This window comes from Rhinoraja longicauda, chromosome 1, assembly GCF_053455715.1.
Source record: "Rhinoraja longicauda isolate Sanriku21f chromosome 1, sRhiLon1.1, whole genome shotgun sequence".
In the NCBI taxonomy this organism is placed as follows: domain Eukaryota; kingdom Metazoa; phylum Chordata; class Chondrichthyes; order Rajiformes; family Arhynchobatidae; genus Rhinoraja; species Rhinoraja longicauda.
Genome location: NC_135953.1, coordinates 3,687,058 through 3,758,786, shown reverse-complemented (window position 1 = coordinate 3,758,786; position 71,729 = coordinate 3,687,058). Strand labels below are relative to the sequence as shown.

The 71,729-nt window shown below is 50.0% G+C and overlaps 1 protein-coding gene across 5 annotated transcripts; it reads left to right on the top strand.

The window, feature by feature from the left end:
- Window positions 1–35,623: 35,623 nt before the first annotated feature.
- Window positions 35,624–63,432, top strand: LOC144598479 (uncharacterized). Of its 5 annotated transcripts, none has more exons than XM_078408644.1 (6): window positions 35,624–36,190; window positions 41,900–42,153; window positions 51,974–52,178; window positions 54,046–54,134; window positions 54,365–54,777; window positions 63,204–63,432. In XM_078408644.1, the coding sequence occupies exons 5-6, from the start codon at window positions 54,366–54,368 to the stop codon at window positions 63,320–63,322; spliced, it is 531 nt and encodes a 176-aa protein (XP_078264770.1). In that variant the 5' UTR covers window positions 35,624–36,190; window positions 41,900–42,153; window positions 51,974–52,178; window positions 54,046–54,134; window position 54,365; the 3' UTR covers window positions 63,323–63,432. The 5 variants fall into 5 exon arrangements, with proteins under 5 accessions (XP_078264770.1, XP_078264753.1, XP_078264763.1 ...); XM_078408627.1 differs by having other exon boundaries at window positions 54,005–54,134; XM_078408637.1 differs by lacking the exon at window positions 41,900–42,153 and having other exon boundaries at window positions 54,005–54,134.
- Window positions 63,433–71,729: the final 8,297 nt, after the last annotated feature.

Sequence of the window (71,729 nt, the reverse complement as noted above, 5' to 3'; positions counted from 1 at the left end):
GTGCTACACAAATAAAATTGACGTGACTTGACTTGACTCCTCATCCCATTCTCCTGCCTTCACCCCATAACCCGTTCTAATCAAGAATTTGTCTATCTCTGCCTTAAAAATATCCACTGACTTGGCCTCCACAGCCCTCTGTGGCAATGAGTTCCGCAGATTCACCACCCTCTGACTAAAGAAGTTCCTCCTCACCTCCGTTCTAAAAGGGCACCCTTTAATTCTGAGGCTGTGACCTCTGGTCCTAGACTCTCCCACCAGTGGCAAAAGGACATACCTTTAGGAAGGAGATGAGCAGGGATTTCTTTAGTCAGAGGGTGGTGAATCTGTGGAATTCTTTGCTGAATTGTGGAAGTCAGTGGGTATTTTTAAGGCAGAGATTGATAGATTCTTGATCAGTACGGGTGTCAGGGTTATGGGGAGAAGGCAGGAGAATGGGGTTGGGAGGGAGAGATAGATCAGCCATGATTGAATGGCGGAGTAGACTGGATGGGCCGGATGGCCTAATTCTGCTCGAGTCCTGGCAACATCCTTGTAAATCTTCTCAGCACCCTTTCCAGCTTGACAACATCTTTCCTATAACATGGTGCCCAGGACTGAACACAATACTCTAAATGCAGCCTCACCAACGTCTTATACAACTGAAACATAATCTCACAACTTCTATACTCAATACACTGATGAAGGGCAACGTGCCAAAAGCCTCTCATGATTTTGTACACCTCTGTAAGATCACCCCTCGTCCTCCTGCGCTCCATGGAATAGAGACCCAGCCTGCTCAACCTCTCCCTATAGTTCACACCCTCTAGTCTTGGCAACATCCTCGTAAATCCTCTCTGTACATCTGACAATAATACAACCTAGAGTCCTGTCTTTTGACATTATACTTGTTCAAAGGACAATAAACTTGAACAAGTTCAGTTCAGTTCAGTTAGAAACATAGAAACATAGAAAATAGGTGCAGGAGTAGGCCATTCGGCCCTTCGAGCCTGCACCGCCATTCAATATGATCATGGCTGATCATTCAGCTCAGTAGCCTGTACCTGCCTTCTCTCCATACCCTCTGATCCCTTTAGCAAAAAGGGCCACATCTAACTCCCTCTTAAATATAGCCAATGAACTGGCCTCAACTACCTTCTGTGGCAGAGAATTCCACAGACTCACCACTCTCTGTGTGAAGAAATGTTTTCTCATCTCGGTCCTAAAAGACTTCCCCCTTATCCTTAAGCTGTGACCCCTGGTTCTGGACTCCCCCAACATCGGGAACAATCTTCCCGCATCTAGCCTCTCCAACCCCTTAAGAATTTTATATGTTTCTATAAGATCCCCCCTCAGTCTTCTAAATTCCAGCGAGTACAAGCCCAGTCTATCCAGTCTTTCCTCATATGTAAGTCCCGCCATCCCAGGGATCAATCTAGTTAGTTTATCATCACGAGACATCCTCAGACAAGAAGGGTCCCCACCTGAAACGTCACCCATCCTTGTTAGTCATAGAGAGAGAGTCACAGAGTGATACAGTGGAAACAGGCCCTTCGACCCAACTTGCCCACACCGGCTGACATGTCCCAGCTACACTAGTGCCACCTGCCTGCGTTTGGTCCATATCCCTCTAAACCTATCCTATCCATGTACACAGTTTAAGAATAAGGGGTAGGCCATTTAGAACGGAGATGAGGAAAAACATTTTCAGTCAGAGAGTTGTAAATCTGTGGAATTCTCTGCCTCAGAAGGCAGTGGAGACCAATTCTCTGAATGCATTCAAGGGAGAGCTAGATAGAGCTCTTAATGATAGCGGAGTCAGGGGGTATGGGGAGAAGGCAGGAACAGGGTACTGATTGAGAATGATCAGCCATGATCACATTGAATGGTGGTGCTGGCTCGAAGGGCCGAATGGCCTCCTCCTGCACCTATTGTCTATTGTCTACCTGTCAGAGCATCTCTAGAGATGCTGCCTGACCTGCTGAGTTACTTAGAAACATAGAAACGTAGAAACTAGGTGCAGGAGTGGGCCATTTGGCCCTTCGAGCCAGCACCGCCATTCATTATGATTATGGTAATCATCCAAAAGAAGGGTTTCAACCCGAAACGTCACCCATTTCTATTCTCCAGAGATGCTGCCTGACCCGCTGAGTTACTCCAGCGTTTTGTGTCTATTAACGAAAAAGAATTAGTTTAGTTTAGTTTAGTTTAGAAATACAGAGCAGAAATAGGCCCTTCGGCCCACCAGGTCCGCGCCGCCCAGCGATCCCCGCACACTAACACTATCCTACACACACTAGGGTACAATTTACACTTTTTACCAAGCCAATCAACCTGGTCCCTTTCCTTGGGCGGTGAAAGGGTCACTGATGGTGGGAGTCCGCTGCAGATTGCTTGCCTTCGATGTGAATTAACGCAAGGGACTCTTGCCCTGGGATCTGTTGTGGCTCATGTAAATCGCGTTAATGTAATATGACAAATCGCTAATTGGGCGTGAAATTCCAAGGGCGGTTTTCTCTGTTGATGCGAAAAAAGATAAAGAAAATATCGGAGGGAGCTTGGTGCTCTGGAATTTGATGTCCGGGGGTCAGGCATGCCGATCTCCGCACTGCACAGATTACATTAAAGCAAACAGAAGCTAATGCTCAAACCTCATGCCCAACTATTCAACCACGGCCAGGCGGAATGATGGCAATGGGCTCCATCAAAACAACTCCACTGTGGACAATCGGCACATTGTTAACCTTTAACCGCTACGTAACCCCGCCAAGTATAGTTCAGTGTGGTTTAGTTTAGAGATACAGCGTGGAAACAGGCCCTTCGGCCCACCGAGTCCGCGCCGACCAGCGATCACCGCACACTAGTTTAGTTTAGAGATACAGCGCGGAAACAGGCCCTTCGGCCCACCGAGTCCGCGCCGACCAGCGATCACCGCACACTAGTTTAGTTTAGAGATACAGCGCGGAAACAGGCCCTTCGGCCCACCGAGTCCGCGTCGACCAGCGATCCCCGCACACTAGCACTACTCTACACACACTAGGGACAATTTACAATTTTTACCAAAGCCAATTAACCTACACTATACCACCTATACTAGCACTATCCTACACACTAAAGGGCGGTCACGGTGGCACAGCGGTAGAGTTGCTGCCTTACAGCGCTTACAGCGCCAGAGACCCGAGTTCGATCCCGACTACGGGCGCCGTCTGTACGGAGTTTGTACGTTCTCCCCGTGACCTGCATGGATTTTCTCCGAGATCTTCAGTTTCGTCCCACACTCCAAAGACGTGCGGGTCTGTAGGTTGATTGGCGTGGTATAAATATAAATTGTCCCTAGTGGGTGTAGGATAGTGTTAGTGTGCGGGGATCACTGGTCGGTGCGGACTCGGTGGGCTGAAGGGCCTGATTCTGCGCTGTATCTCTAAACGAAACTTAACTAGGGACAATTTACAATTTTTACCGAAGCCAATTTGGTAAAATTATGATAGCGGTAGAGTTGCTGCCTCACAGCGCCGGGGACCCGGGTTCCATCCCGACTACGGGCGCCGTCTGTACGGAGTTTGTACGTTCTCCCCGTGACCCGCGTGGGTTTTCTCAAAACTAAACTAAACTAAATTGAACTAAACTTAGCTAAACATTGTAGGGAGGTTGAGGTTTGTGACAGGAAAGTGGAGCTGATGTCCAATTTTAGTTTAGTTTAGTTTAGAGATACAGCTCGGAAACAGGCCCTTCGGCCCACCGGGTCCGCACCGACCAGCGATCCCCGCACACTAACACTATCCTACACACACTAGGGACAATTTTTACATTTCTACCAAGCCAAATTAACCTACAATCCTGCACGTTTTTGGAGTGTGGGAGGAAACCGGGGCACCTGGAGAAAACCCACACAGGTCACGGGGAGAACGTACAAACTCTGTACAGACAGCGCCCGTAGTCGGGATCGAACCCTGGTCTCTGGTGCTGTAAAGCAGCAACTCTACCGCTGTGCCACCGTGCCGCCCTCTAAATATACTGTATATTCACCCTCGGAAAATCACTGTGAGCGTTCACCTTAACCATGCCCCTCATTCACTATGTAGGTTGTATACTACACACTGTGTAGTTACTCCAGCAATTTGTGTTTTTTTGTTGTTGTAAACCTGCATCTGCAGTTCCATGTAGCTCAAAGGGGTTGGACACATTAGAGGCAGGAAACATGTTCCCAATGTTGGGGGAGTCCAGAACAAGGGGCCACAGTTTAAGAATAAGGGGTAGGCCATTTAGAACGGAGATGAGGAAAAACATTTTCAGTCAGAGAGTTGTAAATCTGTGGAATTCTCTGCCTCAGAAGGCAATTCTCTGAATGCATTCAAGAGAGAGCCAGATAGAGCTCTTAAGGATAGCGGAGTCAGGGGGTATGGGGAGAAGGCAGGAACGGGGTACTGATTGAGAATGATCAGCCATGATCACATTGAATGGCGGTGCTGGCTCGAAGGGACGAATGGCCTCCTCCTGCACCTATTGTCTATTGATCTATCTCTCCCTCCTAACCCCATTCTCCTGCCTTCTCCCCATAGCCTCTGCCACCTGTCAAGACAACTCAAGTTTATTTGTCACATACATATACAAGATGTGCAGTGAAATGAAAGTGGCAATGCCTGCGGATTGTGCTAAACTACAAAACAGAATAGAATTTTTTTTTTAACAAAAAAAAATAAATTAATACAGTAAATTAAATTAGTCCCTGGTGATATGAGAGTTAACAGTCCTGATGGCCTGTGGGAAGAAACTCCGTCTCATCCTCTCCGTTTTCACAGCGTGACAGCGGAGGTGTTTGCCTGACCGTAGCAGCTGGAACAGTCCGTTACTGGGGTGGCAGGAGTCCCCTATAATCTTGCTTGCTCTGGATCTGCACCTCCTGATGTATAGGTCCTGCAGGGGGGCGAGTGTAGTTCCCATGGTGCGTTCTGCCGAACGCACTACTCTCTGCAGGGCCATCCTGTCCTGGGCAGAGCTGTTCCCAAACCAGACTGTGATGTTGCCGGACAGGATGCTCTCTACAGCCCCAGAGTAGAAGCACTGAAGGATCCTCAGAGACACTCTGAATTTCCTCAGCTGTCTGAGGTGGTAAAGGCGCTGCTTTGCCTTACCCACCAGTGCGGCAATGTGTGTTGTCAATGTCAGATCCTCTGTGATGTGGACTCCCAGGTATTTAAAACTGCTCACCCGATCCACAGTAGACCCATTTATCTCCAGTGGCGTGTACGGCCTTGGATGTTGAGCCCTTCTAAAGTCTACAATCAGCTCCTTAGTTTTTGTGACATTCAAGAGGAGCGACTAGGCTTGTATACACTGGAATTTAGAAGGATGAGAGGGGATCTTATCGAAACGTATAAGAATATTAAGGGGTTGGACACGTTAGAGGCAGGAAACATGTTCCTAATGTTGGGGGAGTCCAGAACAAGGGGCCACAGTTTAAGAATAAGGGGTAGGCCATTTAGAACGGAGAAGAGGAAAAACTTTTTCAGTTGTAAATCTGTGGAATTCTCTGCCTCAGAAGGCAGTGGAGGCCAATTCTCTGAATGCATTCAAGAGGGAGCTAGATAGAGCTCTTAAGGATAGCGGAGTCAGGGGGTATGGGGAGAAGGCAGGAACGGGGTACTGATTGAGAATGATCAGCCATGAACACATTGAATGGCGGTGCTGGCTCGAAGGGCCGAATGGCCTACCCCTGCACCTACTGTGTATTGTCTATTGAGGCTGTTGACCTGACACCAGAGTGCCAGATCAGCCCCCTCCTCCCGGATGAAAGCTATCCATCTTTGCCTTCAAAATATCCATTGACGTGGTCTCTACATCCGTCTGTGGCAATGAATTCCACAGATTCACCACCCTCTGACTAAAAAAAATTCCTCCTCATCTCCTTCCTAACTTAAAGAAAGGAGACTTTGAAGGAATGAGACGGGAATCGGCAATACTAGACTGGCAATTTATACCTAAAGGGTTGACGGTGGAGATGCGATGGCAAAGATTTAAAGACCGCATGGATGAACTCCAGAAACTCTTCATCCCTGTCTGACGAAAAAATAAAACAGGGAAGGCAGCTCAACCGTGGCTGACGAGGGAAGTCAAGGATAGTGTTAAATCCAAGGAAAAGGCATATAAATTGGCCAGAGGTAGCAGCAAACCAGAGGACCGGGAGAAATTTAGAACTCAACAAAGGGGTTAATTAAGAGGGGGAAAAAAGAGCACGGAAGAAAGCTTGTGGGAAATATAAATACCGACTCTAAAAGCTTCTTTAGATATGTAAAAAGGAAAAGATTAGTGAAGACAAATGTAGGTCCCTTACAATCAGAGACAGGTGAATTTATAATGGAACACAAGGAAATGGCAGAACAGTTAAACAAGTAGTTAATGTTAGTGTCCGGGGTGATCTGGTTAAAAGACTCTGTGTGTCTACCACATCTATTCCCTCATGATTTTGTACACCTCTATGAGATAGAGTGATACATTGACAAGGTGTGGAAACAGGCCCTTCGGCCAAAACTTGCCCACACCGGCCAACATGTATCAGCTACACTAGTCCCACCTGCCTGCGTTTGGTCAATATCCGTTCAAATCTGTCCTGTCCATGTACCTGTCTAACTTTTTTAAATGTTGGGATTGTCCCTGCCTCAACTACCTCCTCTGGCAGCTCGTTTCATACACCCACCACCCTCTGTGTGAAAAAGTTACCCCTCAGATTCCTATTACAAATCTTTTCCCCTTCACCTGAAACCTATGTCCTCTGGTCCTCGGTTCCCCTACTCTTGGCAAGAGACTCTGTGCATCTACCCGATCTGTTCCTCTCATGATTTTGTACACCTCTATAAGATCACCTCTCATCCTCCTGCGCTCCAAGGAAGAGACCCAGCCTGCTCAACCTCTCCCTATAGCTCACACCCTCTAGTCCTGGCAGCATCCTCATATATCATTTCTGAACCCTTTCCAGCTTGACAATATGTGCATGGAATGAGCTGCCGGAGGAGGTAGTTGAGGCAGGGATTATCACAACGTTTAATAAAAAACGGAAAGACAATACATGATTACAATCGAGCCAATCAGAATGTATAGATACATACATTGAATACAGGCTTGTATTCACTGGAGTTTAGAAGGATGAGAGGGGATCTTATAGAAACATATAAAATTATAAAAGGACTGGACAAGCTAGATGCTGGAAAAATGTTCCCAATGTTGGGGGAGTCCAGAACCAGGGGCCATAGTCTCAGAATAAAGGGGAGGCCACTTAAAACTGAGGTGAGAAAAAACTTTTTCACCCAGAGAGTTGTGAATTTGTGGAATTCTCTGGCACAGAAGGCAGTGGAGGCTAATTCACTGGATGAATTTAAAAGAGAGTTAGATAAAGCTCTTGGGACTAGTGAGAAAAAACTTTTTCACCCAGAGAGTTGTGAATTTGTGGAATTCTCTGCCACAGAAGGCAGTGGAGGCCAATTCACTGGATGAATTTAAAAGAGAGTTAGATAGAGAGCTCTAGGGACTAGTGGAGTCAAGGGATATGGAGAGAAGGCAGGCATGGGTTACTGATTGTGGATGATACAATACAATATACTACAACATATCTTTATTGTCATTGTACAGGGGTGCAACGCGATTGGGAATGCGCCTCCCATACGATGCAATAAATTAATTAGCTAGTCAGTATTAATTTAAACAACCCAATGAAACAAATTAGAACAGTTTTAAAACAGATCAGCCATGATCACAATGAATGGCGGTGCTGGCCCGAAGGGGCCAAATGGCCTCCTCATGCACCTATTTTCTATGTTTCTATGTTGAACACGCAGCGTATAGAAACATAGAAACAGAAAATAGGTGCAGGAGTAGGCCATTCGGCCCTCGAGCCTGCACCGCTATTCAATATAATAATAATAATAATAATGCATTTTATTTATATAGCGCTTTTCATATACTCAAAGACGCTTTACAGAGATTTTGAGAACATAGGGAAATGAATAAATAGATAAATAAGTAAATAAATAAATGAACAGAGAAAGGAGACAGAAGGTGAGGTGACCTTCAGTGGTTGAAGGCAGTACTGAACAGGTGAGACTTCAGCGATGTTTTGAATGTGGTGAGTGTGGAGGAGTCTCTAACGGTTTGGGGTAGTGAGTTCCATAGGGTGGGAGCAGCGATGGAGAAAGCCCTGTCCCCCGAGGATCTGAGTTTGGTCCGGATGTGGGGGGATAGGATTGGCAGCGGCAGAGCGGAGGGTGCAGGTGGGAGTGTGCCTGTGGAGGAGGTCGGTCAGGTAGGATGGGGCCAGGTTATGGAGGGCTTTGTAGGTTATGAGGAGGATTTTGTACTGGATTCTCTGGGGGATGGAGCCAGTGGAGTTTATAAAGGACGGGGGTGATATGGTCACGGATCGAGGTGTGTGTAAGTAGACGGGCAGCGGAGTTTTGCTGATCATCCAACTCAGTATCCCGTACCTGCCTTCTCTCCATACCCCCTGATCCCTTTAGCTACAAGGGCCACATCTAACTCCCTCTTAAATATAGCCAATGAACTGGCCTCAACTACCTTCTGTGGCAGAGAATTCCACAGATTCACCACTCTCTGTGTGAAAAAAAACGTTCTCATCTCGGTCCTAAAAGACTTCCCCCTTATCCTTAAACTGTGACCCCCTTGTTCTGGAGTATGTTGTATGTTGTATGGTGTATTTACTGTGCATGTCGGGACCTGTTCCCACCGCCTGGTCTCGTATCGGGCTGAACCTTGGCTTACCCCGGGCTGAACATTTGCTTGAGGTTGGACCAGATCGTACTGTGGTTTTTGTTTGCGAGAGCATTGGGTTTCCCTGTGCCTCACATATGCTCTCAAGATGTGGGCATCCGCGCATCGTCATGCCTCAGTCACTTCCCAACAAAATCACATCCGTGTCGACATTTGTTTTCCTTAATCTAATGGTGAAAGCCTGGACAGAGTGGGTGCGGAGAGGATGTTTCCACTATTGTGGGGGAGTCCAGGACCAGAGGTCACAGCCCCAGAATAACAGGACGTTCTTTTAGGAAGATGAGGAGGAATTTATTAGTCAGAGGGTGGTGAATCTGTGGAATTCATTGCCATAGACGGCTGTGGAGACAAAGTCAGTGGATATTTTTAAGGCGGAGATAAATAGATTAGTCATAGAGTCATAGAGTGACACAGTGTAGAAACAGGTCACCCGGCCCAACTCGCCCACACCGGCCAACAATGTCTAATATGCCCGAGTCCCACTTGATTGAGCTTGGTCCATATCCCTCCAAACCTGTCCTATCCATGTACCTGTCCAACTGTTTCTTAAACAATAGACAATAGACAATAGGTGCAGGAGTAGGCCATTCAGCCCTTCGAGCCAGCACCGCCATTCAATGCGATCATGGCTGATCACTCTCAATCAGTACCCCGTTCCTGCCTTCTCCCCATACCCCCTCACTTCGCTATCCTTAAGAGCTCTATCCAGCTCTCTCTTGAAAGCATCCAACGAACTGGCCTCCACTGCCTTCTGAGGCAGAGAATTCCACACCTTTACCACTCTCTGACTGAAAAAGTTCTTCCTCATCTCCGTTCTAAATGGGTTCTTCCTCATCTCCGTTCTAAATGGATGGGATAGTCCCAGCCTCAACTACCTCCTCTGGCAGCTTGTTCCATACACCCACCACCCTCCGTGTGAAAAAGTTACCCCTCGGATTCCTATTAAATCTTTTCCCCTTCACCTTGAATTCTTGATTAGTACGGGTGACAGGGGTTTCGGGGAGAAGGCAGGAGAATGGGGTTGGGAGGGAGAGATAGATCAGCCATGATTGAATGGCGGAGTAGACCAGATATGCCGAATGGCCTATTTCTTATGAACTTATGACCTTATGGGATAGTTGATGGCATGTGTGAAAGGCCTTGGCATCCTTTGCTGCCTGAAACTGTTATATAAAGGGAAGTTATTCTGGTTGTTTAAACATGAATGAGTAATGGATTGGTGAAAGACACTAAATCCATGGGAAATTCTGACTGAATTCCATTCATTACTCACTGGTTCCCACACGATTAATATGTGATTGATTTATTTTATATTGGAACAATATTTTTAAAAAGGGAAAACAATTTTCGTATTTAGTTTTCTGCCATTTTATTTTGACTTTCCCCTTGGGGAACTGGGAAGGATGGGGAGCATTAGCGTTCCTGCCAGATATTCCCCCAGATGGAAAATCCGATTGCTGAAGAGATGTCATGGAGAAACGATGATGGGAAACCTCGGGATTTTCCTGCCGGAAGCTGGGCGGTAGTTTCTCCGCCGGGGATAAGTGGCTGACTGAACGAGTTCTCGAACCTCTTCATCCAAACTATTTCTGAGAAATGGTTGGCGGAGAGGTCTGGATTTTCTCAGCTGGGTGAAGATTCCTGAATGGATCCCAGCTTATGTTCCATTGGCCGTCATTCCCAATTTTCCAAGATTGAGAAAGAACTTGTTGTATCTCACACCTGGCAAAGTACTTCAGTTTAGTTTAGTTTACTTTAATTTAGTTTAGTTTACTTTAGTATGGTTTAGTTTAGTTTAATTTAGTTTGGAGATACTACCTCACTCCCAAATACGGGACAAGGTGACATCACGGCCCCACGCCCCATGTGACCTCACCCAGCCAGGGCCCACGTGCTCCCGCTCCACCAATGGCGGCCGCCCAAGGCGGAGGCGGGTCGCTAAGCAACCTCCGTTAGGTGAGCACACTCGGCCCCGCTCCCCGAACACACTCCGTTAGCCATCAGCGTCCAGGCCTACAGCGCCCCCCGGGCCTACAGTATCCAGGCCTACAGCGGCCCCCGGGCCTACAGTGTCTGGGCCTACAGCGACCGGGCCTACAGCAGCCCGCGGGACTAATACGGGACAAGGGCGGTCCCGTACGGGACAAACCAATTTAGCCCAAAATACGGGATGTCCCGGCTAATACAGGACAGTTGGCAACCCTAGATACAGTGCAGAAACAGGCCCTTCGGCCCACCGGGTCCACGCCGACCAGGGATCCCCACACATTAACACCATCCCATTAGGGACAATTTTTACATTTATACCAAGCCAATTAACCTACAAACCTTAACGTCTTTGGAGTGTGGGAGGAAAGCGAAGATCTTGGAGAAAAAACCCACGCAGGTCACGGGTGGAACATACAAACTCCGTACAGACAGCACCCGTAGTCGGGATCGGGAGTGATCGGGACCCCTAGTCGCGAGCGACTAGGCTTGTATACACTGGAATTTAGAAGGATGAGAGGGGATCTTATCGAAACATATAAGATTATTAAGGGGTTGGACACGTTAGAGGCAGGAAATATGTTCCCAATGTTGGGGGAGTCCAGAACCAGAGGCCACAGTTTAAGAATAAGGGGTAGGCCATTTAGAACGGAGGTGAGGAAAAACTTTTTCAGTCAGAGAGTTGTAAATCTGTTGAATTCTCTGCCTCAGAAGGCAGTGGAGACCAATTATCTGATTGCATTCAAGAGAGAGCTAGATAGAGCTCGTAAGGATAGCGGAGTCAGGGGGTACGGGGAGAAGGCAGGAACGGGGTACTGATTGAGAATGATCAGCCATGATCACATTGAATGGCGGTGCTGGCTCGAAGGGCCGAATGGCCTACCCCTGCACCTATTTTCTATTGTCTATTGTCTATTGATCAGCCATGATCACATTGAATGACGGTGCTGGCTCGAAGGGCCGAATGGCCTACTCCTGCACCTATTGTCTATTGTCGAACCAGGGTCTCCGATGCTGCATTCGCTGTAAGGCAGCAACTCCACCGCTGTGCCTTCTTAAATTGGGCTTGAGATCATTGGGTTGAGACCGAAGTTGGGAGTTGATACCGCAGTCGGGAGCTCCAAGCCGCACGAGGTTGGACAAGCCCCAACCCCGGGTAGATCGCCCGGCGAGGGGGAGCTGAGATCCCCCCCCGATGCAGGAGCTTGATCGCCCCGACGAGGAAGGCTCGCCACCGGCTATGGGAGTCAATGTCGTCCCGTCAACGGAAGGCTCGAGGCCCCCTGACCGCTGGAGGAATGTGGAGGAGTCACTGCGGTGGATGTTCATGTTGAAATGTATGTTGTGTGTCCTGTTGCTTTTTATTGTTATGATGACTGTACGGCAAATGAAATTCCTCATATGTTGCACACTTGGCTAATAAAGTATTATTGTGATTGTGTGATAGTCTAGTTTGGATTAGTTTAGTTTAGTTTAATTTAGTTTAGTTAATTTTCATTTTAATTTATTTTAATTTAGTGTGGCTGTCAGGATCGAACCCGGGTCTCTGGCGCTGTAAGGCCATGGCTCCTTACTCCTTACAGGCCCTTCAGCCCAACTCCTTCATGCCAACCATGAAGGCACTGTGCCGTTCGTAGTTGGCATGAAGCAGATGAGCTGATGAGCCTGTTTCCATGCTGTATGACTCTGACTCTATGACTCTTGCTTATCCAATTTCTGTCATGTCATTCAGCACCAGTTGCTGCCAGTGATCTTTGGCAGGGACTCACTTCCATTCTCTGGGCGTTCCTGCTGCATATATTGCATTAATTCAGGGTGATGCTTCAACTTTTCCACACCACAGCAGGGCATCACGGTGGCGCAGCGGTAGAGTTGCTGCCTCACAGCGCCGGAGACCCGGGTTCCATCCCATCTACGGGCGCTGTCTGTACGGAGTTTGTACGTTCTCCTCGTGGGTTTTCTCCGAGATCATCGGTTTCCTCCCACACTCCAAAGACGTACCGGTTTGTAGGTTGATTGGCTTGGTACAAGTGTAAATTGTCCCTCGTGTGTGCAGGATGGTGCTAGTGTGGGGGGATCGCTGTTCGGTGCGGACTCGGTGGGTCGAAGGGCCTGTTTCTGCACTGTATCTCTAAAAAAAATACTAAACTATAATCTGAACCAGGATGCCCCATCTGAGCCAGTCCCATTTGCTCGCATTCGGCCCATATCCCTGCAAACCTTGCCTCTCCAAATGACTTTTAAATGCTAGGTAGACACAAAATGCTGGAGTAACTCAGCGGGCCAGGTAGCATCTCTGGAGAGAAGGAATGGGTGACGTTTCGGGTCGAGACCCTTCTTCAGACTGATGTCAGGGGAGGGGGCGGGACAAGTATAGAATGTAGTCGGAGAGAGGAAGACTAGTGGGAGAACTGGGAAGCTGGAGAGAGAGGGAAAGCAAGGGCTATCTGAAGTTAGAGAAGTCAATGATCATACTGCTGGGGTGTAAGCTACCTAAGCGAAATATGAGGTGCTGTTCCTCCAATTTGCGCTGGGCCTCACCCTGACAATGGAGGAGGCCCGGGAGAGAAAGGTCAGATTGGGAATGGCAGGGGGAGTTGAAGTGCTGAGCCACCGGGAGATCAGGTAGGTTAAGACGGACTGAGCGAAACGATTGCCGAGCCTGCGCTTGGTCTCGCCGATGTAGAATTGTCTTTTAAATGCTGTTACAGTAGACTTTAGACTTTAGATCTCTAAGCTAGACTAAACATTCGGAAGGGGCACTGAGGTAGGACACCAGGCCCTTTGTGAACTGGTCAGAACTCAACCTCACCTCCACTTTCATGCCCTTTTCTCCGTATCCCCCAGCAGAGCCCGGTCCACCAATGGTTCATCTCAACATCGGCGACATCGAGTATCTCAGCCACCACTGCCGATGTTCATAAGGGACAGGAGCAGAATTAGGCTATTCGGCCCAGCAAGTCTAAGTTGGTGGGATCGTTCTCATAAGCATCCTCTGGACCATCTCCAGCACCAGCACGTCCTTTCTCAGATATGGTGCCCAAAATTGCTCACAATACCTCAAATGCGGCCTGACCAGCGCCTTATAGAGCCCCAGCATTACATCCCTGCATTTATATTGTGGCATGTTGGCCTTCATAGCGAGAGGATTTGAGTAGAGGAGTAAAGAGGTCCTTCTGCAGTTGTGCAGGGCCCTGGTGAGACCACATCTGGAGTATTGTGTGCAGGTTTGGTCTCCTAATTTGGGTGCAGTTTTGGTCTCCTAATTTGAGGAAGGACGTCCTTGCTATTGAGGCAGTGCAGCGTAGGTTCACCAGGTTAATCCCTGGGATGGCGGGACGGTCATATGAGGAAAGATTGGAAAGGCTGGGCTTGTATTCACTGGAGTTTAGAATGATGAGAGGAGATCTTATAGAGACGTATAAAATTATAAAAGGACTGGACAAGCTAGATGCATGAAAAATGTTCCCAATGTTGGGAGAGTCCAGAACCAGGGGCCACAGTCTAAGAATAAACAGGAGGCCATTTAAAACTGAGGTGAAAAGAAACTTTTTCACCCAGAGAGTTGTGAATTTGTGGAATTCTCTGACACAGAGGGCAGTGGAGGCCAATTTACTGGATGAATTTAAAATGAGTTAGATAGAGCTCTAGGGGATAGCAGAATCAAGGGGTATGGGGAGAAGGTAGGCACGGGTTACTGATTGTGGATGATCAGCCATGATCACAATGAACGGCGGTGCTGGCTCAAAGGGCCAAATGGCCTCCTCCTGCACCTATTTTCTATGTCTATGTATGTTTGTTGTTTTTGGAATAAAGGCCCTTGGTCTCGACCCGAAACGTCGCCCATTCCATCTCTCCAGAGATGCTGCCTGACCCGTTGCGTTACTCCAGCTTTTTGTGTCTACCTTTAAAGTCCGATTAATGCTAGTTCAAATGAGGTAGATGGATGGTTAGGACCACTTTCCAGCTGATGAGAGTTTAGATTAGTTAGTTTAGTTTAGTTTAATGTCACCTGTACCAAAGTACAGTGAAAAGTTCTTGTTGCGTGGTATTCAGATTCAGGAACAGCTTCTTTGTAACTGTTACCAGATAAATGAACCGTCCTGAACTACTATCTACCTCTTCGGTGACCCTCGGGCTATCCTTGATCAGACTTTGCTGGCTTTATTCCTTTATCATGTATCGGTACGTTTGTAAACGGCTCGATTGTAATCGTGTATTGTCTTTCCGCTGACTGGTTAGCACGCAACAAACGTTTTCTCTGTACCTCGGGCACATGTGACAATAAACTCAACTGAACTGAACTGAGGTCCTCCCTACCACCAGAGGTGCTGCTGAGAAGCCGAGGCGGAGCCTCGCAGATCGAAGGAGCCCACGGCCGTCGGCCCCTGGGTCTGCGGAGCCCGCGGCTGGGGCCTGCGTGGGTCAGCGCTACGGAGAGGACCCCGCAGGGATAGCGGAGAGGTCGTTGTGCGGCGGTTGATGACGGCGCAGACCGACGGAAGAGGACGGACACGTGGAAGTGAGGACGCCGCTGCCGGGGAAGGAACAATGGAGGACCCGGCGTGTGGGGGGGCGCCGTGAGGGAGGAAGGAAGAACAAATGGGGACCCGGCCTGGGGGGGAATTTGTAACTTTGTCAGCGCCCTTCATGGGCAACTATTTGCATACCTTGGGTGTGTAAGCATAAAGAATTTCACTGTGACTTGTCACATGTGACAGTAAAGTATTTACTTTAATTGAATCAATCTGCCATTCTAAACTCCAGCTAGTTGAGCCTCAGTGCCTGTTGGAGCCGCGGAAGCGGTGGTTTTAGATTTTTTTAGATTTAGAGATACAGCGCAGAAACAGGCCCTTCGGCCCACCGGGTCCGCGCCGCCCAGCGATCCCCGCACACTAACACTATCCTACACCCACTAGGGACAATTTTTACATTTGCCCAGCCAATTAACCTACGTACCTGCAACTCTATGGTTGAACTATCGTGCACTGCGTTTGAACCCAGAACTGAGCAGGCCATGTTGTTGACTCATTGTCACTGGAGTGTGGGGAAGTCTGGCCGGTGGCCAGGGAGTTTCCTGGCTTTTATAGTTCCATTCTTCAATCTCACGCGTCTAAATAAAAACCCCATTCCATTTCCAAAGGGCGGACTGGGTTCATTCCCCCACCCACCGCCAGATCCACGGGGAAGGTTGTATGTTTACGATACAATATTCCACGGGGCGGCGCCGTCAGCCTCACCTACAGTCTGTCTGTCTTTTCGTCTTTGTTATTTTTAGTGTGTTTTAAAAGTCTGTGTTAATGTTCTCTGGTTTGTTTTATGTGGGGGGTGAGGGAGGGGGTTGGGGGAAACTTTTTTTCAATCTCTTACCTTGCCGGAGATGCGATTGTTTTCCGGATCGTATCTCCGGTTGCTCTGCGGCCTAACATCGTGGAGCTGGTGGCCTTGCTCGAGACTGACTTTGAGCCCCACTGCGGGGACGTGGACTTACCATCGAAGCCTGCGATCCCTTGCCTGGGATCGACGCTCCGACCACGGCCTGCGGACTTCAACATCGAGGAGTTTGCAGTCCCGGGTTGAGACGGATGTCAGGAAGCTGAGCTATTCCTCCCCAATGCAGGAGCTTGATCGCCCCGATGCAGAGGGCTCGACCGCTGGCTACGGGAGCCAAGATCGTCCCGTCAACACAAGGCTCGAGGCCCCCCGACCACTGGAGAACAAAGAAGGGAAGAAGTTTTAACTTTCTTCGCCTTCCATCACAGTGAGGAATGTGGAGGAGTCGCTGTGGTGGATGTTCATGTTAAAATGTATGTTGTGTGTCCTGTTGCTTTTTATTGGTATGACTGTATGACAAATAAAGTTCCTCGTATGCTACAAAACATACTTGGCTAATAAATTATGATTATGATACGATGTGGTAAAACTTTATTCATCCCCGGAGGGATATTGGTCTGCCGAAGGTCACAACACACAACAAGGTACACGAAAACGTGAAATTAAAAGTGAAAACAAAAAGTAAAAGACAAGCGACTATTGTCTGGCTGCCATGTGCACAGTGCCTTCACTGGAACAAACGAGCAAACGCAGACTTATCCCCTGGGCAGAGGATTGTGAACTATAGTGCCCCTCCACCCCCCCCCCCCCCCCCCCGTGCATTCCCCTATGTTCTCCCACCATCCCTCACGGTGGTCCCCCCATTGGTCTTCCCTTCCTCCCTCACGCTCTTCGACAGTGGGGTCCCATGGCCACTGATGCCCGTGCGGTTGCGGAGGACCTAGCCGAAGCCCCCGCCGAAGCCCACGCCCCTACAGATGCCGAAGCTCCCGTCGCCGCCGAGGTTCCTGCTGCCCTCTCGCCTTCCATGACCTGTGATGGACGAGGGCAAGAATGAGTCTTTTGTCCTCTTGCCAGACCCTTGCTCTGAAACAAGAACCATCCGTTGCATCACATTGGAGCGCTGAAACAAGAACCATCTGTCTGCAGGAGAAACTTCAACTTACGGGACTTTGAGGAGATTCCAAAAAAAGGTCATAGAAACATAGAAACTAGGTGCAGGAGGAGGCCATTTGGCCCTTCGAGCCAGCACCGCCATTCAATGTGATCATGGCTGATCGTCCACAATCAGTAACCCGTGCCTGCCTTCTCCCCATATCCCTTGATTTCACTAGCCCCTAGAGCTCTATCTAACTCTATTTAAAATCCATCCAGTGATTTGGCCTCCACTGCCCTCTGTGGCAGAGAATTCCACAACTCTCTGGGTGAAAAAGTTTCTTCTCGATGAGGGCAGAGCTGAAATCGTAGTCCACATGGATTTCAGCAAGGCATTCAACGAGGTGGTCGGTCATAGAGTGATACAGTGTGGAAACAGGCCCTTCTGCCCAACCTGTCCACACGGGCCAACATGTTACATCTACACTAGTCCCACCTGTCTGCGCTTGGCCCATATCCCTCCAGTGCCCCTGCTGGCATGGGCAAGTTGGACCGAAGGGCCTGTTTCCACACTGCATCACTCTATGAGTGCACTTTAAAGCATATTCCACTTTCCAGATGGCCCCTATTCCTTACTGCAAACAAACTTACTCCAATCAACACAAAACGCTGGAGTAACTCAGCGGGACAGGCAGCATCTCTGGAGAGAAGCAATAGGTGACGTTTCGGGTCGAGACCTTTCTTCAGACTGAGTCAGGGGAGAGGGAAACGAGAGGTATACAGGACAAATGAATGGTAGATCAAGGAAAGGTGGGTTTCACAATGGTCCACTGTTGGCTGAGTCATATACGATCTCCCAGTTGCTAAACATTTTAACTCGCCTTCCCATTCCCACACTGACCATTCAGTCCTGGGCCTACTCCGCTGTCAGAGTGAGGACAAATGCGAATTGGAGAAACAGCACCTCATATCCCAGCTGTTATCAGGCAACTGAACCATTGTACCATAACCAGAGGGCAGCGCTGAACTACTATCTACTTCACTAGAGACCCTCGGACTATCCTTGATCGGACTTTGCTGGCTTAGCCTTGCACTAAACATTATTCCCTTATCATGTATCTGTACACTGTAAATGGTTCGATTGCAATCACGTATTGTCTTTCCGCTGACTGGTTAGCATGCAACAAAAGCTTTTCACTGTACCTCGGAACATGTAACAATAAAAAACTAAACTAAAATAAACTAAACTATTTTGCTTGGGCAGCTTATAACCCAGCAACATGAACATTAATTTTCTAATTTCAAGTTACTCCTGCTTCAAGTTACCTCTCCAATTTAAGGAATAACATCCTAGCCTACTCACGTCATTTGATTCTTGACCCCCCTACTCTGCGTAAAAGACATCCAGCTGCCTCGTGTTATTGCAGCAGATGACAAAACACTTCTGTGTGCCAATACTCCCGCTGCTTTCTCAATGCTAAATCAACTCTCGAAATGACACTCTGACGAGGCAGCTCAAAGAAGGTGTTTACATCTCTCCGTCACATCCTATCCTGATCTGCACTCCAGGGGCGGCGCGGTGGCGCAGAGGTAGAGTTGCTGCCTCACAGCACCGGAGACCCAGGTTCGATCCTGACCACAGGTGCTGTCTGTACGGAGTTTGTACGTTCTCCCCGTGACCTGCGTGGATTTTCTTCGAGCTCTTTGGTTTTCTCCTGCACCCCAAAGACGTACAGGGGATCTTTGATCGGACTTTCCTGGACTTTATCTTGAAGTAAACATCATTTTACAGTTACTCCCTCATCATGTATCTGTACACTGTGAACGGCTCAATTGTAATCATGTATTGTCTTTCCGCTGACTGGTTAGCACGCAACAAAAGCTTTTCACTGTACCTTGGTACACGTGACAATAAACTGAACGCAAATACACAATACTCAGATGCCTTTGGAGATGGGAACGCTATGCACAATAATCCAGGTGTGGTCTCAAAGGCCACAGCAGCAACAATAGAAATAAACATATAAATACCTGTCTAATTAAGGCATTTTCAAACAAAATAAATTGGTGATGAGCCACAAAAGATATGAGACATAAGAAGATATGTCGGGAGAACGGAGGGCATGGGTGTTATGGAGCATAGCGTCCTGACAACTGAAGATGTGGCCAATAGAGTCATGGAAACAGGCCCTTCGGCCCAACTCGCCCACACCGGCCAACAATGTCCCAACAACCCTAGTCCCACTTGCCTGCGCTTGGTCCATAACCCTCCAAACCTGTCCTATCTATGTACCTGTCAAACTGTTTTGTTAAATGTTGGGATAGTCCCAGCCTCAACTACCTCCTCTGGCAGCTTGTTCCATACACCCACCACCCTCTGTGTGAAAAAGTTACCCTTCGGATTCCTATTAAATCTTTTCCCCTTCACCTTGAACCTATGTCCTCTGATCCTCGATTCCCCTACTCTGGGTAAAAGACTCTGTGCGTCTACCCGAACTATTTCTCTCATGATTTTGTACGCCTCTATAAGCTCTCCGCTCATCCTCCTGCGCTCCATGGAGTAGAGACCCAGCCTGCTCAACTTCTCCCTGCAGCTCACACCCTCTAGTCCTGGCAACATCCTCGTGAATCTTCTCTGTACCCTTTCAAGCTTGACAATATCTTTCCTATAACATAGGGCGGCACGGTAGCGCAGCGGTAGAGTTGCTGCTTTACAGCGAATGCAGCGCCGGAGACTCAGGTTCGATCCTGACTACGGGTGCTGCACTGTAAGGAGTTTGTACGTTCTCCCCGTGACCTGCGTGGGTTTTCTCCGAGATCTTCGGTTTCCTCCCACACTCCAAAGACGTACAGGTATGTAGGTTAATTGGCTGGGCAAATGTAAAAATTGTCCCTAGTGGGTGTAGGATAGTGTTAATGTACGGGGATCACTGGGCGGCACGGACTTGGTGGGCCGAAAAGGCCTGTTTCCGGCTGTATATATATGATATGATAACATGGTGCCCTGAACTGAACACAATATTCTAAATGCGGCCTCACCAATGTCTGCCCCACTAATATTGGTGGTGCAGCGGGTAGAGCCGCTGCCTCACAGCGCCGGAGCCCCGAGTTCGATTCTGACCACGGATGCTGTCTGTGTGGAGTTTGTACGTTCCGCCGTGACTGCGTGGGTTTTCTCCATGCTCTTCAGAGATGCTGCCTGACCCACTGAGTTACTTCAGCACTTTGTCTCTTTTATGTGTGTTCACACACCTGTTCCCTTTCGGTACAGATGACAATGAAATAGTCTTTAGTTTATTGTCATGTTGGAATGGGGTGGGTATTGGCAGCTGGGAATAGGTTTAGTTTGTCATTATTGTCACGTGTTCGGAGGTACAGTGAAAAGCTTTTTTGCTGCGTGCTAACCAGTCAGCAGAAAGACAACACATGATTACAATCAAGCTGTCCTCGGTGTACAGATACAGGATAAAGGGAATAACGTTTAGTGCAAGGTAAAGTCCAGTAGAGTCTGAATAAAGATAGTCCGAGGGTCTCCAATGAGGTAGATGGGAGGTCAGGACCGCTCTCTGGTTGTGGTAGGATGGTTCAGTTGCCTGATAACAGCTGGGAAGAAACTGTCCCTGAATCTGGAGGTGTGCGTTTTCACACTTCTGCACCTCTTGCCTTATGGATGAGGGGAGAAGAGGGAGTGAACAGGGTGAGACTGATCCTTGTTTATCTGTAGAAATGAACTGGTGCTGCTGGTTTATGCTGAAAATAAGCACAGAGCTGTAGTAGTTCAGCAGGTCAGGCAGCATCTCTGGAGAAAAGGCTGAGTGTGAAAAAGGGTCCTGACTAGAAATGGCACCCATCCTTTTTCTCCAGTGATGCTGCCTGACCTGCAGAGTTACTTCAGCACTTTGTGTCTATCTTTGGCCTTGATCATGCTGTCTTGGCTTAACTTAGTTTAGTTTACTTTAGTGATGCATCCACTCTCAACATCAATGGGCCTCACGCTCCGCAGCGAGGCTAGGGCAGCGTGAGGCCGGGCCAGCGACAAGGCCAGGCCGGACGAGCGGCGAGGTGAGGCGAGGATAGTGGCGAGGCCGGGCCAGCGGCGGGGCGGGGACAGCGGCGAGGCGGGTACAGCGGCGAGGCGGGGACAGCGGCGAGGCGAGGACAGCGGCGAGGCGGGTACAGCGGCGAGGCGGGTACAGCGGCGAGGCGAGGACAGCGGCGAGGCGGGTACAGCGGCGAGGCGGGTACAGCGGCGAGGCGGGTACAGCGGCGAGGCGGGTACAGCGGCGAGGCGGGTACAGCGGCGAGGCGAGGACAGCGGCGAGGCGGGTACAGCGGCGAGGCGAGGACAGCGGCGAGGCTCTCTCAAGACTTTTATGTGTTTCTGTAAGAAACCTCTCTCATCCTTCTAAATTCCAGTGAATACAAGCCCAGTCGACCCATTCTTTAGGTTAATGTAAAAGCTCATCATAGGTTAACCTGCTCCACGCTGTATGTCTGAACTAAACGACGTGTTTTCACGACTTCACTGCTGGCTTGCAGTGCTGAGTTCAGGGAAAGAACGTGTGATAAGCAGCTCTGTGGGGCCTCCCTTTTTAAGAAAGGAGGGAGAGAGAAAACAGGAAATTATAGACCAGTTAGTCTGACATCAGTGGTGGGGAAGATGCTGGAGTTAATTATAAAAGACGAAATTGCGGAGCTTTTGGATAGCAGTAACAGGATCGTTCCGAGTCAACATGGATTTACGAAGGGGAAATCATGCTTGACTAATCTTCTGGAATTCTTTGAGGATGTAACTAGGAAAATGGACAGGGGAGAGCCAGTGGATGTGGTGTACCTCAACTTTTAGAAAGCCTTCGACAAGGTCCCACATAGGAGATTAGTGGGCAAAATTAGAACACTTGGTATTGGGGGTAGGGTACTGACATGGATAGGAAATTGGAAGAGGGCGAGACTGCTGGCTCAATTTGTGACGAGACTCAGACTCAGATCTGTGAGATGCAAATATGTGTCTGCTGATGTGGCAAAGCAGGTATTGGATCAGGTTGCCCAGCATTGCAGGGCAGACAAGCTCAGGAGAATGCGGTGGTAAGAATAGGAAGGCAGATCTGAATGGTGTCAAGTTAGGAAAAGGGGACGTACAACGAGATCTGGGTGTCCTAGTGCATCAGTCACTGAAAGGAAGCATGCAGGTACAGCAGGCAGTGAAGAAAGCCAAGAATGTTGGCCTTCATAACAAGAGGAGTAGAGTATAGGAGCAAAGAGGTCCTTCTACAGTTGTACAGGGCCCTAGTGAGACCACACCTGGAGTACTGTGTACAGTTTTGGTCTCCAAATTTGAGGAAGGATATTCCTGCTATTGAGGGCGTGCAGCGTAGGTTTACTAAGTTAATTCCCGGAATGGCGGGACTGTCGTATGCTGAAAAACTGGAGCGACTAGGCTTGTATACACTGGAATTTAGAAGGATGAGAGGGGATCTTATTGAAACATATAAGATTATTAAGGGATTGGACACGTTAAAGGCAGGAACCATGTTCCCAATGTTGGGGGAGTCCAGAACCAGGGGCCACAGTTTAAGAATAAGGGGTAGGCCATTTAGAACAGAGATGAGGAAAAACCTTTTCACTCAGAGTTGTAAATCTGTGGAATTGTCTGCCTCAAAGTAGTGGAGGCCAATTCTCTGAATGCTTTCAAGAGAGAGCTAGATAGAGCTCTTAATGAGAGCGGAGTCAGGGGGTATGGGGAGAAGGCAGGAACGGGGCACTGATTGTGGATGGTCTGCCATGATCACGGTGAATGGCGGTGCTGGCTCGAAGGGCCGAATGGCCTCTTCCCGCACCTGTTGTCTATTGTCTATTGACAGTGATGAGAACAGTGATGAACTTGGTCAGCATACTCCACAGAATGGAATGTTGGCCTTCATAACGAGAGGAGTTGAGTATAGGAGCAAAGAGGTCCTTCTGCAGTTGTACAGGGCCCTAGTGAGACCGCACCTGGAGTACTGTGTGCAGTTTTGGTCTCCAAATTTGAGGAAGGATATTCTTGCTATTCAGGGCGTGCAGCGTAGGTTTACTAGGTTAATTCCCGGTATGGCGGGACTGTCATATGTTGAAAGACTGGAGCGACTAAGCTTGTATACACTGGAATTTAGAAGGATGAGAGGGGATCTTATCGAAACGTACAAGATTATTAAGGGGTTGGACACGTGAGAGGCAGGAAACATGTTCATAATGTTGCGGGAGTCCAGATTTGGAAGAGTGGTTTGTGTAGGTGGGAAGGGGTTGGGGCAGAGGGGGTTGGTGGTGGGTGGGTCAGGGGGTTGGATCAGAGGGTTGGGTGGGGGGAGGGGGTTGGATGGGCATTTGGCAGAGAGGGTTGGGTCAGAGGGTTGGGTGGGGGGAGGGGGTTGGATGGGCATTTGGCAGAGGGTTGGGCGGGGGAAGGGGGTTTGGGTGGGTGGGGGTGGCGGTTGGGTGGGGAGGGGGTTTGGCAGAGGGGGTTGGGTCAGAGGGTTGGGTGAGGGAGGGTGGGTGGTGGAGGGGGTTGGGACAGAGGGGTTTAGGTGGGTGGGATGTTGTGCGTGATGGTTTGAGGAGAGGATGTGAGGGGCCATGAGGGAAGGGTGGTGATGGGGGTGCTTGGGGAAGTTGAGGGGGTGGGTGGTTGTGGAGGGGGAGGGTAGTTTTTGGGGAGGGGGGGTTGGAGATAGAGGGGAGATGATAGAAGGGTATAAAATTCTGAGAGGCGTAGATAGGGAAGACAACAATACTGCGAGGGTGGAAATGTCCAAGCCTGGAGCTTAGCTAAAAGGTGAGAGGAGGGAAATATAATAGACTAGAAGACCAAGTGGACCCGTTGGGCCCAAACCTCTCCTGCATTGGTGCAGCACCCTCTCCTCCCCCACTACCCCCTCCCCTCTCCTCTCCCCACTTCCCCCTCCCCCATATCTGAAGGAATGTGCAGTAAAACCTGGTGCCCTTACCTCATGAAAGGTGCACTTTCTATAGAGGGAGTGCAATGAGGATTCTCTAGACAGTTTCCTGGGGTAAAAATCGGAGAATCCGGGAAGTGCTCAGGAGTTCAGGCAGCGTCTACGTGGAGAGAAAAACAGAGTCCATGTTTCAGGTTTACACGGGTCGGTCACATGAGGAGAAATAGAGTAAAGCAGGCCGCTATTCTTGGTGGTGAAAAGACAGCGATCTTGCAGGAACTTGTGAAATTTTACCAGGCTTGATGGACTGGACACAGGGAGGGGGGGGGGGGGGGGGGGAGGTTTCTCCTTGCAGTTGTGTCCAGGGCCAGGGGCACAATCTCAGAGAAAGGGTGTGCTATAAATGACCAAGATGAGGAAAAAAAACCCTCTCCAACATTTTGTGTTTATGACAGTGCCTGGCAATAATGGGAAAGTTAAAATCCCCTACTAGGGCCAACCTTATTCATCCTGCAGCTGCCTGCAATCCCCTGGCCTATTTGCTCTTCTAATGCCCGTTGACTATTTGGGGGGGATCTGTAGTACATTCCCAACAAGGTGATCATTGAGCTGCCAGCCCAGTCCCTCTACTCACTCAGAGTCGTCTCCAAAGAGTCCTTGCGTTCTTTTGGTCGCCGCCGGATTTTGAGAATTTTAAAATTTTAGTTAGTTTGACGCCAATGATCGTAGCTTGACGTCTCCTGACGTAGGTGCAGTCGTAGGGTGTCGCCGGTGCTGACTTTGGTGAATTCCATTGGCGACTGCCTACGTCAACCTTCGTCAACCAGCAACAGGTACCGGCGTCAAAACCTGAGGCCAAAACGACGTGAATTGTCTTCAGTTGTCGCCGACAGGGTCGTAGATTGTCGTTGCTTGTCGCCTGTAGATGTGGGTTGACTTCGGTTGTCGTAGGTTGCCGCCTGTGGTCGTAGGTGCGGTCGTAGGTGGACGTCCTACGTCGCGACGATTGGGTCACCGGTTGTCGGTAGCTTGACGTCGACTGGGCGGTAGGTTGTTGTAGCTTGTCGTAGACATTGTCATATCATCATATCATATATATACAGCCGGAAACAGGCCTTTTCGGCCCTCCAAGTCCGTGCCGCCCAGCGATCCCCACACATTAACAGTATCCGACACCCACTAGGGACAATTTTTTACATTTACCCAGCCAATTAACCTACATACCTGTACGTCTTTGGAGTGTGGGAGGAAACCGAAGATCTCGGAGAAAACCCACGCAGGTCACGGGGAGAACGTACAAACTCCGTACAGTACAGCACCCGTAGTCAGGATCGAACCTGAGTCTCCGGCGCTGCATTCGCTGTAAAGCAGCAACTCTACCGCTGCGCTACCGTGCCGCCTGTCGTAGGGGGGTCCAGTTGCCGTTTTTTCGGCGACCTGGTACGACTATTGCAGTGGCCTAAAAAATCGCCTAAGTGGGACAGGCCCCTTAGTGAGATCACTTCTGTACCATCCACAAGTACGGAGGGGAGGGGGTGTGCGGTAATTGGGGGCATCTTTACTGTCCCGGCACACACGGTGGGATTTTGACGGCATTTTGTGGCCCGGGTCGGGCTTCTGTACGCTGCTACAGAGTGCCGCGTTAAGGTCAGTGGCTCGTTGTTGGCCCCCATTTACTTTGGGAGGGGGGTACGTCAGGGGTGTCCCATGTCTGGCCAGCTGTGTACTCCATCTGTGTGGAGCCATTCCTGGGCTTTCTCCAGAGGCCGCTGGCTTTGCCGGGGGCGGAGGTGGTGGTGCTCTCGGCCTACGCCGATGATGTCCGTCTGATGTTCACCGTCTGATGTTGACCTGCGGAGGATGCGTGAGTGCCAGCAGGATTTCTCGGTTGCATCATCTGCCCGGATCAACTATGGGAAGTGTTCTGGTCTCTTGGTGGGTCAGTGGTGGGTGGACTCCCTGTCGGAGATGACAGCTAATGCGTGGAGTATCACGCACCTCCTCTATCTGGGGGTCTACTCGAGTCCCACTGAGGGGGCTTGGCCGGCCAACAGACAGGAGCTGGAGGCGAAGGTTGTCGCCCGGCTAGGGCGCTGGTCGAGCCTCCTTGGAGTACTCTCTTACCGGGGCAGGGCTGTAGTCATGAACCAGCTGGTGGCCTGTCTGCTGTGGTACCAACCGGCCACTCTGATCCCGTCCTCTTTATTCGTCACCATGATCCAGAGGAGGTTGGTGAATGTCTTCTGGGGTGAGAGGAATCACTGGGCCTCTGCTGGGGTTCTGAGTCTCCCGTCGGAGGAGGGCAGTCACCGATGTCAGGCTAACTGGTCTATAATTCCCCGTTTTCTCTCTCGCTCCTTTCTTGGAAAGTGGGATAACATTAGCTACCCTCCAATCCACAGGAACTGATCCTGAATCTATTGAACATTAGAAAATGATCACCAATGGGTCCACTATTTCTAGAGCCACCTCCCTGAGGACACTGGGATGCAGACCATCAGGCCCTGGGGATTTATCAACCTTCAGTCCCATCAGTCTACCCAATACTATTTCTTGCCTAATGCAAATTTCTTTCCGTTCCTCTGTCTCCCTAGATCCTCTGTCCTCTAGTACATCTGGGAGATTGTTTGTGTCTTCCTTAGTGAAGACAGATCCAAAGTACCTGTTTAACTCTTCTGTCATTTCCTTGTTACCCATAATAACATGGACTTAACATCGCTGGTGCGGCTCGGCCGCTGGACTTAACAGTGCCCGGTGCGGCTCGGCCGCGGGGCGCAACATCGCTTGGTGCAGCTTGGCCGTTGGACTTAACATCGCACGGTGCGGCTCGGTCACGGGACTTTTCATCGCCCGGTGCGGCTCGGCCACGGGACTTTTCATCGCCCGGTGCGGCTCGGCCACGGGACTTTTCATCGCCCGGTGCGGCTCGGCCACGGGACTTTTCATCGCCCGGTGCGGCTCGGCCACGGGACTTTTCATCGCCCGGTGCGGCTCGGCCGCGGGGCTTTATATCGCTGGTGCGGCTCGGCCACGGGACTTTTCATCGCTGGTGCGGCTCGGCCGCGGGACTTTACATCGCCCGGTGCGGCTCGGCCACGGGACTTAGCTGCGCAAGGCTTGGTCGCGGGGCCTTCCATCGCCCGGCTCGGCCGCGAGACGTTTCAGCACCCGGTGCGACTCGGCCGCGGGGACTTCCATCCCCTTGCGGGGACTGTGCGGGTCGGTCGGGGACGAGCTGTCTGTCCGTGGGCGTGGGGAAGAGAGTGGAAGTTTTGTTGCCTCCATCACAGTGAGGGGGTGTTTGGACGTTTGTGTTGGGGTTATGTGTCTTGTTCTTTTTTGTATGTGACTGCTATGTAGTTTCGTTCGGTACCTTGGTTTTTCAGCCCTTTATGTTACCTTCTGCTGTCCTTTGAAAGTTGCCCACTACTCTGGCTTCCCGCTACTCTTTGCTGTGTTATACATCTTTTCTTTTAGTTTTATTCCATCTCTAACTTCCCTTGTCAGCCACGGTTGCCACTTACTCCCCTTAGAATCTTTCTTCCTCTTTGGAATGAAATGATCCTGCGTCTTCCGGATTATGCCCAGAAATTCCTGCCATTCCTGTTCCACCGTCATTCCTGCTAGGATCCCTTTCCGGTCGACCTTGGCCAGCTCCTCTCTCATGCCTTCGTAGTCCCCTTTGTTCACCTGCAATACCGGCAACACTGACAAGCCCTGTGTGGAAGGAAAATTGGCACTAAAATGCCAGAAGTGAGTGGGATCACGGAAAACCAGGAGCTGAGAGACCGTGATGCCGTTAAGAAAGGTGCGGCAAAATGGTATGCCGACTTGAAACGAGGAGCCAGGCACTCAGAAATAATGCCTGGTGATGATGTGCTTGTGAGGAGAGATGATGGCGGTAAGATGGACACTCGTTGCCATTGGCAGCCATACAATGTTGTATCGAGGAGCGGCAGTAGGGTGACAGTCAAGTCTCCAGAAGGTGTTATCTACAAGAGGAATGTGACCTGTAAATATTGTGTCAGGATCATTATTCCACATCCGAGGCGAAGATGTGACATTGTCCATGAGGTATTTTGGATTCTGAATCCGTGGCTACGAGCTGGAAAAAGGTTCGCAAAAGGTCATAATATAAGAAAATAACTGCAGATGCTGGTACAAATCGAAGGAATCTATTCACAAACTGCTGGAGTAACTCAGCAGGTCAGGCAGCATCTCAGGAGAGAAGGAATGGGTGACGTTTCGGGTCGAGACCCTTCTTCAGACTGATGTCAGGGGGGGCGGAATAAAGGAAGGATATAGGTGGAGACAGGAAGATAGAGGGAGATCTGGGAAGGGGGAGGGGAAGAGAGGGACAGAGGAACTATCTAAAGTTGGAGAAGTCGATGTTCATACCACTGGGCTGCAAACTGCCCAGGCGAAATATGAGGTGCTGTTCCTCCAATTTCCGGTGGGCCTCACTATGGCACTGGAGGAGGCCCATGACAGAAAGGTCTGACTGGGAATAGGAGGGGGAGTTGAAGTGCTCGGCCACCGGGAGATCAGTTTGGTCAATGCGGACCGAGCGCAGGTGTTCAGCGAAGCGATCGCCGAGCCTGCGCTTGGTTTCGCCGATGTAAATAAGTTGACATCTAGAGCAGCGGATGCAATAGATGAGGTTGGAGGAGGTGCAGGTGAACCTTTGTCTCACTTGGAAAGACTGTTTGGGTCCTTGGATGGAGTTGAGGGGGGAGGTAAAGGGACAGGTGTTGCATCTCGTGCGGTTGCAGGGGAAAGTGCCCGGGGTTGGGGTGGTTTGGGTAGGAAGGGACGAGTGGACCAGGAAGTTACGGAGGGAACGGTCTCTGCGGAACGGTCTCTGGCTGGTGTGGTGGAAGGTGAGATTTGTTGGATCCGCTGGCTGGTGGGGCGGAAGGTGAATGGTCATAAGGTCATAATGGCAGTGACTGCAGCTGATTTATTAGCACTTCGCGGAGTTCCACACTTCGATGCGATGGGTGATGTGAGTACCGTCAGCGTGAAGTGGAACGCGTGGCTGGAGGAATTCGAGGCCTACGCCGACAGTCGCGGGCTCTTTCTTGATGAGAGTACACCGGGGCAGTAGGCGCAGCGGAGTGCGTTACTTCTCTTCACTCGAGAAACGCTTAAAACACATTCCCTGACACCGGAATGAAGGAAGACTATAAGAAAGCCGTTGATGCAATGAACAGTCATTATGTAGTGGTGCTGAATGCCACATTTCAATGCCACGTATTCCGCAAAACAAAACAGGAAGAGTGCGAGACTGCTGGCTCAACTTGTGACGAGACTCAGACAGGTATCTGATCCAACAAATCATCCACCAACATTTCCGTCACCTACAACGGGACCCCACCATTGGCCATATCTTCCCATCCCCTCCCCTCTCTGAGTTCCGCAGAGACCGTTCCCTCCGTAACTCCCTGGTCCACTCGTCCCTTCCTACCCAAACCACCGCAACCCCGGCACTTTCCACTGCAACTGCACGATATGCAACACCTGTCCCTTTACCTCACCCCTCAACTGCATCCAAGGACCCAAACAGTCTTTCCAGGTGAGACAAAGGTTCACCTGCACCTCCTCCAACCTCATCTATTGCATCCGCTGCTCTAGATGTCAACTTATTTACATCGGCGAAACCAAGCGCAGGCTCGGCGATCGCTTCGCTGAACACCTGCGCTCGGTCCGCATTGACCAAACTGATCTCCCGGTGGCCGCGCACTTCAACTCCCCCTCCCATTCCCAGTCTGACCTTTCAGTCATGGGCCTCCTCCAGTGCCATAGTGAGGCCCACCGGAAATTGGAGGAACAGCACCTCATATTTCGCCTGGGCAGTTTGCAGCCCAGTGGTATGAACATCGACTTCTCCAACTTTAGATAGTTCCTCTGTCCCTCTCTTCCCCTCCCCCTTCCCAGATCTCCCTCTATCTTCCTGTCTCCACCTATATCCTTCCTTTATTCCGCCCCCCCTGACATCAGTCTGAAGAAGGGTCTCGACCCGAAACGTCACCCATTCCTTCTCTCCTGAGATGCTGCCTGACCTGCTGAGGCACTCCAGCATTTTGTGAATAAATAGCTGCGATTTGTACCAGCATCTGCAGTTATTTTCTTATATTATGACCTTTTGCGAACCTTTTTCCAGCTCGTAGCCACGGATTCAGAATCCAAAATACCTCATGGACAATGTCACATCTTCGCCTCGGATGTGGAATAATGATCCTGACACAATATTTACAGGTCACATTCCTCTTGTAGATAACACCTTCTGGAGACTTGACTGTCACCCTACTGCCGCTCCTCGATACAACATTGTATGGCTGCCAATGGCAAGGAGTGTCCATCTTACCGCCATCATCTCTCCTCACAAGCACATCATCACCAGGCATTATTTCTGAGTGCCTGGCTCCTCGTTTCAAGTCGGCATACCATTTTGCCGCACCTTTCTTTACGGCATCACGGTCTCTCAGCTCCTGGTTTTCCGTGATCCCACTCACTTCTGGCATTTTAGTGCCAATTTTCCTTCCACACAGGGCTTGTCAGTGTTGTCGGTATTGAACAAAGGGGACTATGAAGACATGAGAGAGGAGCTGGCCAAGGTCGACTGGAAAGGGATCCTAGCAGGAATGACAGTGGACAGGAATGGCAGGAATTTCTGGGCATAATCCAGAAGACGCAGGATCATTTCATTCCAGAGGAAGAAAGATTCTAAGGGGAGTAAGTGGCAACCGTGGCCGACAAGGGAAGTTAGAGATGGAATAAAACTAAAAGAAAAGATGTATAACACAGCAAAGAGTAGCGGGAAGCCAGAGTAGTGGGCAACTTTCAAAGGACAGCAGAAGGTAACATAAAGGGCTGAAAAGATGAGGTACGAAGCAAAGCTGGCCAAGAATATAAAGAAGGACAGTAAAAGCTTCTTTAGATATGTTAAGAGAAAAAGATTAGCAAAGACAAACGTGGGTGCCTTGAAGGCAGACATGGGTGAAATTATTGTGGGTAACAAGGAAATGGCGGAAGAGTTGAACAGGTACTTCGGATCTGTCTTCACTAAGGAAGACACAAACAATCTCCCAGATGCACTAGAGGACAGAGGATCTAGGGAGACAGAGGAACGGAAAGAAATTTGCATTAGGCGAGAAATAGTATTGGGTGGACTGATGGGACTGAAGGCTGATAAATCCCCAGGGCCCAACGGTCTGCATCCCAGGGTACTCAGGGAGGTAGCCCTAGAAATCGTGGACGCATTGGTGATCATTTTCTAATGTTCTACAGATTCAGGATCAGTTCCTGAGGATTGGATGATAGCTAATGTTATCCCTCTTTTCAAGAAAGGAGCGAGAGAGAAAACGGGGAATTACAGACCAGTTAGCCTGACATCGGTGACCCAATCGTCAAAATCCCACCGGGAGTGTGTGACGGGACAGTAGAGAGCTCCCCGATTACCCCACACCCCCTCCCCTCCGTACTTGTGGATGGTACAGAAGTGATCTCACTAAGGGGCCTGTCCCACTTAGGCGATTTTTTAGGCCACTGCCAGCCACTGCAATAGTCGTAACAGGGCACCGAAAAACCGGCAACTGGACCCCCCTACGACAATGTCTACGACAAGCTACAATAACCTACCGCCCAGTCGACGTCAAGCTACGGCAAGCTACCAACAATCGCCCACCCAATCGTCGAGACGTAGGAAGTCCAACTCCGACCGCACCTACGACAACCTACGACCCCACAGGCGACAACCTACGACAACTGAAGTCAACCTATGACTACCGACAAGCTACCGACAACCGGTGACCCAATTGTCGCGAGTAGGACGTCCACCTACGACCGTACCTACGACAACCTACGGCCACACAGGCGGCAACCTACGACAACCGAAGTCAACCTACATCTACAGGCGACAAGCAACGACAAGCTACGACCCTGTCGGCGACAACTGAAGACAATTCACGTCATTTCGGCCTCAGGTTTTGACGCCGGTACCTGTCGCTGGTTGACGAAGGTTGACGTAGGCAGTCGCCAATGGAATTCGCCAAAGTCAGCACCGGCGACAACCGACGTCACCTGGCGACACCCTACGACTGCATCTACGTCAAGAGACATCAATCTACGATTATTGGCGTCAAACTAACTAAAACTTTAAACATCTCAAAATCCAGCGGTGACCAGAAAAACGCAATGACTCTTTGGAGACGACTCTGAGTGAGAGAGGGACAGGGCTAGCAGCTCAAACATAGAAAGTAGGCCATTCGGCCCTTCGAGCCTGCACCGCCATTCAATATGATCATGGCTGATCATCCAGCTCAGTAACCTGTACCTGCCTTCTCTCCATACCCCCTGATCCCTTTAGCCACAAGGGCCACATCTAACTCCTTCTTAAATATAGCCAATGAACTGGCCTCAACTACCTTCTGTGGCAGAGAATTCCACAGACTCACCACTCTCTGTGTGAAGAAATGTTTTCTCATCTCGGTCCTAAAAGACTTCCCCCTTATCCTTAAGCTGTGACCCCTGGTTCTGGACTTCCCCAACATCGGGAACAATCTTCCCGCATCTAGCCTCTCCAACCCTTTAAGAATTTTATGTTTCTATAAGATCCCCCTCAGTCTTCTAAATTCCAGCGAGTACAAGCCTAGTCTATCCAGTCTTTCTTCATATGAAAGTCCTGCCATCCCAGGGATGAATCTGGTGAACCCAATGATCACCTTGTTGAGAATGTACTACAGACACCCCCCCCCCCCCCCCCCCAAATAGTCAACGGGAATTAGAAGAGCAAACAGGCCAGGGGATTGCAGGCAGCTGCAGGACGAATAAGGTTGGCCCTAGTAGGGGATTTTAACTTTCCCATTATTGCCAGGCACTGTCATAAACGCAAAATGTTGGAGAGAGTTTTTTACCTCACCTTGGTCATTTATAGCACACCCTTTCTCTGAGATTGTGCCCCTGGCCCTGGACACCAGTGCCAGGAGAAACCTCCCTCCTCCCTGTGTCCAGTCCATCAAGCCTGGTAAAATTTCACAAGTTCCTGCAAGATCGCTGTCTTTTCACCACCAAGAATAGCGGCCTGCTTTACTCTATTTCTCCTCATGTGACCGACCCGTGTAAACCTGAAACATGGACTCTAGTTTTTCTCTCCATGTAGACGCTGCCTGAACCCCTGAGCACTTCCCGGATTCTCCGATTTTTACCCCAGGAAACTGTCTGGATAATCCTCATTGCACTCCCTCTATAGAAAGTGCACCTTTCATAAGGTAAGGGCACCAGGTTTTACTGCACAATCCTTCAGATATGGGGGAGGGGGGAGTGGGGAGAGGGTAGTGGGGGAGGAGAGGGTGCTGCACCAATGCAGGAGAGGTTTGGGCCCAACGGGTCCACTTGGTCTTCTAGTCTATTATATTTCCCTCCTCTTACCTTTTAGCTAAACTCCAGGCTTGGACATTTCCACCCTAGGAGTATAGTTGTCTTCCCTATCTACGCCTCTCAGAATTTTATACCCTTCTCTCATCTCCCCTCAATCTCCAACCCCCCCTCCCCAAAAACTACCCTTCCCTCCACAACCACCGACCCCCTCAACTCCCCCAAGCACCCCCATCACCACCCCTTCCCTCATGGCCCCTCACACCCTCTCCTCAAACCATCACGCACAACATCCCACCCACCTAAACCACTCTGCCCCAACCCCCTCCCACCTACCCAAACCACTCTGCCAAACCCCCTCCCCCACCCATCCCCTCCCCCTATCCGCCCCCTCCCACCCCCAACCACCCAAACCACCTTCCCTCACCCAACTGCCTCTGCCAAACGCCCACCGCCTCCGCCCAAACCCCCTCCCCACCCAACCGTCACCCCCACCCACCCAAACCCCCTTCCCCCACCCAACCCCCACTGTCCCAACCCCCTCCCACCTACACAAATCACTCTTCCAAACTCCCCCTACCCCCTCTGCCCCAACCCCCTATCCACCCAACCCCCTCCCCCACCCACCCAAACTATCCACCCCCTTCCCCCACCCACCCAACCCCCTTCCCCCATCCACCCAAACCCCTCCCCCCACCCACCCCCCTTCCACCACCCACCCAACCCCCTCTGCCCCAACCCCCTCCCACCCAAACTGCTTCAAATCCACTCCCACCTCACCCCACCCCAAACCCCCTCCCCCTCAACCGCACCCCCCTGCCCCGACCCCAAACTCTAGCCCCTCATCGCCCTGACCTCAATATCGCGCCCTCACGGCGGTCCCCCTTCACACCTCCCCACCCCCCCACTCCCTCACCCCCCCCACACTCCCTCACCCCCCCTCTCCCTCCCCCACCCTCTCCCTCACCCCCCACCGCTCCCTCCCCCTCCCCTCACTCCCTCACCACCCCCCCCTCACCCTGACCCCTCAATATCGCGCCCTCACGGCGGTCCCCCTTCACACCCCCCCCCCCACACTCCCTCACCCCCTCTCTCCCTCACCCCCCTCTCCCTCCCCCACCCTCTCCCTCACCCCCCACCGCTCCCTCCCCCTCCCCTCACTCCTTCACCACCCCCCCCCCTCACCCTGACCCCTCAATATCGCGCCCTCACGGCGGTCCCCCTTCACACCTCCCCACCCCCCCACTCCCTCACCTCCCCACCCCCCCCCACACTCCCTCACCCCCCTCCCTCCCCCACCCTCTCCCTCACCCCCCACCGCTCCCTCCCCCTCCCCTCACTACCCCCCCCCCTCACCCTGACCCCTCAACATCGCGCCCTCATGGCGCCCCATCACCAGCACATTCCACCCCGCGGCCGTTGGTCGCGCACGGGGAGTAACGGCCGTTCCCGCGCGGCGCGGCGCGGGGACAGTGAGCGCGCGGCGCGGGGGACAGTGAGCGCGCGGCGCGGGGGACAGTGAGCGCGCGGCGCGGCGCGGGGACAGTGAGCGCGCGGCGCGGGGGACAGTGAGCGCGCGGCGCGGCGCGGGGACAGTGAGCGCGCGGCGCGGGGGACAGTGAGCGCGCGGCGCGGGGGACAGTGAGCGCGCGGCGCGGGGGACAGTGAGCGCGCGGCGCGGGGGACAGTGAGCGCGCGGCGCGGGGACAGTGAGCGCGCGGCGCGGCGCGGGGGACAGTGAGCGCGCGGCGCGGGGGACAGTGAGCGCGCGGCGCGGGGACAGTGAGCGCGCGGCGCGGCGCGGGGGACAGTGAGCGCGCGGCGCGGGGCGGGGACAGTGAGCGCGCGGCGCGGCGCGGGGACAGTGAGCGCGCGGCGCGGCGCGGGGACAGTGAGCGCGCGGCGCGGGGGACAGTGAGCGCGCGGCGCGGGGCGGGGACAGTGAGCGCGCGGCGCGGGGGACAGTGAGCGCGCGGCGCGGGGCGGGGACAGTGAGCGCGCGGCGCGGGGGACAGTGAGCGCGCGGCGCGGCGCGGCGCGGGGCGGGGACAGTGAGCGCGCGGCGCGGCGCGGGAAGGCGGGAGGGAGGGCAGCGCCAGCGGCGCCATCTTGTGCGGAGGGGAGCGCTCCCTCACTCCCCAATCGAAGCCCCCCTCCTCACCCACCCAACCATCCACCTCCCCCACCCACCTTCCCCCCTCCTCTCACCTCCCCCTCCTCACCTCCCCTCCCCTCGCCCACCCAACCCCCTCCACCCACCTCCCCACCCAACAAAACCCTCCTGCCCCCACCCGCCTTCCCCCTCCTCATACCTCCTCTCACCTCTCCCCTCACACCCCCTCCCTTCACCCCCTTCCCCTCACCCCCATCCCCTTCCCATCACCCCCTCTCCTTCCCCTCACCCCCCCTCCACTCCCTCCCCTCACCTCAAACCCATCACCTCAAACCCATCACCTCAAACCCATCACCTCAAACCCATCACCTCAAACCCTTCACCTGCCCTCACCTCCCCTCACCTCAAACCCAATTCCCCCCTCACCTCCTCCTCCTCCCCTCTCCTTCCCTCTCCTCCTTCCCCCTCCTCTCCCCTACCTCCCCCAATGGAAACCCAACTCCCACCCCTACCTCCGCCTGATCGCAGGGAACAGGGGGCAGTGCGTTCGTTGTATTTGTCAGCAATGGACGTCTCCAGCAGCAGAGACCCTGAAACCTCAGTAGGTTCATTGATCAAGATGTAATGTTTACACTTGCCTTCTGTTCACAGTTTAAACGAGCAGTGCGCGGTGTCATTCAATGTAGCTGGGAAAGAAATGATATTTTAAATAGCTCAATTGTGCTTTATTTGTCACATATACAACTGCTCAATGAAATTCATTTTGTGTCTATTACACATGTGGTCATCCTGCGAGCTCCATGTACTGGCGCAGTTCCCCCAAACCAATGTCCTTCTCCCCCTTCCTTCTCCCCTTACCCCTCCTCTTCTCCCCCCTCTCCCGCCCTCCCCTCACTCCCCCAATGGAAACACAACCCCCCCCCCCCCGCTCACCTTCTCCAACCCCCCTCACCTCCCCTCAATCCACCTCCCCTCAACCCACCTCACCTCCTCCACTCCCTCCTCTCCCCCACCCTCCCCCTCATCAATATCTTATAAAGACTGCTAAAGAATATCTTATAAAGGCTGCAGATGAATTTAAAAGAGAGTTAGATAGAGCTCATGGGGATAGTGGAATCAATGGATATAGGGAGAAGGCAGGCACAGGTTACTACTGATTGTAGATGATCATCCATGATCACAATGAATGGGCCAAATGGCATCCTCCTGCACTGATTTTCTATGTCTGTTTATTTCCGTGCAAATAATTCCCTGGACATTTGCAACTTCCAGAAAACTTGCAAATTATTATTAGAAAGATTTTTAAAATACAACTGGCCCATTGGGGGATGACAGAGAGAGAGAGACAAGCACTGCAGACTTGCCAAGAATAGACAAAAAGTGCTGGAGGAACAGTTGGAGTAAATGCAAGTTGGAGGAACAGCATCTCATATTTCGCTTAGGCAGCTTACTGCCCAGTGGTATGAACATTGATTTCTCAAACTTCAAGTAACCCCGGCATTCCCTCTCTCTCCGTCCCTCCCCACCCAAATCACACCAGCTTCTCGTTCTCACCTTAGCAAACACCTAACAATGGCCTGTTTCCTTTATCATCGTTACTTTTTTGCATATCTATCATTTGTTCTATATCGCTATACATCACCGTCTATATCTTTCATTTCCCTCTCCCCTGACTCTCAGTCTGAAGAAGGGTCTCGACGAGAAACGTCACCCATTCCTCCTCTCCAGAGATGCTACCTGTTCTGCTGAGTTACTCTAGCTTTTTGAGTCTATCTTCAGTTTAAACCAGCATCTGCAGTTCCTTCCTACACAACTGCTGGAGTAAGTGATTGTGTTTAGAAGGTTTAGAGGGGGGACCTCATTGCAACTTAGGCAAGTTGACGACATTACCAACAACTGGAGAGTGGTCCTCACCTCCCATCTACCTCATTAGAGACCCTCAGACTATCTTTAATCAGAATTTACTGGACTTAATTTAGTTTAGTTTAGTTTAGACAATAGGTGCAGGAGGAGGCCATTCGGCCCTTCGAGCCAGCACCGCCATTCAATGTGATCATGGCTGATCATTCTCAATCAGTACCCCGTTCCTGCCTTCTCCCCATACCCCCTGATTGTGCAGTTTAGTTTAGAGATACAACACGGAACAGGCCCTTCGGCCCACTGAGTCCACGCCGACCAGCGATCCAAGCACACTAATACTATCCTACCCACACAAGGAACAATTTACATTTATACCAAGCCAATTAACATACAAACTCGTCCGTCTTTGGAGTGTGGGAGGAAACCTGGAGAAATCCCACGCAGGTCACGGGGAGAACGTACAAACTCCATACAGACGGCACCCGTAGTCAGGAGGGAACCCGGGTCTCCGGCGCTGTGAGGCAGCAACTCTACCCCTGCGCCATTGCACCGCCCTTTATCTTGTACAACCTCATTGGAGACCCTCGGACTATCAATGACCGGAGTTTACTTGCTTTATCTTGCACTGAATGTTATTCACGTTAATTCCCTTTATCCTGTATCTGTACAATTTCCTTGAAATTATTATAGGTAACAAGGAAATGGCAGAAGAGTTGAACAGGTACTTTGGATCTGTCTTCACTAAGGAAGACACAAACAATCTCCCAGGTGTACTAGAGGACAGAGGATCTAGGGGGGTAGAGGAACTGAAAGAAATTTGCATTAGGCGAGAAATAGTATTGGGTAAACTGATGGGTCTGAAGATTGATAAATCCCCTGGGCCTGATTATCTGCATCCCAGGGTACTCAGGGAGGTGGCTTTAGAAATAGTGGACGCATTGGTGGCAATTTTCCAATGTTCAATAGATTCAGGATCAGTTCCTGTGGATTGGAGGATAGCTAATGTTATCCCACATTTCAAGAAAGGAGCAAGAGAGAAAACGGGGAATTACAGACCAGTTAGCCTGACATCGGTGGTGGGAAAGATGCTGGAGTCAATTATTAAAGATGTAATAACGGTGCATTTGGATAGCAGTAAAAGGATCAGTCCAAGTCAGCATGGATTTATGAAAGGGAAATCATGCTTGACTAATCTTCTGGAATAATTTGAGGATGTGACAAGTCAAATGGATGAAGGGGAGCCAGTGGATGTAGTGTATCTAGACTTAAAGAAAGCCTTTGATAAGGTCCCACACGTGAGATTGTTGAGCACAATTAGAGCACATGGTATTGGGGGTAGGGTGTTGACATGGATAGAGAATTGGTTGGCAGACATGAAGCAAAGAGTAGGAGTAAACGGGTCCTTTTCAGAATGGCAGGCAGTGGCGAGTGGAGTGCCGCAAGGCTCAGTGTTGGGGCTGCAACTGTTTACCATATATATTAATGATTTGGATGAAGGAATTAGAAGAAACACTAGCATGTTTGCGGATGAAACAAAGCTGGGTGGCAGTGTGAACTGTGAAGAGGATGTTAGGAGGTTGCAGGGTGACCTGGACAGGTTGAGTGAGTGGGCAGATGCGTGGCAGATGCAGTATAATATAGATAAATGTGAGGTTATCCACATTGGCGGCAAAAACAAGGAGGCAGATTATTATCTCAATGGTGTTAGGTTAGGTAAGGGGGAAGTGCAGCGAGACCTGGGTGTCCTTGTACACCAGTCACTGAAAGTTGGCGTGCAGGTACAGCAGGCAGTGAAGAAAGCTAATGGCATGTTGGCCTTCATAACGAGAGGATTTCAGTAAAGGAGTAAAGAGGTTCTTCTGCAGTTGTACAGGGCCCTGGTAAGACCACATCTGGAGTATTGTGTACAGTTTTGGTCTCCTAATTTGAGGAAGTACAACCTTGTAATTGAGGCAGTGCAGCGTAGGTTCACGAGATTGATCCCTGGGATGGCGGGACTGTCATATGAGGAAAGATTGAAAAGACTAGGCTTGTATTCACTGGTTTAGAAGGATGAGAGGGGATCTTATAGACATAAAATTATAAAAGGACTGGACAAGCTAGATGCAGGAAAAATGTTCCCAATGTTGGGCGAGTCCAGAACCAGGGGCGACAGTCTTAGAATAAAGGGGAGGCCATTTAACACTGAGGTGAGGAGGTGGTTTTTCACCCAGAGAGTTGTGAATTTGTGGAATTCTCTGCCACTGATGAATGATCAGCCATGATCACAATGAATGGCAGTGCTGGCTCGAAGGGCCGAATGGCTTCCTCCTGCACCTATTTTCTATGTACACTGTGAACGGCTCGATTGCAATCTTGTACAGGTCTATCACCAATTTTTTGGCAACTGGCAGTCCAGCCCCTCCTATAACCCAGGGAAAACCCCGCCTGGAAATCCCCCCAAACATGTGGCCCCTAGGCCGGATGAGGCGGCCGATCTCCACCTCATCAGGACTTCTGCGGCCGATCGGCGGGTGGAATCTGCCCCCCTGCGGCTGTGGCTCTGCAACTCCAGCCGGACCGGAGCCGGCAGATCCTTTCCCTTAGGCGACTTCCACGGCCGACTTTGCAGGTCGGTATCTTGCGCCCCCCCCCAGCAGTCTAGGCGGAACGTTCCAGTACCGTTGGACTCCTCTCGGAGGCCGTGACCTCCATTGAGGAAGGACATTGGTCCGGCAACACGGATAATCCGGTAAGGATCTGAAACCAAGGGTGCCGGAAAATCAGTGGTGGACCTGGAGTACGTTTACAAATCTGTTGTGCTGCTGCAGGTAAGAATTTAAATGTGTACAGGAACTGCAGATGCTGGTTTAAACTGAAGATAGACACAAAAAGCTGTTGTAACTCAGCAGGACAGGCAGCATCTCCGGAGAGAAGGAAGGGGTGAGGTTTCGGGTTGAGACCCTTCTTCAGACTGGTTAGGGATAAAGGAAACGAGGCTTGATTGTAATCGTGTATTTTCTTTCCGCTGACTGTATAGCAGGCAACAAAAAAAGCTTTTCACTGCACCTCGGTAAACGTGACGATAAACTAAATGGATCGGACAGGTTTAGAGGAATATGGGCCAAATGGAGGCAGGTGCGACTAGTGGAGATGCGACATGCTGGTCGGTGTGGGCAAGTTGGGCCGAAAGGCCTGTTTCCACACTCTATGACTCTCAGCTAAACTAGTCCAAAAGACTGCAGATGCTGGAATCCTGAGTAAACAGAAAATGCTGGTGAATCTCAGCGGGTCAGGCAGCATCTGTGGAAGTAAATGGACAGGCAACACTTTGGTCAAAACCCTTATTCAGACAACACCAGAGTGTGTAGAGAGGTGATTTAGTTTAGTTTAGTTCAGTTTATGATCACGTGGACAGTGAAAAGCTTTTAGAGTCATAGTGTGGAAACAGGGCCCTTCGGCCCAACTCGCCCACACCAGCCAACAATGTCCCAGCTACCCTAGTCCCACCTGCCTGCGCTTGGTCCATAACCCTCCAAACCTGTCCTATCCATGTACCTGTCCAGCTTTTTTGTAAACGATGGGATACTCCCAGCCTCAACTGCCTCCTCTGGCAGCTCATTCCATCCACCCACCACCCTCTGTGTGAAAAAGTTACCCCTCGGATTCCTATTAAATCTTTTCCCCTTCACCTTGAACCTATGTCCGCTGGTCCTCGATTCCCCTACTCTGGGCAAGAGACTCTGTGCATCTACCCGATCTATTCCCCTCATAATTTTGTACACCTCTATAAGATCTCCACTCATCCTCCTTTTGGTGTGTGATAACCAGTCAGGGTAAAGACTATACATGATTACAATCGAACCATTCAGGGTGTGCAGATACATGATCAGGGAATAACGTTTAGTTATTCTGGAAAATCATAACTGTGCAGGAAGGAACTGCAGATGCTGGTTTACACCGAAGGTAAGACACAAAATGCTGGAGTAACTCAGTGGGACAGGCAGCATCTCTGGAGAGAAGGAATAACTGACGTTTCGGGTCGAGACCCTTCTTCAGACTGAGATTCTGGGGAAAGAAGTCTACATTTTTGCAATACAACCATTCTACAGGTTTGGCACGGTGGCGCAGAGGTAGAGTTGCTGCCTTCCGGCGCCAGACAGCCGGGGTCGATCCCGACTACGGGTGCTGCCTATATTGAGTTTGTACGATCTCCCCGTGACCTGCGTGGGTTTTCTCCGAGTTGTTTAGTTTCCTCCCACACTCCAAAGACGTGCAGATTTGTAGGTTAATTGGCTTGGTACAAGTGTAAATTGTCCATAGTGGTGTGCAGCGTAGTGTTAGTGTGCGGGGATCGCTGGTCGGCGCAGACTCGGTGGGCCGAAGCGCCTGTTTCCGGGCTGTATCTCTGAACTAAACTAAACTTTCCTTTTCACCATCTGCTTTGATCTGTCGTTTTCACATCTTGCAGGTCCATATTTCATCTCCCACTCCAATGACATCAGTCTGAAGAAGGGTCTCGATCGGAAACGCCACCCATTCCTTCTCTCCAGAGATGCTGCCTGACCCGCTGAGTTACTCCAGCACTCTGTGAAATGTCACCTGTCCATGTTCTCCAGAGATGCTCCCTGACCCTCTGAGTTACTCCAGCACTCCGTGTCTCTGACTCTGAAGTAACTGCTGGATTAAACCCACTGCTGTTTTCTTTGGAACGGAAGATTTGAGGTGGGATTTCACTGAGGTTTATAAAACGGTCGGGGGCCAGTAGTGAGAGGAACGATCTGTTTCTCACAGCCGAAGGATTAGAGTGGGGGATGACTAATATGTTTTGTGCCTGGAACCTGCTTTCGGAAAGGTTTGTGTGGAGGCAGAAACATGTTTATATACAACTTGGGTGTGTACTTGACATACACTGCACTCCAGGGCTATTTGTTTAATGATACAGCACGGAAACAGGACTTTCGGCCCACCAGGTCCACGCCTCCCAGCGATCCTCGCACATTAACACTATCCTACACCCACTAGGGACAATTTTTTCTTTACATTTACCAAGCCAATTGACCTATTGGCTGGAGCGATTGGGCTTGTATACACTGGAATTTAGAAGGATGAGGGGGGGATCTTATTGAAACATATAAGATAATTAGGGGATTGGACACATTAGAGGCAGGAAACATGTTCCCAATGTTGGCGGAGTCCAGAACAAGGGGCCACAGTTTAAGAATAAGGGGTAGGCCATTTAGAACGGAGATGAGGAAGAACTTTTTCAGTCAGAGAGTGGTGAAGGTGTGGAATTCTCTGCCTCAGAAGGCAGTGGAGGCCAGTTCGTTGGATGCTTTCAAGAGAGAGCTGGATAGAGCTCTTAAGGATAGCGGAGTGAGGGGGTATGGGGAGAAGGCAGGAACGGGGTACTGATTGAGAGTGATCAGCCATGATCGCATTGAATGGCGGTGCTGGCTCGAAGGGCTGAATGGGCTACTCCTGCACCTATTGTCTATTGTCTATTGTCTATTGACCTGTACGTATTTGGAGTGTGGGAGGAAACTGGAGCACCCGGAGAAAACCCACGCAGGTCACGGGAAGAACGTACAAACTCCTTACAGACAGCATCCATGGTTGGGATCGAACACGCTTCTCCGCGCTGCATTCGCGGTGAGGCAGCGACGCCGTTACCGGCAATAGAACATCGAGTCACAGAGTCACTGAGTCATTTCTTTTCTTCAATAGACAATAGACAATCTCCTATCCCCCCACATCCGGACCAAACTCAGATCCTGGGGGGACAGGGCTTTCTCCATCGCTGCTCCCACCCTATGGAACTCACTACCCCAAACCGTTAGAGACTCCTCCACACTCACCACAATCAAAACATCGCTGAAGTCTCACCTGTTCAGTACTGCCTTCAACCACTGAAGGTCACCTCACCTTCTGTCTCCTTTCTCTGTTCATTTATTTATTTACTTATTTATCTATTTATTCATTTCCCTATGTTCTCAAAATCTTTGTAAAGCGACTTTGAGTATATGAAAAGCGCTATATAAATAAAATGCATTATTATTATTATTATTAAAATACGACAGTCCCGCCATTCCGGGAATTAACCTAGTAAACCTATGCTGCACGCCCTCAATAGCAAGAATATCCGCAAGGCTCGGTCCCAGCACCGAGCCTTGCGGTACCCCACTAGTCACTGCCCGTCATTCTGAAAGGGACCCATTTATCCCCACTCTTTGCTTTCTGTCTGCCAACCAATTTTCTATCCATGTCAGTACCCTACCCCCAATACCATGTGCTCTAATTTTGCACACTAATCCTATGTGGGACCTTGTCGAAGGCTTTCTGAAAGTCAAGGTACACTACATCCACCGGCTCTCCCCTATCCATTTTCCTAGTTACATCCTCAAAATATTCCAGAAGATTAGTCAAGCATGATTTTCCCTTCGTAAATCCATGCTGACTCGGAATGATCCTGTTACTACTATCCAAATGCTCCGCAATTTTGTCTTTTATAATTGACTCAAGCATCTTCCCCACCACTGATGTCAGACTAACTGGTCTATAATTTCCTGTTTTCTCTCTCCCTCCTTTCTTAAAAAGTGGGATAACATTAGCTACCCTCCAATCCACAGGAACTGATCCTGAATCTATAGAGCATTGGAAAATGATCACCAATGCGTACATGATTTCTAGCACCACCTCCTTACGTACCCTGGGATCCAGACCATCAGGCCCTGGGGATTTATCAGCCTTCAGTCCCATCAGTCTACCCAACACCATTTCCTGCCTAATGTGAATTTCCTTCAGTTCCTCCGTCACTCTAGGATCTCTGGCCACTAGAACATCTGGGAGATTGTTTGTATCTTCCTCAGTGAAGACAGATCCAAAGTACCGGTTCAACTCGTCTGCCATTTCCATGTTCCCCGTAATAAATTCCCCAGCTTCTGTCTTCAAGGGACCCACATTTGCCTTGACTATTTTTTTCCTCTTCACATACCTAAAGAAACTTTTACTATCCTCCTTTATATTATTGGCTAGCTTACCTTCGTACCTCATCTTTTCTCCCCGTAATTCCTTTATAGTTATCTTCTGTTGCTCTTTAAAAGAGTCCCAATCCTCTGGCTTCCCACTCTTCTTTGCTATGTTGTACTTCTTCTCTTTTATTTTTATGCTGTCCTTGACTTCCCTTGTCAGCCACGGGTGCCTCTTACTCCCCTTAGAACCTTTCCTCCTCTTTGGGATGAATTGATCCTGCAACGTCTGCATTATTCCCAGGAATACCTGCCATTGCTGTTCCACCGTCTTCCCTGCTTGGGTCTCCTTCCAGTCAAATTTGGCCACCTCATGTCTCTGTAATCCCCTTTGCTATACTATAATACTGACACTTCCGATTTTCCCTTCTCCCTCTCAATTTGTAGATTAAAACTTATATTATGATCACTGCCTCCTAATGGCTCTTTTACCTTGAGTTCCCTTATCAAATCAGGTTCATTACCCAACACTAAATCCAGAATTGCCTCCTCCCTGGTTTGCTCCAGTACAAGCTTTTCTCAGAATTCATCTCGGAGGCACTCCACAAACTCCCTTTCTTGGGATCCAGTACCAACCTGATTTTCCCAGTCTATCTGCATGTTGAAATCTCTCATAACCACCATAGCATTACATTTGCGACATGCTAATTTTAGCTCTTGATTCAACTTGCACCCTATGTCGAGGCTACTGTTTGGGGGCCTGTAGATGACTCCCATTAGGGTCTTTTTCCCTTACAATTCCTCATTTCTATCCATACTGATTCCTGATTCCATGTCACACCTTGCAAGGGAGTGAATATTATTCCTTACCAACAGAGCGACCCCACCCCCTCTGCCCACCTGTCTGTCTTTTCTATAGGTCGTTATCCCTCAATATTCAGTTCCCAGCCCTGGTCCTCTTGTAGCCATGTCTCTGTGATTCCCACAACATCATACTTGCCCATGACTAACTGAGTCTCAACCTCATCCACCTTATTTTTTATACTTCGCGCATTTAAATACAACACTTTAACTTCGGTATTCACCTCCCCTATCACACCATTGGCCCTGACCTTACTCTCTTATCCCTTCTAGAACTTCCCTTCCCATTTATTCGAGATTCCTTTTCAATTTCTCCTGTATTCGCTTCCCCTTTAACTCCATTTTCATGTTCCCAATTTGTCAACCCCTCCCCCCCACTACTTAGTTTAAAGCCGCACGTGTAGCACTAGCAAACCTGCCTGCCAGAATGTTGGTCCCCCTGCTGTTAAGGTGCAACCTGTCCCTTTTGTACAGGTCACCCCTACCCCAGAAGAGATCCCAGTGGTCTAGAAATCTAAATCCCTGCTCCCTGCACCAGCCCCTCAGCTGGTACATTCATGTCCCCGATCTCTCTGTTCCTGCCCTCACCAGCACGAGGTACAGGTAGCAGTCCAGAGACAACCGCCTTCGACGTCCTACTTCTCAGTCTTCTTCCTAACTCTCTAAACTCACGTTGCAGTATCTCCTTCCTCTTCCTCCCGATGTCGTTCGTGCCCACGTGCACAACTACTTCCGGTTGATCGCCTTCCCTCGCTAGGATGTTTTGAAGCCGCTCCGTGATGTCTTGAACCCTGGTACCAGGGAGGCAACAGACCATCCTCAATTCCCGCCTGCCGCCACAGAATCTACTGTCCGTACCTCGGACAATGGAGTCACCCAGTACTATGGCTCTTCCTGACTTCGGTCTCCCCGGTCAAGTTTCCTTGCCTGGATTAGAGCCGCCAACCTGTCCGCCGCTCGGACTGGAAGCGTCTTCTGCCCCGGCAGCTCCCAAGAGGGTGTACCTGTTTGCAAGAGGCACAGCCACTGGGGTCTCCTGTAGTCCACGTTCACTCCCTCCTGAAACGGTCTCCCACCTTCGCTCGACCTGGACCCTTGGCGTGACAGCCTCACAGTAGGTCCTGTCCAGAAAACTCTCGCATTCCCGGATGGCCCTGAGGTCATCCAACTGCTTCTCCAACTCCACCACACGTCCATTCAGGAGCTGCACCTGGACACAGTTCTTGCAGGTGTAGCTCCCAGAAGCTCCAGCGGTGTCCCTACCTGCCCACATCCTGCAGGAAACACACTGCACCAACTTGCCCGCCATTGCTTTAGTGTTTAAAAACAAGTGTAACCTCCTCACATCAGCCAGACGGCCAAACCCCTTCTGCAAGCCTTGTTTATATTAGTCACTAAATTGCCTAATTGGCCAATTTACCAAACTTCTAATTTAATTGATCAGCCAATCCATGTACCTTCCTCTGACGAGCTTGGGGGTATGCCCTGCACTGATTGCCTCCTAGCGTCCTTTTGGCGCTCTTTTTAAACGGACTTTAACCTGCAATTAACACTTACTTTCTCAAAGCCAATGGTCTTCTTTGCTCCTGCACTCCCAACCTTTACTGACTGACGGTCAGGCAGCATCTCTGGAGAACATGGATGGGTGACTTTCACAGAGTGCTGGAGTAACTCAGCGGGTCAGGCAGCATCTCTGGAGAACATGGATGGGTGACTTTCACAGAGTGCTGGAGTAACTCAGCGGGTCAGGCAGCATCTCTGGAGAACATGGATGGGTGACGTTTCACAGAGTGCTGGAGTAACTCAGCGGGTCAATAGACAATAGACAATAGACAATAGGTGCAGGAGTAGGTCATTCAGCCCTTCGAGCCAGCACCGCCATTCAATGCGATCATGGCTGATCACTCTCAATCAGTACCCCGTTCCTGCCTTCTCCCCATACCCCCTCACTCCGCTATCCTTAAGAGCTCTATCCAGCTCTCTCTTGAAAGCATCCAACGAACTGGCCTCCACTGCCTTCTGAGGCAGAGAATTCCACACCTTCACCACTCTCTGACTGAAAAAGTTCTTCCTCAGGCAGCATCTGTGGAGAACATGGATAGGCGACGTTTCACAGAGTGCTGGAGTAACTCAGCGGGTCAGGCAGCATCTGTGGAGAATAAGGATGGTGATGTTTCGGGTCGTGGACCGTTCCTCATACTGGAGACCACGGGGAAGGGAAATATTATTTTTAACTTGCAAACATATTCTATTTCTTATTCTGCAGCAACAGAAAACATGTGTGGATCGGTGTGAGTTCTTGACGCTAAATTCTTTGGAAGTCACATGTGATGAGCTCCCCCGAGGTCTGGCTTGTTGAATCAGACCTGCATCTGGTTTCCATACAATCGAGGCAGGAGAGGAAGGGAAAAACCAGAAGCTGCTCAGTCGGCTCACACTAACGGCAGCACGGTAGCACAGCAGCACGGCCTCACAGCGCCAGTCATAGAGTCATGGAGTGATACAGTGTGGAAACAGGCCCTTCGGCCCAACTCGCCCACACTGGCCAACAATGTCCCAGCTACACTAGTCATAGAGTGACACAGCGTGGAAACAGGCCCTTCGGCCCAACTCGCCCACACTGGCCCAACAATGTCCCAATTACACTAGTCCCACTTGCCTGCGCTTGGTCCATATCCCTCCAAACCTGTCCGATCCATGTACCTGTCTAACTGTTTCTTAAACAATGGGATAGTCCCAGCCTCAACTACCTCCTCTGGCAGCTTGTTCCATACACCTACCACCCTCTGTGTGAAAAAGTTACCCCTCGGATTCCTATTAAATCTTTTCCCCTTCACCTTGAACCTATGTTCTGGTCCTCGATTCCCCTACTCTGGGCAAGAGACTTTGTGCATCTACCCAATCTATTCCTCTCATGATTTTGTATATATCTATAGGATCTCCCCTCATCCTCCTGTGCTCCGAGTAGAGACCCAGCCTGCTCAACCTCTCCCTGTAACTCACACCCTCTAGTCCTGGCAACATCTTCGTAAATCGTTTCTGAGCCCTTTCCAGCTTTCCTATAACATAGTGCCCAGAATTGAACACAATATTCTAAATGTGGTCTCACCAATGTCTTATGCAACTGCAACATGACCTCCCAACTTCTATACTCAATACTCTGACTGATGAAGGCCAAAGTGCCAAAAGCCTTTTTGACCACCTTATCTACCTGTGACTCGACTTTCAAGGAGCCATGCACCTGTACTCCTAGATCCTTTTTCCACGAACCCAGAGACCCGGGTTCGATCCTGACCACGGGTGCCGTCTGTACGGCGTTTGTATGTTCTCCCCGTGTCCTGTGTGGGTTTTCTCCGAGATCTCCGGTTTCCTCCCACACTCCAAAGACGTACAGGTTTGTCGGTTACTTGGCTTGGTGTAATTGTAAATTGTTCCTAGTATGTGTAGGATAGTGTCAGTGTGCGGAGATCGCTGGTCGGTGCGGACTGGGTGGGCCAAAGGGCCTGTTTCTGTGCTGTATCTACAAACTGATCTAAACTAAACTAACATTGCCTGACAGGACAAGCCAAGATGGCGCCCAACCCAGGCGACTATTTGCATAGTAGCCACAGAAGCAGATCCACAGTCTTTCTTGATTAGTACCGGTGTCACTGGTTATGGGGAGAAGGCAGGAGAATGGGGTTGAGAGGGAGACATAGATCAGCCTTGATTGAATGGCGGAGTGGACTCGATAGGCCGAAAGGCCTAATTCTACTCTTAAGCAGAAAAGCTTTTGTTGCGTGCTATCCAGACAGCGGAAAGGCAACACATGATTACAATCGAGCCGTCCACAGTGAACAGATACATCCTCTTTCGTATGTCAACGACAACAATCAAAAGTGGCAATTGGTGCTTCAGAGTACCGTAGTTGACACTTTGCTGCAAATTTTGCCAGTTCCGTAGAACTACCCAGGGTGGACGACGAGGACGTAAAGCACCTCCCACCCCTACAGATACATGATAAGGGAATAACGTTCAGTGCAAGGTAAAGCCAGCAAAGTCCGATCAAGGATAGTCCGAGGGTCACCAATGGGGCAGATAGTAGTTCAGCACTGCTCTCTGGTTGTGGTAGGATGGTTCAGTTGCCTGATAACAGCTGGGAAGGAACTGTCCCTGAATCTGGAGGTGTGCGTTTTCACACTTCTGTACCTCTTGCGCGATGGGAGAGGGGAGAAGAGGGAGTGGCCGGGGTGAGACTGGTCCTTGATGATGCTGCTGGCCTTGCTGAGGCAGCGTGAGGTGTAGATGGAGTCAGTGGAAGGGAGGTTGGTTTGTGTGATGTAGGAAAATAACTGCAGATGTTGGTACAAATCGAAGGTATCACAAAATGCTGGAGTAACTCAGTGGGTCAGGCAGCATCTCTGGTGAGAATGGGTCAGGGGGGGCGGGACAAAGAAAGGAGATCAGGTTGGTTAAGGCAGACTGAGCGAAGGTGTTGAACGAAACGATCGCCGAGCCTGCATTTGGTCTCGCCGATGTAGACAAGTTGACACCTGGAACAACGGATACAATAGATGAGGTTGGAGGAGGTGCAGGTGAACCTCTGCCTCACCTGGTAAGACTGTTTGGGTCCTTGGATGGAGTCGAGGGGGGAGGTAAAGGGACGTGTTGGATCTCCTGCGGTTGCAGGGGAAAGTGCCTGGGGAATGGTGGTTTGGGTAGGAAGGGACGAGTGGACCAGGGAGTTACGGAGGGAACGGTCTCTGCGGAACGCAGAAAGGGGAGGGGATGGGAAGATGTGGCCAGTAGCGGGGTCCCGTTGGAGGTGACGGAAATGTTGGCGGATAATTTGTTGGATACGCTGGCTGGTGGGGTGGAAGGTGAGAACGAGGGGGATTCTGTCCTTGTTACGAGTGGGGGGAGGGGAGCAAGAGCGGAGCTGCGGGATGTAGAAGAGACCCTAGTGAGAGCCTCATCTATAATGGAGGAGGGGAAGCCCCGTTTCCTGAAGAACGAGAACATCTCCGAAGCCCTAGTGTGAAACACCTCATCCCGGGCGCAGATGCGGCATAGACGGAGGAATTGGGAGTAGGGGATAGACTTTTTGCAGTATTGGAAGAAGTGTAGTCCAGATAGCTATGGGAGTCAGTGGGTTTATAGTAAATGTCCGTCACTAGTCTGTCTCCTGTGATGGAGATGGTGAGGTCCAGAAACGGTAGGGAGATGTGAGAGATAGTCCAGGTATATTTAAGGCCAGGATGGAAATTAGTGGTGAAATATATGAAGTCAGTGAGTTCTGCATGGGTACAAGAGGTAGCACCAATGCAGTCGTCAATGTAGCAGAGGTAGAGTTCGGGGATGGGGCCAGTGTACGTCTGGAACAGGGATTGTTCGACGTACCCGACAAAGAGGCAGGTGTAGCTAGGGCCCATGCGAGTGCCCATAGCTACGCCTCTGGTTTGGAGGAAGTGGGAGGAGTCAAAGGAGAAGTTGTTAAGGGTAAGAACCAGCTCTGCTAGGCGGAGGAGAGTGTTGGTAGATGGGGATTGGCTGGTTCTATGGTTGAGGAAGAAACAGGGCTTCAAGACCATCCTTGTGGGGGATGGAAGTGTAGAGTGACTGGACATCCGTGGTAAAGATGAGGGAGTGGGGGCCTGGGAACCGGAAGTTATCGAGGAGATGGAGAGCGTGTGAGGTGTCTTGGAGGAAGGTGGGGAGGGATTTGACCAGGGGGGGATAGGATGTAGTCGAGGTAGGTGGAAATAAGTTCGGTGGGACATGAGCAGGCAGAAACAATGGGTCTGCCGGGACAGTTCTGTTTGTGGATTTTAGGGAGAAGGTAGAATCGGGCCGTGCGGGGCTGGGGAACGATAAGGTTGGAGGCATTGGAGGGTAGATCGCCGGAAATGGTGAGGTCCATGATGGTGCTGATGATAAAGGTCTGGTGTTTGTCCCATGGTCCAGGGATCGGTCGGAAGAGGTGTCTGAGAGTTGTCGTCTGGCCTCGGTCCGGTAGAGGTCAGAACGCCAGACTTTCTTCTCACCTTCCACCCCATCAGCACAGCACCTCCCTTGTCAGCGGGTTTGATGACCAAGTCCGGGTTGTTGCGCAGTGAGTGGAGGGCTGCACGTTCAGGAGGGGAGAGGTTAGAGTTAGTCAGGGGAGTGGAGAATTTGAGGCGGTTAATGTCCCGCCGGCAGTTGGAGATGAAAAGTTCTAGTGAGGGTAGTTTGCCACACGGGGGGGTCCAAGAGGAGGGGGTCCGTTGGAGACGGGAGAAGGGGTCATCAGTGGGGGGTGAGGACTCCTTCCCATGGAAAAAGGCTCGGAGGCGGAGGCGGCGGAAGAAGAGCTCCACGTCATGGCGGACACGGAACTCGATGTGGGGGCGGAGGGGAACAAAGGTAAGGCCTCTGTTGAGGACAGACTGTTCAGTGTCTGAAAGGGGGAGGTCAGGGGGGATGGTGAACATCCGGCAATGGTGGGGGTTGGGGTCGGATGAGGGCAGGGGGGCAGGTGGAGGGGGAGGGGGTGTATGGTGGAGGGGTGGTGGGTTAACAGAGCAGAGGGGGGCATGAGGACTGATGTGGGGAGTAGCTAGGGTCGTCTGGCTAGAGGGGTAAGGGGATAGGCTGCATCAGGGCTGCGTCCACAATTCGCTGCAATTTCTTGCGGTCGTGGATGGAGGTGTTCCGGTCCTGATTTGTTCTGGCCTTTTCCTCCCCTCTACTCTCAGTCTGAAGAAGAGTCTCGACCCAAAACGTCACGCATTCTTTTCTGCAGAGTGCGGCACGATGGCGCAGCGATAGAGTTGCTGCCGGAGAACAGGGTTCGATCCTGACTACGGGTGCTGTCTGTGCGGAGTTTGTACGTTCTCCGCGTGACCTACGTGGGTTTTCTCTGAGATCTCCGGTTTCCTCCCACACTCCAAAGACATACAGGTTTGTAGCTTAATTGGCTTGGTATTACTGTAAATTGTCCCTAGTGTGTGTTTATGGCGTTAGTGTGCAGGGAGTGCTGGTCGACGCGGACTCGGTGGGATGAAGGGCCTGTTTCCTCGCTGTATCTTTACTTTAAACTAAAAAAAAAGTGCTGCCTGACCCACTGAGTTACTCTAGCACTTAGTGTATGTAAATTAATCAAACTTAATCAGTAAAAGCCTCAAAGATTATGGGGAGAAGGCAGGAGAATGGGCGGCACGGTGGCGCAGCGGTAGAGTTGCTGCCTTACAGCGAATGCAGCACCGGAGACTCAGGTTCGATCCTGACTACGGGTGCTGTCTGTACGGAGTTTGTACGTTCTCCCCGTGACCTGCGTGGGTTTTCTCCGAGATCTTCGGTTTCCTCCCACACTCCAAAGACGTGCAGGTATGTAGGTTAATTGACTGGGTAAATGTAAAAATTGTCCCTAGTGTGTGTAGGAATGTTTTAATGTGCGGGGATCGCTGGGCGGCGCGGACTCGGTGGGCCGAAGGGCCTGTTTCCGCGCTGTATCTCTAAATCTAAAAAATCTAAATCTAAAACAATCTAAAAGAATGGAGTTGAGTGGGAAAGATAGATCAGCCACGATTGAATGGCGGAGTATCTCTCGTTTCCCCCTCTCCTGACTCTCAGTCTGAAGAAGGGTCTCGACCTGAAATGTCACCCATTCCTTCGCTCCAGTGATGCTGCCTGACCCGCTGAGTTACTCCAGCATTTTGTGTCTATAGACTCGATGGGCTGAATTATCTAATTCTGTCCCTGTGTCTAATGAACTTATGAACTTTAGTTTAGTTTAGTTGAAAGATTCAGCGCGGAAACTGGCCCTTCGGCCCACCGAGTCCACACCGACCAGCGATCCCTGCACATTAACACTATCCTACACACACCAGGGACAATTTACAATTTTTACCCAGCCAATTAACCTACCAACCTGCACGTCTTTGGAGTGTGGGAGGAAACCGAAGATCTCGGAGAAAACCCACGCAGGTCACGGGGAGAACGTACAAACTCCGTACAGACGGCGCCCGTAGTCGGGATGGAACCCGGGTCTCCGGCGCTGCGAGGCAACAACTCTACTGCTGCACTGTCTGATCAACTTATGAACTTATTTGATATTTTGTTTGACCCTCGTTTATTGTGAGTGAAAGCGAAACCATAAAAGCGGGAAAAAACAGGATCTCAGTTTGTGATCTCTGCAAGATTGCGGGGAAAACCTGGAAATATGTAAAGAAAGGGAATTAGATGACTGGGATAATCCCTCTGATATCATACTTGCGTCTGACACTGTGCTGAATGACAGAGGGCAAAAGAATCCTTTCCCGATGTCTACGATTGGACTCGTCATTTATCCAGACGAGAACAGACTAGAAATTAGGTGATTTCCCCATCCATTAAGTTGGAGATACCATTCATTTTACTACAAGTTCAGGGCGGCACGGTGGCGCAGCGGTAGAGTTGCTGCCTCACAGCACCAGAGACCCGGGCTCCATCCTGACTACGGGCGCTGTCTGTAAGGAGTTTGTACGTTCTCCCCGTGACCTGTGTGGGTTTTCTCCGGGTGCTCCGGTTTCCTCCTACACTCCAAATACGTACAGGTTTGTAGGCTAATTGGCTTGGTATAAAATGTAAAATTGTCTATATAATGTGCAGGGTAGTGTTAATGTGTGGGGATCGCTGGTCGGTGCGGACTCGGTGGGCCGAAGGGCCTCTTTCTCTAAGTTTCTCTTAACTAAACTAAATCCCTCTGCCCTACAACACTCTCTGTCGACCTGTTACCCCACTTTCAGGGAACTGTGCTCCTGCGCTCCTACATCCCTCTGCTCTACAGGCTATTTGCAACAGTTACCTTGAAGTTGGTCAGAGGAGGACAGCTGAAGGATTGTGGGGATTCGCTGAGCAATTAAATTGAGCAAATTGGTAAGTTAGCTAATTAATCAATGAGTCAATTTAACAGCTAATGTAAGCAAGGCTCGCTCGAGGGGAGCGGCCCCGTCCCCGTCGGGGAGTGGTCTTGTCGAGAAAAGTGTGAGTCTTTGGCTCGAGAGTCTTTGGCGAGGAGGCTGAGGGAGGAGGCCATGCCAACAGTTGGAGAGGGTAAGACGATACAAGGAAATGACAGGTAAGCTGATTCAGTGTGATGTTTGCAGGATGTGGGAGGCCAGGAACGCCGCTGGTGCCTCTGGCTGCTACAACTGTGGAAAATGTGTCCAGGTTCAGCTCCTGAAGCGCCGTGTTGGGGAACTGGAGAGCCAACTGGATGACGCTTCCAGTCCGAGCGGCGGACAGGTTGGTAGCTCTAACCCAGGCAAGGAAACTCGACCGGGGAGACCGAAGTCAGGAAGAGCCATGGTAGTGGGTGACTCCATTGTCCGAGGTACGGACAGTAGATTCTGTGGCGGCAGGCGGGACTTGAGGATGGTCTGTTGCCTCCCTGGTGCCAGGGTTCAAGACATCACGGGCCGGCTTCACAACATCCTAGCGAGGGAAGGCGATCAACCGGAAGTAGTTGTGCACGTGGGCACGACCGACGTCGGGAGGAAGAGGAAGGAGATTCTGCAACGTGAGTTTAGAGAGTTAGGAAGAAGACTGAGAAGTAGGACGTCGAGGGTGGTTGTCTCTGGACTGCTGCCTGTACCTCGTGCTGGTGAGGGCAGGAACAGAGAGATCGGGGATATGAATGTATGTATGGCTGAGGGGCTGGTGCAGGGAGCAGGGATTTAGATTTCTAGACCACTGGGATCTCTTCTGGGGTAGGGGTGACCTGTACAAAAGGGACGGGTTACACCTTAACAGCAGGGGGACCAACATTCTGGCAGGCAGGTTTGCTAGTGCTACACGTGTGGCTTTAAACTAAGTAGTGGGGGGGAGGGGTTGACAAATTGGGAATATGAAGATGGAGTTAAAGGGGAAGCGAATACAGGAGAAATTGCAAAGGACTCTCGAATAAATGGGAACGGAAGTTCTGGATTGGATAAGAGAGTAAGGTCAAGGGCAATGGTGACCGGTGTGAGAAGGGAGGTGAATAACAAAGTTAATGTGTTGTACTTAAATGCACAAAATATGAAAAATAAAGTGGATGAGCTTGAGGTTCAGTTAGACATTGGTAAGTATGATGTTGTGGGAATCACTGAGACATGGCTACAAGAGGACCAGGGCTGGGAACTGAATATTCAGGAAAACACAACATACAGAAAAGACAGACAGGTGGGCAGAGGGGGTGGGGTCGCTCTGTTGGTAAGGAATGATATTCACTCCCTTGCAAGGGGTGACATAGAATCAGGAGATGTAGAATCAGTATGGATAAAAATAAGGAATTGTAAGGGTAAAAAGACCCTAATGGGAGTTATCTACAGGCCCCCAAACAGTAGCCTCGACATAGGGTACAAGTTGAATGAGGAGCTAAAATTAGCATGTCGCAAATATAATGCTACGGTGGTTATGGGAGATTTCAACATGCAGGTAGACTGGGAAAATCAGGTTGGTAATGGACCCCAGGAAAGAGAGTTTGTGGAGTGTCTCCGAGATGGATTCTTAGAACAGCTTGTACTGGAGCCTACCAGGGAGAAGGCAATTTTGGATTTAGTGTTGTGTAATGAACCTGATCTGATAAGGGGACTCGAGGTAAAAGAGCCATTTGGAGGCAGTGATCACAATATGATAAGTTTTACTCTACAAATTGAGAGGGAGAAGGGAAAATCGGAAGTGTCAGTATTACAGTATAGCAAAGGAGATAACAGAGGCATGAGGCAGGAGTTGGCCAGATTTGACTGGAAGGAGGCCCTAGCAGGGAAGACGGTGGAACAGCAATGGCTGGTATTCCTGGGAATAATGCAGAAGTTGCAGGATCAATTTATCCCAAAGAGGAGGAAAGATTCTAAGTGGAGTAAGAGGCACCCGTGGCTGACAAGGGAAGTCAAGGACAGCATAAAAATAAAAGAGAAGAAGTATAACATAGCAAAGAAGAGCGGGAAGCCAGAGGATTGGGACTCTTTTAAAGAGCAACAGAAGATGACTAAAAAGGCAATATGGGGAATAAAGATGAGGTACGAGGGTAAGCTAGCCAATGATATAAAGGAGGATAGCAAAAGCTTTTTTAGGTATGTGAAAAGGAAAAAAATAGTTAAGGCAAATGTGGGTCCCTTGAAGACAGAAGCAGGGGAATTTATTATGGGGAACAAGGAAATGGCAGACGAGTTGAACCTGTCCTTTGGATCTGTCTTCACTGAGGAGGATACAAACAATCTCCCAGATGTTCTAGTGGCCAGAGATCCTAGGGTGACAGGAACTGAAGGAAATCCACATTAGGCAGGAAATGGTGTTGGGTAGACTGATGGGACTGAAGGCTGATAAATCCCCAGGGCCCGATGGTCTGCATCCCAGGGTACTTAAGGAGGTGGCTCTAGAAATTGTGGACGCATTGGTGATCATTTTCCAATGTTCTATAGATTCAGGATCAGTTCCTGTGGATTGGAAGGTAGCTAATGTCCCACTTTTCAAGGGAGAGAGAAAACGGAAATTATAGACCAGTTAGTCTGACATCAGTGGTGGGGAAAATGCTGGAGTCAATTATAAAAGACGAAATTGCGGAGCATTTGGATAGCAGTAACAGGATTGTTCCGAGTCAGCATGGATTTACGAAGGGAAATCATGCATGACTAATCTTCTGGAATTTTTTGAGGTTGTAACTAGGAAAATTGACTGGGGAGAGCCGGTGGATGTGGTGTACCTCGACTTTCAGAAAGCCTTTGACAAGGTCCCACATATGAGATTAGTGGGCAAAATTAGAGCACATGGTATTGGAGGTAGGGTACTGACATGGATAGAAAATTGGTTGACAGACAGAAAGCAAAGAGTGGGGATAAATGGGTCCCTTCAGAATGGCAGGCAGTGACCAGTGGGGTACCGCAAGGCTCGGTGCTGGGACCGCAGCAATTTACAATATACATTAATGACTTGGATGAAGGGATTAAAAGTACTATTAGCAAATTTGCAGATGATACAAAGCTGGGTGGCAGCGTGAACTGTGAGGAAGATGCTATGAGGTTGCAGGGTGACTTGGACAGGTTGTGTGAGGTGGGGCGGATGCATGGCAGATGCACCTTAATGCGGATAAGTGTGAGTTATCCACTTTGTTGGTAAGAATAGGAAGGCAGATTATTATCTGAATGGTGTCAAGTTAGGAAAAGGGACGCACAACGAGATAGGGGTGTCCTAGTGCATCAGTCACTGAAAGGAAGCATGCAGGTACAGCAGGCAGTGAAGAAAGCCATGGAATGTTGGCCTTCATAACAAGAGGAGTTGAGTATAGGAGCAAAGAGGTCATTCTGCAGTTGTACAGGGCCCTAGTGAGACCGCACCTGGAGTCTGTGTGCAGTTTTGCTCTCCAAATTTGAGGAAGGATATTCTTGCTATTGAGGGCGTGCAGCGTAGGTTTACTAGGTTAATTCCCGAATGGCGGGACTGTCATATGTTGAAAGACTGGAGTGACTTATAGTAATAATAATGCATTACATTTATATAGCGCTATTCATACACTCAAAGACGCTTTACAGGGATTTAAAGAACATAGGGAAGTGAATAAATAGATAAATAAGTAGACGACAGAGAAAGGAGACAGAAGGTGAGGTGACCTTCAGTGGTTGAAGGCAGTACTGAACAGGTGAGACTTCAGTGATGTTTGAATGTGGTGAGTGAGGAGGAGTCTCTGACGGTTTGGGGTAGTGAGTTCCATAGGGTGGGAGCAGCGATGGAGAAAGCCCTGTCCCCCAGGATCTGAGTTTGGTCCGGATGGGGGGGGGATAGGAGATTGGCAGCAACAGAGCGGAGGGTGCAGGTGGGAGTGTGCCTGTGGAGGAGGTCAGTCAGGTAGGATGGAGCCAGGTTATGGAGGGCTTTGTAGGTCATGAGGAGGATTTTGTACTAGGCTTGTATACACTGGAATTTAGAAGGATGAGAGGGATCTTATCGAAACGTATAAGATTATTAATGGGTTGGACACGTTAGAGGCAGGAAACATGTTCCCAATGTTTCTGATGCCACTCCCTGGGAACCATGTCCCTGCACTCCTAGATCCGTCTGCTCTACGACATTCCCATTCTACCTGTGACGCCACTTTCAGGTACCTGTGTACCTGCGTTCCCTGAAAGTGGCGCCACAGGTAGACAGGGAGTGTTGCAGAGCAGAGGAATCTAGGAGCGCAGTAGACGGAAGAGGGCGAGACTGCTAGCTCAATTGTGACGAGACTCAGACAGGTTTCTGTGGGATGCAAATATGTGTCTGCTGATGTGGCAAAGCAGATATTGGATCAGGTTGTCCAGCATTGCAGGGCAGACAAGCTCAGGAGAAGGCTGCTGGGAAAAGTGGGTGAGTTGAACCTTAATGATACTTTGTCCAAGGAGCTGTTGAGGGACAATTTCACAGCATGAAACTGAAAGATTCCAAGACTGGGCAAGTTAACTGGATGTCCTACACTAGACCAAAGAGTAAGCCTGGACGTGAGATTGAGTGTTACAGGTGTGGCAACAGGGGTCTCATCGGAGAAGATGCATGTTGTCTGGCAAAAGGTAGAAACATGTAGAAAGTGATGAGGGCAGTACTGTGTGCAGTTTTGGTCTCCAAGTTTGAGGAAGGACATTCTTGCTATTGAGGGCGTGCAGCGTGGGTTTACTAGGTTAATTCCCGAATGGCGGGACTGTCATACGTTGAAAGACTGGAGCGACTGGAATTTAGAAGATGAGAGGGGATCTTATTGAAACGTATAAGATTATTAAGGGATTGGACACGTTAGAGGCAGGAAACATGTTCCCAATGTTGGGGGAGTCCAGAACCCGGGCCACAGTTTAAGAATAACGGGTAGACCATTTAGAACGGAGATGAGGAAAACCTTTTCAGTCCGAGAGTTGTGAATCTGTGGAATTCTCTGCCTCAGAAGGCAGTGGAGGCCAATTCTCTGGATGCTTTCATAGAGAGAGTTAGATAGAGCTCTTAAGGATAGCGGAGTCAGGGGTATGGGGAGAAGGCAGGAACGGGGTACTGATTGAGAATGATCAGCCATGATCACAGTGAATTGTGGTGCTGGCTCGAAGGGCCGAATGGCCTCTTCCTGGACCTATTGTCTATTGACAGTGATGAGAACAGTGATGAACCTGGTCAGCATGCTCCACAGACTCTGGTACCGACACTGTAGACTTTCCCCTTACATTCCACCTCCCAAAGTGCAACACCTCACCCCTGGCCGATCTCACAAACACTTCCCACAACCCCTCCCCCTCAGGGAGACTTGCTCAGCAGCCCTGTCCTTATCGTTATTCAAAGTGCCAGGGGATTTGCACAGTGGGTAAACTCTGCCCACACCTGGACGGATGCACTGGGGGATAAACAAAGTCATCGATGAGTCAGCAGAGAAAGAGAGGAAGGAGGGAGGGAGAGAGAGAGAGAGGGAGGGATGAGGCGGGGACTGGGACGGACATAAAGACCGGACTCCCGTCCCGTCCCGACACAGAACGGTCCCCACCCCGGTGGCCACAGACTGAAGGATACGAAAACTGAGCAGAGCCTGGACGAGATGTGGGGAGCGCTGCTACTGGTGGTGGTGGAGTGACACTGCTGACCCAGGGAACCGTCCACGCGGCACCCAACCCAGCACCCGACCCACGACCCAACACTGGACCCGACCCAGGCCCCAATCACTATGGTAATTCTCCACACTCGCTCTCTCTCTCCCTCTTCTCTCTCTCTTGCCCTTTCCCCCCTCTCACTCTCTCTCCCCCTCTCTCTCCCCCTCTCTCTCCCCTCTCCTCTCCCCCTCTCTCTCTCCCCTCCTCTCTCCCCCTCTCTCTCCCCCTCTCTCTCCCCCTCTCTCTCCCCTCTCTCTCCCCCTCTCTCTCCCCTCTCTCTCCCCCTCTCTCTCCCCCTCTCTCTCCCCCTCTCTCTCCCCCTCTCTCTCCCCCTCTCTCTCCCCCCTCTCCCTTCCCTCTCCCCCCCTCCCTCTCCCCCTCCTCTCCCCCCCTCTCTCTCCCCCCTCATTCTCCCCCACCACTCTCCCCCCACCATTCTCCCCCTCTCTCTCCCCCATCACTCTCCCTCCCCCTCTCTCTCCCCCCCTCTCTCTCTCTCCCCCCACCACTCTCCCCCTCTCTCCCCTCCCTCTCTCTCTCCCCTCTCTCTCTCCCTCTCTCCCCCCCTCTCTCTCCCCCATCTCTCTCCCCCCACCTCTCTCCCCCTCTCTCTCCCCCCCTCTCTCTCTCCCCCCTCTCTCCCCTCTCTCTCCCCTCTCTCCCCTCTCTCTCTCCCCCCCTCATTTCCCCCCACCACTCTCCCCCTCACTCTCACCCCCTCTCTCTCCCCCCTCTCTCTCTCCCCCCTCTCTCCCCTCTCTCCCCTCCCCCCTCTCCCCTCTCCCCTCCCTCTCTCTCTCCCCTCTCTCTCCCCCCCTCTCTCCCCTCTCCCCTCCCTCTCTCTCTCCCCTCTCTCTCTCCCCCCCTCTCTCTCCCCCCTCTCTCTCTCCCCTCCCTCTCTCTCTCCCCTCTCTCTCCCCCCCTCTCTCCCCTCCTCTCTCCCCTCCCCCCTCTCCCCTCCCCCCTCTCCCCTCCCTCTCTCTCTCCCCTCTCTCTCTCCCCCCCTCTCCCCCCTGGGTAGGAAGGAGCGGAGCGGAGACAGACAGAAAAAGAGGAAACAGGAGAGAGAGAGAGAGAAACAAAGAGAGAGAGCAAAGGAAAAAGGAGAGGAGAGAGAGTAGGAAACAGTGAGGGAGATAGAGAAGGAAAGAAAAAGAGAGAAGGAGAGAGAGAAGGTGAAAGAGAGAGAGGCAGGGAAAGTGGGAGGGTGTAAAGGTGAGGGTTGAGGGAGGGAGGAAAGAGGGAGCAGGAGAGAGGGGGGGGGAGGGGAGGGGTGTGTGGGATGGGGGGGGGGGGGGGAGGGCAGAGTGCCTCTTTCCCCCCCCCAGAGGCCCTGACCATCTTGTCTCTCCCCACAGACGGTCCATATTGTGAAAATATCGTCTGGTGTCTGTCTATGTGGGAGAGAGGGAGGGAGCGAGAGAGTGGGAGACAGAGAGAGGGAGGGAGGGAGAGAGTGGGAGACAGAGAGAGGGAGGGAGGGAGAGAGGGCAAAAGAGAGAGGGAGAGGGGAGGGAGAGAGGGCAAGGAAGAGGGAGGGTGAGGGAGCAAGGGAGAGGGAGGGAGAGAGGGTGAGGGGGCGAGGGAGAGGGGGCAAGGAGAGGGAGGGTGGGAGGGAGGTAGTTGAGGCAGCAACTATCACAACGTTTAAGAAACAGTTGGACGTGTACATGGACAGGACAGGGTTGGAGGGATATGGGCCAATGCTGGCAGGTGGGACTGTGCAGCTGGGACATTGTTGGCCGGTGTGGGCAAGTTGGGCCTGTTTCCACACTGTATCACTGAAATCTAATCAGCCCTTGTCCATCTAAGTGCATGCATATCTAGTCCCTCAGGCTGTTGACTTTGGTGAAATTTGCAAATTGCCACTAGCGTGTGGAATAGAGAGGGTGTAGGCGATGATCTATGTTTCTACCTGTGAGGCCACTTTCAGGTAACTGTGTACCTGCACTCCTAGATCACTCTGCTCCACAACACTCCCTCTCTGCATGAGACTTTCAGGCAACTGGGTAAACATAGAAAATATGTGCAAGAGGAGGCCATTCAGCCCTTCGAGCCAGCACCGACCGCCATTCAATATGATCATGGCTGATCATCCACAATCAGTACCCTATTCCGGCTTTTTCCCCATATCCTTGATTCCGTTTGCCCTCAGGGCTCTAACTCTTTCTTGAAAGCATCCAGTGAATTGGCCTCCACTGCCTTCTGTGGCAGAGAATTCCACAGATTCACAACTCTCTGGGTGAAGAAGTTTTCCTCATCTCAATCTGAAATGGCCTCCCCCTTATTCTTAAACTGTGACCCCTGGTTCTGGACATCCCCAACATTGGGAACATTTTTCCTGCCTCTATCCAGTCCAATCCTCTAAGAATTTTATATGTTTCTTTCAGATCCCTTCTCATCCGTCTAAATTCCAGCGAATACAAGCCCAGTCGATCCAGTCTGTCATCGTATGTCAGTCCCCCCTAGGGTTGCCAACTTCCTCACTCCCAAATACGGGACAAGGTGACGTCACCGCCCCGCGCCCCACGTGCCTCACCCAGCCAGCAGCTCCCACTCTACTAACGGCGGCCACCTGGGCCGGGAGGCGGGTTGCTACGCAACCTCTGTTAGGCAGTGCCCGGACCCGGGAGAGATATAGGAGGTCCTTCCTTCCCGCTGCTGTGAGACTGCACAACCAGCACTGCTCCCAGCAGACGAGTCAACAATAACAGCTAAGAACACACAATTGATGACAATTTATGTATCTTTTATTTATAATGAATGAGCTCTTGCTCTCCACTTTGCTGCTGTGACACTAAATTTCCCCGGTGTGGAATGAATAAAGGAATATATTATTATTATTATTATTATTATTACACAATATAACTGGTGGTTTCTCGATAAAGAATGATTTAATCCATATCTTAGTTTGGTTTACCAGATAATGGCTGTGATGGCTGGCTCAATGGCCGAATGGCCTCCTCCTACACCTATTTTCTATGTTTCTATGTGTGTGTGAAACGTAATATCTTATTCAGACTGGTACTGGCTTATTTTGGAAGTATTGGCAACAATTAAAGGAACATGCATGTTTGGATAGAAGCTAAAATGCTGCTGAAAACATTGGGAATAAAGGACGATGGACAAGTTTAAAAATACTCCGCCAGGGAGGCCGCCTCAGTTTCCCTCTCTCACTCTCTTTCTCTCTGTTTCCTCTTTTTGTGTCTGCCTCTCTCTCCCCTCAGAGGGATTGAGGGAGGAAAGGGGGAGCAGTAGAGAGGGGAGGGGAGCAGTGGGATGGGGAGGTGGGGAGAAGAGGGGGAGTGGGAGGGCAGAGTGCCTCTTTCCCCACCCCCAGAGGGGCTGACCATCTTGTCTCTCCCCACAGGAGGCCGGCATCACCTCCCGTGTGGCAATTACTATGGGATGTGCCGCCGTGATGGCTGTCTACCCGGCGAAATCACCTTGCCATATTCCTCATGTCATTGCTGTATCCACGCTGACTGACGCACCCTCCCCCCCTCCCTCTCTCCATCACTCTCTCCCTCCCTCTCTCTGTCACTCCCTCCCTCCCACTCCCTCCCTCTCTCCCCACCTCCATCCTGAGACGGGATGTCCCGAGAACGGATGTGAAATAAAAACCTCCTCAGCATTGTGAAAATATCGTCTGGTGTCTGTCTGTATGGGAGGGAGGGTGGGAGGGGGGGAGAGAGGGAGGGAGAGGGAGAGAGAGAGAGAGAGAGAGAGAGAGAGAGAGAGAGAGAGAGAGAGAGAGAGAGAGAGATCACCGACTGAGCAGGAACCCGACGCCTCGTTGACGATGACGTTACTTTCAAGAAACTGTGTACCTGCGCTCCTAGATCCCTCTGCTCCACAACACCCCCTGTCTACATGTGACGTTACTTTCAGGAAACTGTGTACCTGCATTCCTAGATCCTTCTGCTCCACAACACTCCCTGTCTACATGTGACGTTACTTTCAGGAAACTGTGTACCTGCGCTCCTAGATCCCTCTGCTCCACAACAATCCCTGTCTACATGTGACGTTACTTTCAGGGAACTGTGTACCTGCGCTCCTAGATCCCTCTGCTCTACAACACTCCCTGTCTACCTGTGACACCACTTTCAGGGAACTGTGTACCTGCATTCCTAGATCCCTCTGCTCCACAACACTCCCTGTCTACATGTGACGTTACTTTCAGGAAACTGTGTACCTGCGCTCCTAGATCCCTCTGCTCCACAACACTCCCTGTCTACCTGTGACGTTACTTTCAAGAAACTGTGTACCTGCGCTCCTAGATCCCTCTGCTCTACAACACTCCCTGTCTACCTGTGACGTTACTTTCAAGAAACTGTGTACCTGCGCTCCTAGATCCCTCTGCTCCACAACACTCCCTGTCTACCTGTGACTTTACTTTCAGGAAACTGTGTACCTGTGCTCCTAGATCCCTCTGCTCTACAACACTCCCTGTCTACCTGTGAAGTTACTTTCAGGAAACTATATACCTGCACTCCTAGATCTTGATCAGGTGGGCTGAGGAATGGTTAATGGAATTTAATACAGAGAAATGTGTAGGTGTTGTATTTAGGGGCAGGACCTACACAGTGAATGGTTGGGTGCTGGGGAGCATTGTAGAGCAGAGGGATCTAGGAGCGCAGGTACACAGTTCCCTGAAAGTGGCGTGGACACATAGAAACATTGACAAATAGGTGCAGGAGGAGGCCATTCGGCCCTTCGAGCCAGCACCGCCATTCAATGTGATCATGGCTGATCATCTAAAATCAGTACCCCATTCCTGCTTTCTCCCCATATCCCTTGATTCCGTTAGCCCTAAGAGCTAGCTAGATCTAACTCTCTCTTGAAAACATCCAGTGAATTGGCCTCCACTGCCTTCTGTGGCAGAGAATTCCACAGATTCACAATTCTGAAGATGTAATTCCACAGATTCACAATTCTGAAGATGTTGCTCCTTATCTCAGTCCTAAATGTCCTACCCCTTATTTTTAAACTGTGACCCCTGGTTCTGGACTCCCCCAACATTGGAAACATGTTTCCTGCATCTAGCCTGTCCAATCCCTTAAGAATTTTATATGTTTCTATAAGATCCCCTCTCATCCTTCTAAATTCCAGTGAATACAAGCCCAGTCGACCCATTCTTTCCTGGGTCGGAGTCAGTCCTGCCATCCCGGGAATTAACCTGGTGAACCTACGCTGCACTCCCTCAATAGCAATAATGTCCTTCCTCAAATTAAGAAACCAAAACTGCACACTATACTCCAGGTGCGGTCTCACCAGGGCCCTGAACACTGCAGTAGGACCTCCTTGCTCCTAAACTCAAATCCTCTCGCATGCCATTAGCTTCTTCACTGCTGCTGTACCTGCATGCTTACTTTCAGTGACTGGTGTACAAGCACACCCAGGTCTCATTGCACCTCCCCTTTTCCTAATCCGACACCATTCAGATAATAATCTGCCTTCCTGTTCTTTCCACCAAAGTGGATAACCTCACATTTATCCACATTATACTGCATCTGCCCACTCACCCAACCTGTCCAAGTCACCCTGCAACCTCATAGCATCCTCCTCGCAGCTCACACTGCCACCCAGCTTTGTGTCATCCGCAAACTTGGAGATTGTCATTAATCTAAGTAAAACAAAATTATTGCGTTTGGAAATCGTAAAATAAATTCTGAGGTGACACTTATGATTAATGATATAGAAATTGAAAGAGTGTATGAAATAAATTCTTGGGAGTGATAATAGACCCATAAACTCTGTTAGAAACCGCACATAAAACATATCAAATCAAAACTGTCTAAATCCATTGCAATACTGCACAAAACTAAGGCCATCTTGAATCAAAAATCACTATTTACTTTATATTACTCACTCATTATTCCATATATTACATACCGCGTGGAAGTAAGGGGAAACACCTACAAAACTAGCACTAATTCAATCTTTATATTGCAAAAAAGAGCAATAAGAATTGTCAATAAGGCTGGTTATAATAATAATAATAATGCATTTTATTTATATAGCACTTTTCTTATACTCAAAGACGCTTTACAGAGATTTTGAGAACATAGGGAAATGAATAAATAGATAAATAAGTAAATAAATAAATGAACAGAGAGAGGAGACAGAAGGTGAGGTGACCTTCAGTGGTTGAAGGCAGTACTGAACAGGTGAGACTTCAGCGATGTTTTGAATGTGGTGAGTGTGGAGGAGTCTCTAACGGTTTGGGGTAGTGAGTTCCATAGGGTGGGAGCAGCGATGGAGAAAGCCCTGTCCCCCCAGGATCTGAGTTTGGTCCGGATGTGGGAGGATAGGAGATTGGCAGCGGCAGAGCGGAGGGTGCAGGTGGGAGTGTGCCTGTGGAGGAGGTCGCTCAGGTAGGATGGGGCCAGGTTATGGAGGGCTTTGTAGGTTATGAGGAGGATTTTGTATTGGATTCTCTGGGGGATGGGGAGCCAGTGGAGTTTATAAAGTACGGGGGTGATATGGTCACGGATCGAGGTGTGTGTGAGTAGACGGGCAGCGGAGTTTTGAATGTATTGAAGTTTATTGATGATTTTTGAGGGTGCGCCATAAAGGAGGCTGTTGCAGTAGTCCAGACGGGAGGTGATGAAGGCGTGGATGAGGGTTTCTGCAGCTGTGGAGGAGAGGGATGGACGGAGACGGGCAATGTTTTTGAGGTAGAAGAAGGCTGTCTTTGTGATGTGTTTGATGTGTTTGTCGAAGGAGAGGGTTTGATCAAGGATGACCCAACCAACCCATTATTTATGAAATCATATGCCCTGAAATTTATGGACCTAGTAGACTTTAATACTCTACAAATAATGTTTAGAGCAAAAGAAAGAACAAATGTGAAACATAGATGTGTGACTGTTAAAGGGGTCAATTGATGGAATAGTCGCAACAATGAATTAAAAGAGTGTTAATATGTAGTAATAACAGTAAAATGTTCAAAAATATTATATTTGAAAGATACAAAATGTGTGATCAGCACTGAGAAATGATCGACATGACAGAAATGATGGTTCTTGACTACATTTATTTGTGTTTTTTTCTATGTTCTGTTTATCTGCTTCTGACTTATGATGTTATGTTTTTTTTAAATTATATTTTGTTAAGTATTAAAGGTGGGCACAATAAGCGTTGGCCTCTGCCTACACCTTTTTTTTCAGTCAGAAAATATCATGTGTGATTATATTGTTTTATTTTTGATGCAATGATTTTGTACTATTTAACTTTCACAACTGTATGGTCAATCTGTTGTATTGTATTGACTGGAAAATAAATAAATAGATAGATAGATAGATAGATAGATAGATAGATAGATAGATAGATAGATAGATAGATAGATAGATAGATAGATAGATAGATAGATAGATAGATAGATAGATAGATAGATAGATAGATAGATAGATAGATAGATAGATAGATAGATAGATAAATAGATAGATAGATAGATAAATAAATAAATAGACGGGGAAATAAATAAAGAAATAAATAGATAGATAAATAAATAGATAGATAAATGAATAAATAGATAGATAAATGAATAAATAGATAGATAAATGAATAAATAGATAGATAAATGAATAAATAGATAGATAAATGAATAAATAGATAAATAAATAAATAAGTAAATAGATAAATAAATAAATAAATAAATAAATAAATAGATAGATAAATAAATAAATAGATAGATAAATAAATAGATAGATAAATAAATATAAAAAATAATAGATGGATAAATGAATAAACAAATAGACGGGGAAATAAATAAATAAATAAATAAACAAACACGCAAACAAACAAATAAATAAATAAATAAGCAGATAAATAAATAAATAAATAAATAAATAAATAGATAGATAGATAAATAAATAAATAAATAAATAAATACATAAATACATAAATAAATAAATACATAAATAAATAAATAAATAAATAAATAAATAAATAAATAAATAAATAAATAAATAAATAAATAAATAAATAAATAAATAAATAGATAAATAAATAAATAAATGCCACATTTAATTCCCTTGTCTAAATCGTTAATATATATTGTAAATAGCTGGGTTCCCAGCACCGAGCCTTGCGGCATCCCACTAGTCACTGCCTGCCATTCTGAAAAGGACCCGTGAATTCCTACTCTTTGCTTCCTGTCTGCCAACCAGTTCTCTATCCATGCCAATACCCTACACCCAATACCACGTGCTTTAATTTTGCACACTAATCTCTTGTGTGGGACCTTGTCAAAGGCTTTTTGAAAGTCCAGATACACCACATCCACTGGCTCCCCCTTATCCATTCTACTTGTCACATCCTCAAAAAATTCCAAAAGATTAGTCAAGAATGATTTCCCCTTCATAAATCCATGCTGACTTTGACCGATCCTGTTACTGCTATCCAAATGCGCTGCTATAACATCTTTAATAATTGACTCCAGCATCTTCCCCACTGCCGATGTAAGGCTAACTGGTCTATAATTCCCCGTTTTCTCTCTCCCTCCTTTCTTAAAAAGTGGGGTTACATTGGCTACCCTCCAGTCCACAGGAACTGATCCAGAGTCGAGAGAACATTGGAAAATGATCACCAATGCATCCATGATTTCTAGGGTTACCTGCTTGAGTACTCTGGGATGCAGACCATCAGGCCCTGGGGATTTATCTGCCTTCAGTCCCAACAGTTTACCTGACTAATTCCCTTCAGTTCCTCCCTCCCACTAGATCCTTGGTCTAGGAGATTGTTTTTGTCTTCCTTGGTGAAGACAGAACGAAAATACTCGTTTAACTGTTCTGCCATTTCTTTGTTACCCATTATAAATTCACCTGTCTCTGATTGTAAGGGACCTCATCTTCAGGACTGAGATGAGGAAAAACCTTTTCACTCAGAGAGTTGTGAATCTGTGGAATTCTCTGCCACAGAAGGCAGCGGAGGCCAATTCACTAGATGTTTTCAAGAGAGCGTTAGATTTAGCTCTTAGGGTTAACGGAATCAAGGGATAGGGGGAGAAAGCAGGAATGGGGTACTGATTTTGGATGATCAGCCATGGGCATATTGCATGGCGGTGCTGGGTCGAAGGGCCGAATGGCCTCCTCCTGCACCTATTGTCTATATTTCTATGTTTCTATGTTCCTGTTCAACACTAGGGGTCAGTGTATTCAAGGCATAAGTGTACATATGGTCATTGTGTTAAAGATGGCAGTAACTAAGGAAGAGGTGTTTAAAGGAGATGTCGTGGGAAAGTATTTTCACTCAGAGGGTGGTGGGTCGGGTCGCCAACTGTCCCTTTTTAGCCGGGACATCCTGTATTTTGGGCTAAATTGGTTTGTCTTGTGCAGGACCACCCTTATCTCGTATAAGGCCCGGGGGGCGCTGTAGGCCCGGACGCTGTAGGCCCAGGCACTGTAGGCCCGGACACTGTAGGCCCCGGGGCTGCTGTAGGCCCGGACACTGTAGACCCGGACTCTGCAGGCCCGGACACTGTAGGCCCGGACACTGTAGGCCCGGACACTGTAGGCCCGGAAATAGTAGGCCCGGACACTGTAGGCATGGACACTGTAGGCCCGGACACTGTAGGCCCGGACACTGTAGGCCCGGACACTGTAGGCCCCGGGGCTGCTGTAGGCCCAGACTGTGTAGACCCGGACTCTGTAGGCCCGGACACTGTAGGTCCCGGGGCTGCTGTAGGCCCGGACTGTGTAGGCCCGGACTGTGTAGGCCCGGACTGTGTAGGCCCGGACACTGTAGGCCCGGACACTGTAGGCCCGGACAGTGTAGGCCCGGACACTGTAGGCCCGGACACTGTAGGCCCGGACAGTGTAGGCCTGGGGACCGCTGTAGGCCCGGACAGTGTAGGCTAACAGAGTGTGTTCGGGGAGCGGGGCTGAGTGTGTTCGCTTAACGGAGCCTCCCAATCCGGGCAGCCGCCATTGGTGGAGCGGGAGCACGTGGCCGCTGGCTGGGTGAGGTCACGTGGGGCTCGGGGCGGTGACGTCACCTTTTGTCCCTTATTTGGGAGTTAGAAAGTTGGCAACCCCTATATGTCAGCCATGGCGGTGCTGGCTCGTGGGGCCGAATGGCCTACCCCTGCACTTATTTTCTATGTTTCTATATTAACTGGAAGGTTAATGGGGCGGCACGGTGGCGCAGCGGTAGAGTTGCTGCCTCACAGCGCCGGAGACCCGGGTTCCATCCTGACTACGGGTGCTGTCTGTACGTTCTCCCCGTGACCCGCGCGGGCTTTCTCTGAGATAGGCCGCATCTCTGGACAGAAGGAACGAGTAGACGTCTCGAAGATGTCCCGACCTGAAACGACACCCATTCCTTCTTCTCCAGAGATGCTGCCTGTCCCGCTGAGTTACTCCAGCATTTTGTGTCTGTCTTCTTCAAACTAAACTAAAAGTACGTGTGATAAAGTTGGTTCGCGCTTCGGGGCAAACTTTCTAAGAAGTGGCGAGGGGTTTCGTGTGGTGAGGAGGTGGGGGGGGGGGGGGGGGGTTTGTAAATGGCAGCCACACCTGATCCGCCTGTCGCCAGCTCGATACCAGCTTGGTGGGGAAGGTGTGATCTTCACCATCAGGTGCTGACACGAGCCGTCCCCAGCGCACAGTGGTAGAACTCACGCGTCTGAGTCAGACAGTCTCAACACTTCGCTTTTCATAATCAGATGCCGATCTTTACCTCACAGCCCAGCGGTATGAATGTTGATTTCTCCAACGTCAAGTAACCCTTGCATGGATAGAGCTGGATAGAGCTCTTAATGATAGCGGAGTCAGGGGGTATGGGGAGAAGGCAGGAACGGGGTACTGATTGAGAATGATCAGCCATGATCACATTGAACGGCGGTGCTGGCTCGAAGGGCCGAATGGCCTCCTCCTGCACCTATTGTCTATTGACTATCCCCTCTCTCTCTCTCTGGAGACAGACAGACACAAAATGCTGGGCTAACTCAGCCGGGACAGGAGGCATCACCGGAGAGGAGGAACCGGAGAGAGTGACACAATAGACAATAGGTGCAGGAGGAGGCCATTCGGCCCTTCGAGCCAGCACCGCCATTCAATGTGATCATGGCTGATCATTCTCAATCAGTACCCCGTTCCTGCCTTCTCCCCATACCCCCTGACTCCACTATCCTTAAGAGCTCTATCTAGCTCTCTCTTGAATGCATTCAGAGAATTGGCCTCCACTGCCTTCTGAGGCAGAGAATTCCACAGATTCACAACTCTCTGACTGAAAAGGTTTTTCCTCATCTCCGTTCTAAATGGCCTACCCCTTATTCTTAAACTGTGGCCCCTGGTTCTGGACTCCCCCAACATTGGGAACATGTTTCCTGCCTCTAACGTGTCCAACCCCTTAATAATCTTATACGTTTCGATAAGACACAGTGTGGAAACAGGCCCCTCGGCCCAACTCGCCCACACAGGCCCAACAATGTCCCAGCTACACTAGTCATAGAGTGATACAGTGTGGAAACAGGCCCTTCGGCCCAACTCGCCCACACCGGCCAACAATGTCCCAGCTACACTAGTCCCACCTGCCTGCGCTTGGTCCATATCCCTCCAAACCTGTCCTATCCATGTACCTGTCCAACTGTTTCTTAAACGATGGGATAGTCCCAGCCTCAACAACCTCCTCTGGCAGCTTGTTCCATACACCCACCACCCTCCGTGTGAAAAAGTTACCCCTCGGATTCCTATTAAATCTTTTTCCCTTCACCTTGAACCCATGTCCTCCGGTCCTCGATTCCCCTACTCTGGGTAAAAGACTCTGTGCATCTACCCGAAACATCACCCATTCCTTCCATCCAGAGATGCTGCATGTCCCACTGAGTTATTCCAACCTTTTATGATTATCTTCAGTGTAAACCAGCATGAGGGGGGACCTCATTGAATGG

Bases quoted from the DNA above. Each gene is read 5' to 3' on its own strand.
- LOC144598479 (XM_078408652.1), top strand. From the start codon at position 54,366: ATGTGGGAGGCCAGGAACGCCGCTGGTGCCTCTGGCTGCTACAACTGT. The intron at 54,778-63,203 runs GTGAGTTTAGAG...CTCTCCCCACAG, and splicing joins GAGGAAGGAGATTCTGCAAC to GAGGCCGGCATCACCTCCCG.